The following is a 70,506-nucleotide window of genomic DNA, read 5'->3' as shown; positions in this document are numbered from 1 at the left end:
TGACAACATTTATTGAATTTTTAGCTTTGTCAAAACAAAAAAAAAGGTTTAATGATGTGTTTCGTCCTTGCAATTAGGTGTCATTTATAAATTTGTCCCTATAATCGCTAATTCTGGCAATTTACCCTTGCATTGTTTAATCATTTCAAATTTCGTCATTTGACCAACTTAATCACTGCCACGTCATCAAATTAGCAAAATGGCATGGGAATGGACAAAAATACCCTCGTCATCCATTTGTGAAATGACATTCTTACCCCTGTCTTCATATTCTTCTCATAATAAAGACGAGGGTATTTTTGTCCATTCCCGTGCCATTTTGCTAATTTGATGACTTGACGGTGATTAAGTTGGTCAAATGACGAAATTTTAAATGATTAAATAATGCAAGGGTAAATTGCCAGGATTAACGATTACAAGGACTAATTTTTAAATGACGCCTAATTGCAAGGACGAAACACATCATTAAGCTAAAAAAAAAAAAAACTAGTGAGTAAAGTTGATGTTTTGAGGAGAAATGTTGATTACATGCTTCTTCACACGCTCACGAAATTTATGTTTTAATAAACATGGAGTAATAGTTGATCAAGTACAACACTATGTTAAGCCTTGGGTGGGCTAGGGCCCTCACTATGTTTTGGGGAGACGTTAACACTATATACTCCTTAAGAAAGGACCACAACAAATACAAATAATTTGATCAATTGAATAAGTTGTCCACACTTAAAAAAATAATTCAACCTACAAACCCCTTTATTCTTTTGATTGTTTAGTATTTTTTCTCGAATAAGAAAATCATTAAATAATATTAGAATATACTAAGAAACCGTATACAATATTTATGATGCATATTTATCCTTAAAAAAGTATATTCTTGTGCAACAAATTTATACCGTCCTGATCATAAAAAAATTAAACTACATAACTTACAAAAATTTAAACTAATTAACTACGCATTCCGTATCTCTTGAAAGTGTGAAGGTAACACGTACCGGAGAATAACTTGAAAGTGTCAATTGTGCACCGGAGAATAAATTAAAGCTAAACTATTGAAAAAATAATAATTTAGAAGTTATACGATTTTAGCAGGTACATCTTACACATGATTAAGTGTTTATATTGGGAGTGGCTGATGGTGAAGGCACGTTAGGGTTTTGGTGGGATGATAGCAGAGCCCTATTGTGGTTCCGCCACCGGTCACTCCTAATATATTAACACTTGATCATATACGTGCAACATGCACCTGCTAGATCCTATAACTTCTAAATTATGTTTATTTTTTTTCAACAATTTAACTTTAATTTGTTTTTAATTCGTACATTATTTTCTTAAAAAAAAATAAAATCGTGCATTCTATTTTTAATTTAAGGAATCTGTACCTTCTAATTAATCTTTTGAGCTAACAAGTTGGAATATACGTGTGCATGATTTGACTGATTCTTCTTGTCCAATTATTTGGGGACAGTTATGTTTTGTGCGTTTGAACCTTAATTTCTCTCGAGATCAAAGGATGCATGGTTGAACCACAAACTTTGTGGAACACATCACACCACAACTTTCTCTTACGCTATGTCCAATATATATGCATCAACACTGCCACTTCTCTTTGATCTTCTTTGATTGTTACACTTCTTTTGTTTCTTGTTAGTTAAGTCATAGTGAGAAAGAGTCATGGGAAAGATCAAGATTGGCATCAATGGTACTACAATAATGACATTATTTTTTTTTTTTATGTCACATAATTTAGTTAAATGTTTCAGCATGTTTTTACTTGGATCATTAAATCAATGTGTATCACATATATTACTTCACAAATAAAATAAACATAGGCAACTTTTTACATTTTTTCTTGGTTGTTATAGACATATATAGGACGATATCGAGTCACACTTTTATACATTTTTACATTAATAAAAAGTTATTTAATATGGTGTATATGCGCGCGCGCGGAACATGCTTTGTATGCTATGTAATAACTCGTAAATGATCTTGTTTGTGACAATGAAGGATTTGGAAGGATCGGTCGTTTGGTGGCCAGGGTGGCATTGGAGAGAGATGACGTGGAGCTTGTTGCAGTTAATGATCCTTTCATCACCACTGATTACATGGTAAGGAACCACTTAGCATTCGTTTGGTACTGTGTCGCTGTTTCTCAAAAGCACAATGACTTTTTACATTGACGAAAATAACTGCATTTTTAGCTTTTGAAAAGCACGGTAAAAAAGCCATTGGGATGCAAGATTGCAGTAGAAAACGCGGAACCAAACATATTATTATAATAATTAGTTTCTGTTTGGAATCGCATACAATAACTTCAAACGTACGATTTTGACTCTCATGTTTCTTTATCGATAATGTTTCTTTATCGATATTAATAATAACTTGGAAATGCTTTCCATGCAGACTTACATGTTCAAGTATGACTCAGTTCATGGGGTTTTGAAACACCGTGAAATTACAGTCAAGGACACCAAAACTCTTCTTTTTGGTGGTAGTCCTGTCACTGTTTTTGGTGTAAGGTATGTTCTATTACAAGTAAATAAACCCTAAAGTTGGTAAAATATAGCACATTGCATTTATCTATCTGATAAGGAATGAAATTATAGCTTATAATTTAACGGATTGAATTTGAAGTGTTTGGTAAAATTTATGGTTGAACTAATCGATAAATATAAAACTTTAGAAACTATAAACTCAAACGCTACTTGGATTAGTATCTAAAAAGGCATTATAAGTAACTGAAAAAGACACTATAAGCACGTGAGACGGTCAGAGAACAGCTGTTGCCTAATAACTATTTTGATTGTACTATTGAATGCGCTATAAGTTATCCGCTATGTTTTTTAATTCCTATTTTATCAGGAATCCTGAGGAAATTCCATGGGGTGAGGCTGGAGCTGAATATGTTGTTGAGTCTACCGGAGTTTTCACCGATAAAGACAAGGCTGCGGCCCATTTGAAGGTTTGACAATGAATATTCACATAACATATGGTGTTGTAAATTAATTTTATATGTGACTGCAGAATCTATATTTTTCTTACCAAGTAATTTGGCAAGCTTTGTTTACAATCTTATATAATACCTATGATGTGATAATGTAAAAACATAATATACATACATTCAATGTTGTAAAATTGCCGATATTGCGATGCTATAGCACATCGGACTTTGGAAAAATCGTTATTTTCTGCATCTGAGATGGACAACGCTAATATTTTATCTACTTGTTCAAGATATTTACATTAAAAACATAAAATTTAGAACCTGTTTGATTTCATGTTTAATCTTTTTCTATTAAATTAATTGTTGTTATATCCTTTGATATTTAGGGTGGTGCAAAGAAGGTAATTATTTCAGCCCCTAGCAAGGATGCACCAATGTATGTAGTTGGTGTCAATGAGAAAGAATATAAGTCGGATATTCATATTGTTTCTAATGCTAGCTGCACAACCAATTGTCTTGCTCCACTAGCAAAGGTAGTTTGTCTCATAATTCCTTAAATTTGGAAATAAATATTTTTTTTTATCATATATTGAAAAAACAAAAATCTCAATCCAATGTTCTTGTTGAAATATATATATTCAGGTTGTTCATGACAAATTTGGTATTGTTGAAGGTCTTATGAGTACTATTCACTCTATTACTGGTAAGTACTATGTTATGTTATGCTATGCATTCTTCTTAGCTCCAAATAATTCATGATTTACACTCTATTTGAATAATCAACTGAATCAAGCACGTATGCAGAAACATTTATTATATAAGCACTTATGCATAAGCTACTTCTAAAAAATTTAATATGCTTTGTTAAGCTGGAAGTTGTTTTTATAAGAAATCTTAGAAAGCTTTTGAAAATGAGCTGAAAACAGTTTATAGACATATCTTAAGTTGTTTCATAAGCTCTTCCAAACAGTCTCACAAGGGCTTATGATACTATATAAACTCAAATAAGTTAATCCAAACATGTCTTTGTTTGTCATACAGCCACTCAAAAAACTGTGGATGGACCATCAATGAAGGATTGGAGAGGTGGTAGAGCTGCTTCTGTTAACATCATTCCTAGTAGTACCGGAGCTGCAAAGGTATCTGACTTGTATATAAATCACTGTTGTCAAATAGCGGCCATACCAGCGCTATAGTGCTATAGCATAAATAGATTTGAACAAAATATTGTTATGGGACTCATACACGTATCGTTGTAATCTAGACCGTAGTTTTTAAACAGAGCGTGTATTCTTCAACTCTAACTATTGCATAATAGAAAACAACATCAGTCGCTCTAGTGTCGGAGACCGTAGTTTTTTATCGATCTTTGTTTTCTTGTTTACTTATTTTAGAAATGGATTTGCTATTCTCTCACAATGCCTTATAGGTCCTTTGATCACATTTTCAATTAAGTAGTAGCAATTTATTGGAACAAGCTACAAACACTACTCTTTGCAAGTCATGTTAATAACTTTGAAAATTAGTAATGTCAATTAAGCCAATGAAATGAATGGAAACTTTACATATAGAGGTTGTTAATTTTTCATTTGTTACATTTACTATGTTATGTTCTATTATTCTAACTTTTTCATAATTAGTTATATATTTTTTTTTCATATTTTGCAGGCTGTTGGTAAGGTACTTCCATCATTGAACAATAAGTTGACAGGAATGTCATTCAGAGTTCCAACTGTAGATGTTTCAGTGGTTGACCTCACTGTTAGACTTGAAAAGGGAGCAAGTTATGATGAAATTAAAGCTGCAATTAAGTAAGAATAAAAAACTTTTGCTTTTAAGGGACAAGAATATATATTGTTTATTTTTTTTTCTTCCTATAATGTATTTACTATAGTGAATGCTAATTTTCTATTGTCTACACATTTTTAATAGGCAAGCATCTGAGGGAGATTTGAAGGGAATCCTTGGTTACACAGAGGATGATGTTGTGTCTACTGATTTTGTTGGTGACAGCAGGTAATGATGGTACCAATTGTTACCAAATTATATTTTGCACCTAATATAGTTGTTTTGGACTTGTGGTGATGTCTAGAATGAGGAAGTATTTCACATGGTTCATGGCAGACCAGTACTTGAAAATGGCTTGAAACTTACAACAATTAATATTGCTCTTTGTAAGTAGAAGCTCATAGTATTATTCGTCCTTACGTCTGAGATGATGACTCGATTGGTGTTGGTTTGACAATTAAAAAGAAAGGAGCATGTTAGTGTTTCAAAATTTAATTAAGGTTTTTTTTTGTTTTGTTGAATCAATACTGACCAGGTCATTGTGTCAAATGTCAAAACATGCAAGACCATGCACATCTGCTTAAAGATGACGATGTTGGTCATTGTCAAAATTTTGAGCGGATTTTTAATCACCGGTTTACCGCAGACTACATGAGACTCCACCCTCATAATTTTATGGACTTATTTCCATTATGCTAGATTGTTACTTTCTCTAGAGAATTAAGTGAAGTTCACAATTAAGCTTCATTCCCAAGGGGAGAGCAAAACTGCAAACTTTGACCAGGACTAATGTTAGGGCTTGAGAGCTTCTTAGTTGAACCTTTGTCTAACGGAATAATCCGAATGGAATTCGTGTAGGATTAAGAAGCTCTCAAGCCATAACAATTTTGCTATGAGGAAAAAATAAAATGAAAATTCTTTGCTATGAGTTTAAAGTTGTGCAAATGAGTTAGTTTCATGCAGCTTACCATATGATCCACATTATGCTTGCAGGTCTAGCATATTTGATGCAAAGGCAGGAATTTCTTTGAATAACAATTTTGTGAAACTTGTCTCTTGGTATGACAATGAATGGGGCTACAGGTATGACAAATTTCTATAACATTCTTCTTTTTCTTCCTCTAATATATTAATAAATTTCTTCGAATATCAATTTTGTAAAAGGTGATAGAATAAATAATATTACAATTGGTTCAACTACGGTTCAGATGGTCAGACCTTACGTTCACGTTTCAATTAGTTCAACTACGGTTGGATTAGATGACAGATAAACAAGAAAACCGGTTGAATCAATTGCAGTTCAATATGATTTAATATGATTTAACGAGACTGCATTACAATCAAGATCAAATCATTGGTATATATACTATAAATAAGTGTAGATAAAGTTGATAAAAAAAAGTGTAGATAAAGGTTACAATTACACATATTCCTGAAGTTATGTACCTTTTGAATCCTAAATTTGGTTTTTAATTTTTTTTTCTTTCTTTCTCTCAATACAGCTCACGCGTGGTTGACTTGATCCGACACATGGCTTCAGTTGGTTAATGTGCAAGGAGTTTTTGGCATACATCTAGTGCAATGACACTTCTATCTTACAAATCAAGCATTCAGTAAAGTAGATTTTTGGAATAATTTTGCTTCTGTTAAATGACGAGAATATTGTTCCACACAACTTAATTCATGTGTTCAAGCTTCTATATTTTGGATTAGTTTTCATCTTATATACAGTTCTAAAGAATTTTTTTGAATATGTTTACATTCTGGAAGAATATTGGAAGAATTTTGTCAATTTCTGGTTTTTTTTTGTGCAGTTCGGTTTCTCAGTTTGATTCGATTTTTGGTTTTTTAATTTTTGTACATCCCTATCTACGATCTCATTACCAATAAGCAAACTAGAGTAAACGGCGTTACATGTCAACTTCAAATCAATTTAATCCATAAAAGAAAGAGCTTCTTCAAGAAGGAGCTTTATATGAAGATTACGAGTCTTTTGAGGCGAAAATCATGTTAACCATTATGAGAAGTTTATTTTAAAACTGATATAGGATTAAGACTTTATTACATTTCAACTTCAAACCATGCACTAAGCCCCAAATTTTAGCCAAAACTAAAGTGGTCCGACCGATATGACAAGTAAAATTACTAAATTAAAAGAACGGCCATTAGGATTCCTGATAAGTCTGCCACAAGCTGAAATGCCTACATTACATATATAAGACTCATCACCATTGAACTTGAAGGCACAAGAGGAGGATATTACTTCACATTACCCATACAAGGGAGAGACAAGGTGGCTGTCATAACCAACAGCAGAAAAAACGGCAGGCCGCCACCAAAAAGCTACCAAAAACTAACAAACACCAGCACCTAAGCCAACACAGCTAATGCTCCTAAACAACGCCACCAATACCACCTACAGCAAGTTGCATCAACTACCTACCTAAGCACTCTCTCGGATTCCAACACCATTCATAAAATAAGCAAGATGAGATTTTAAGTCTATTCAAACTCCAATTCCACAAGAGTACTTTAATCTCCTCAACCATTTCATCAACCTCCTTAACCTTGTCATTGAAAATCCGGTCATTTCTAGAATTCCAAATTACCCAAATAACCGAATGCCAAATTAGCCAAGCCCCTCTCCTCCATTTCTTCTTGCACCACATGCCCAACCAACAATCAATATGGATGAATAAATTAGGTGAATTAATAAGAAAGAATTGCAACCACCGCATCACCTCCAACCAAACACTACATGTAACTTGGCAATGTAAGAACAAGTGTAATGTCGATTCATCCTCTAGGCCACAAAACACACATCTCTTTGAGCCTTCAATTGCCAAAAGCCTTCTTCTCGCAAGATTTACCTTGGATGGAATACGATCAAGAAATAAAGTCCACAAAAAAGCCAACACCTTAGCCGGTACCTTACTCTTCCAAAGGTTCTGGAACACCACCTCCACCTCCCCACTCAAACCACCCTCTACTAGCCGCAAACATTGCAAAATGCTGTAGCAAGACTTCACGGAAAAGATTCCCCCCTCTTCCGGTTTCCACCACCAACAATCGTCCCCTTCCCGCAACTCCACCCCTTCCAACCTTAGAAAAAGGCTTTGTAAAAGCTCCTTTTCCCAAGCAAACAACTCCCTACGCAAAGGCATCATTAAACCACACCTCCCCCACCTTCAAATCTTGACCACTAGAAACCAAAAAAAGTCTTGAAAATAGATCTTTAAGAGGCTCGTTTTCCAACCACGCTTCATTCCAAAAGGAAATCTCCAAGCCATTAGCAACCGGACTTTGAACCAAATAACTAGGATATTTATTACCAAGTAGTGACAAAGAGTGGATTCAGAAATCTTAATCTTTTTTACTTTTAACATCCTATTAAACCCATTTTTTTGAAGAAGCCCGGTACCACCAATTTGATTTCTCGATTTACAAAATCATTCACCAAACAACCCCAAATTTATCACCTAAGTCTAATTGTAATTGCTGTGTTTTAGTTAACAATAATCCCCATACATATCATAATATGATTTGAACGAATTTTGGGGTTGCAGCAGCCGCTGTAATCTCCTTTGCTTAAAAAAAATATAATTTTTTTTCTTGGTACACTAGAGAAAAATCTATTAAGTATATAATGACCGAAGTATTTGAAATAGTAAGGAGACATGAAACTAAAAGTCACAAGTTAACACAAAAATAGAGATTCTCGGTAATACTGTATATTAGTACATTAAAGTCGCATTATTTCATTTAATTATATAGAATAGATAGATATAAAGTCTCCGTGAGCTTAGATCAGTTGGTAGGGATAAATGCATAATATATGCAGGGGTCGGGGTTCGAACCCCGGACACCCCACTTCTCCATATTAAAGATGCATGAGCTTCAGCAAAAAAAAAAGATATAAAATTATAAAATAGTACGACTCAAATGATAAAATATGTCGCTTTAGGGAAAAAAATTTGTTCCAAATTATATGTGCTTTGCAATACCAATGCAACATTAATGTTACTTTTCCTATTATAACCTTAACTATTTATTACTATCTCTTCTTTCATTTATATTTCTCATATTATTTATTAAGGAAAATTTTGTAAAACAACCCATAATATATTTTTTCCACATAATATTAATTGAATTTTTTAATATGTGTGAAATGTCCAAAACGTTATACAATTTGGGACACAAGGGGAGTATGACATACTTGGGCACCGGTTGGGCTTTGTCTTTGCTGGGCCTTTTACTATATAAACAGTAACAAGTTGGAGAATTGAGATCACAGGCATTGTGTTGGTTGCGGCGTTGATTCAGCTATCAAGAAGAGGTATAGAGCATCTGAGAAGAAAGAGCACCGATATATTCCGTAATAATTTTTTCTGCCTTTATCGTTTCTACTTTTTTAGGGTTTCCTTATTCTCTTGTTAATTAATAGGGTTTCCTTATTCTGATCTTTTTAAGAAGAAATCAATATATTTCTGAATAATTTTTTTTTTATTTGTATGTTTTAGGTGAATTATGATGCTCCCTGTGATGGCAGAAATAGTTTGGTCGATGGAATCAGTGGTTTGCCAGATGAATTGTTGTGTCACATACTCTCATTTCTTTCGATTAAACAAGCTTTCATGACAACCCTTCTTTCCACGCGGTGGCCCCACTTTGCTATTCACTCCCTTCTCTGTTTTTTTTTTTTTTTTTTTTTTTTTTTTTTCTCCTTCATATATTTTGATAAATGTTATTTTCTTAACCCTTTGATAGTTCAAACTCACCAACTCATCTAAGGAATGGAAATGCCCAATTTTGGGTCTTGATTGAATTGCAACTTATATTTTGCAAAACGCGAGTCTTTTACAATAGACATTTATACCGGCTCCTCAAATCCAAAGCTTTTGATTGCATTAGTTTCTTTTCTAATATGCTGCAACCATTTAGTTTGATAGCTTGGTCATTATTATATGGACAAATTCTAGAGTGGACTACCATTGTGTCTTGGTAATGATTATGTTTGGATGCTTTTAAATTTATTTTGCTTTATTGCATTGAAAGTGAGAATTGTTACAAGTCCTATTTGTTGTCAGTGTTGTTTGATTCTACTTGATTATATTTCCTTTGTTAACAGTAAATAGAAAGAGCCAAAGAAAATACAATGGCAAGAGATAGTTACAACTTACAATTTTGTGTGTTGCACTTTCTCTTTATTGCTCTTTACCTATTTGGCCAAGTTGTCTTTTGTTCAAGAACCATTCCCAAAAGCTTAAATTGTTAGGTGGAAATGCATGAATGGTTTTATATTAAACACGAAGTTTTGACGATTTTGTTCCCCAATCCTAACTTTTTACAAAGATTAAGAAGCAAGTTGTTGAGTGATCATTAATCTGTTATAAGAAGATAGGAAGAGGGAGAAATGGAAAGATGAGATAATTATAACTTGTACAAAGACCATAGGTCCCACAGTTACCATTGTATGATTGTATCATCCTACATTGATCTATTTACTAAAACTGCAGCCCTTAACTTGGAAAGATGAGATCACTTCCATCACTGCCTTATTTCTCTTTTCATTCGGCTGGAATACTCAAATCTGTGAACACAGAACAAAGAGTTAGTTGTTTCTTTTTCTAATGAATGAATGTGTCATTGGGTTAGGTGAAGTTGTAGCATTAATCTATAGAACAAAGAGTTAGTTGTCTCAGATGATCAAATATCACAGACATACCTGATTTGAACACGCAATTTCTAAATTGTCAACACCCCCGTTTGGTTCGCAAGAAACAACACACTCGTATGAGTTTATTAGGAGACAAGAATATATAGTTGTTCATATCATTTTTTGGGCTAGTCACCATGGTTTTGAGATATATCCTCCATGCGCTGTGTACTTTTTGAATAACGATGAGTTATGTCTTACAATGGTGCATCTCTTTGCAGCATTACCTGCGTCAGAGAGCAAGAATATTGATGTAGAGCTTGTACACAAATGCCGAAGGTATATAATACTTGGAATTTGTATAAATTTTGATCATTATGTGTAACTTCTATATTTCCTACCATGCCAAATTTTTTAGGGTCTGACAATAACATGGTTAACTCCTCATTTACTACAACAGGTTGTGTCCGATGATGTTGACATTCCTACCATGCTAATTTTTTTGCAATTTTATGAGGTTGGTTTCATATTAATGTTCATATCTTGTCTTTGTTCTGTTGATGCATCAACATTCATGTCATCATAATTATTAAGACTTTTAACATTTTACTAATATCCATAATTTCATAATGAATTGCTACAACCTCTTCTTCAGTTTGTAAATTTCCGCCTCTATCATTCTATAAACCTGGAGTATCCTCCCAGGCTTGACACTCGATTGGAAGCTTTCGCAGCAGGTACCATTTTCTTAACTTAGACGGACCTTCAGAAACTTGAATTTGTGTAGATACTCTATAAGTCCATTGATCAATTCTCTTTTCAAACTATAGATCTATATGCACTGTCAAGATATGCCAATGTGACCAAACCCTCTGGACTGATATTTGAAGCTTCTCAGTTAGATGATTCTAAACAAGTGGAGTACAAGAGAAAAGGCACAGATGGTGAAAATGAAAAATCTGAACTAAGACTTTCTCAACTTCACCACCAACTTCTTTCTAATTTCATTTCATGTTTCTTTTCAAATTAAATTTATATATATATATTTTTTTTTTAATAATATACGGATGTTGTGCGCGTAACACAACAAAGCTTATTAGACTTTTTTATTGATGCTATATCTCTTGAACTTATTTATGAAATCATTTATATGATTGATTTCTATGTCATTATTTGCACGGTTTTGTCCTAATTACTCAGGTACAATAGGAGTCATTGCTTTTTGTTATTCCTGCATTTGGTGGTACTGTTTCTTGGGTCGGAAAGGGGGTGCCTTTCGATGAATCTGACCAGAGAATTACTCATCAGGTTTGTGATTAAGCATATCATCTTCTATGTACCATAAATTTTCAAGCCTTCCTTTTGTATTCACCAAGCTATTGCTTTCATATCTCCAACCACAGTGGATATTTGATTGTGTGAATACACGCATAATTTTGCCGACATAAAATTATATAGTGGGAAGGTAATTTGTTTCCATTTTCCGTGCTTATTGTTTTGGGTTCGTTTGGGTTCTTATTTGTTGTAGCAATCTTGGTTGGAGTGTCCTATATTATATTCTGAGCAAATTTGTGTTTTCTTCCAGGGATATCTTCTTGTGGAAACACAAATCCACGCATCCTTTTTTCTTTTCATTTTGTTTGATTATTGTTTCTAGTTGAAAATTTAATTGTCTAAATGTTAAAAACTTAAAATGTTTCTTTTGTTAATAGGGAAAATTATAATCACATTATGGAGCAATAAAAAATCCAAAAGTTATTTTTAAGATAAAAATAAAAAAGAAGTTATAAAAGAAAATAAATGGTTAATAGGTATTGATTTCACATTATATCCCAGCTTTAACCATTTGTCATTCTCATCACTACTCTATTTACACATTCTAGCGCGCTCTCTCTCTCCCCATTTATGATCGGACCCATTTATCTCATTTTCTGGTCAAAATCTTGGTAACCGGTGGTGACACGAACATTCTGGCGGTGCCAGGTATTGATTTCATTGAATCACGTCTCTTGGTTGTTTCTTGTTTTTTTTTTTATATTGTTCTGTTTCTTTTTTCTTGCTTCTTCGTCACTTATTATGTTTTTTGGTGTCGGACACCGGACACGTCTTCGATTTGAAGTGTCGGTGTTACGACCTCTATTTACTTGTTTACTTGTTGAGTGGTTTTTTAGTTTTCTTTCTTATTTTTTAACTTCAAATTTTTCTGTTACACAAGGAAGAATGGAAAGTAAGCATTCAAAGAATGTGGGCAATCCTTTCAACGAATTTGCGTATTTCAAAAATCCTTTCAGTGAGTATGCGTATAAGGGAAATCATCTTAGAAAGAGTGAAGTTGAGGAGGATTCTTGTCGTACTGGGAAGGTCTCGAAATATTTTCAGAAAGTCGAACACGAGTATAAAGTGGAGCATCCAAAGAGAGTTGTGTCTCGTTATTTTCAGAAGAAACGTAGTAGGAAGGATTCTGATGACGTTTCTAAAGATTTTTTATGTCAATACAGAACATTTGATGAAAACTTGAAAGTGGAAGACGATACTTGTCATATTCGTAAGGTTTCAAAATATTCTCAGAAAGCTAACAAAAGTCTAAAATGGAGACTCCAAAGAGGGTGGTATTTCCTTGTTTTCTAAACTGTTCTACGAAGAGCATTAAAGAATTTTTAAGTCAATTTAAATATCAAAGTAAAAGTGTGTTAAGTCTTAGGAAGTGTGTTAAGAAGATTGAACATGAAGGAACTGTTGAAGAGGATTCATCTCCTCTTCCTCCTAAGATTTCCACAGACTCTCGAAAGAGACCGAAAGTTGAAAAGCCCAGGAAAACAGAGAAAAAGGAAGCCACTGTTCTTCTTTACGATGAATTCAAAATGACTCATAAGGATTTTTCTGTTTATGTTAACTTGTGTTTACTAATTCATAGGGATTGGGAGTAATTCAATAAAACTCAACATATGCTAACGGTTTGCATCTCTTTCAACATGTAGTCATCAATAAGCTTCTAACAGAAGCGGAAGTTCAACACCAAATTCTTTATTATAATTTGCTAAGCAGGGCCCTCAAGAGGATAAATTTCAAATATGACATTATAGCATTACGATATGAAGACGATTAACAGTTTAGAAAGCCAAAATAACGAACAATAGCAGTAAACCTTTCTAAAGCAAATAAGAAACAATATTTATTAATCACTAAAATAGAAAGATACAATATCATAAACCGACAGTAAAACATCGGTATAAAATATAAGGGATGCAATAAAGAAAAACTAAGGAAATACTTCGATGAATGTACCTTAACACCTTTAGTGCGGTTCAATAGCATACATATAACAGTCACCCTCCATGGATCATGTAAATGATACTCTTAAAGAAGAGGCTCTTCAAGGATAGGACGTGTAGAACGTGGATTCACCCAATTATTATCCGGCGTTTTCCTTTTGTAAGCCTCCCTACATCTATCAGCCTTTATAAAAGGTTTAGTTTTTCTTTCGGATTTTCTAGGCTTTTCAACTTTCGGTCTCTTTCGGAGTCTTTGGAAATCTTAGGAGGAAGAGGAGATGAATCCTCTTCAAAAGTTCCTTCATGTTCACTCTTCTTAACACACTTTCTGAGACTTGACACACTTTTATTCTGATATTTAAACTGATTTAAAAATTCTTCAATGCTCTTCGTAGAACAGTTTTGAAAACACGAAGATACCACCCTATTTGGATGCTCCATTTTAGACTCTTGTTCGTCTTTCTGAGAATATTTTGAAACCTTCCTTATACGACAAGAATCCTCTTCCACTTTCAAGTTTTCATCAAATGTTCTGCTCTGACATAAAAAATATCTAGAAACATCATCAAAATCCTTCCTACCACGTTTGTTTTGAAAATAACGAGAGATAACTCTCTTTTGATGCTCCACTCTACACTCGTGTTTGACTTTTTGAAAATATTTCAAAACCTTCCTAGTACGACAAGAATCCTCTTCAACTTCACTCTTTCTAAGATGATTTCCCTTATACGCGTACTCACCGAAAGGATTGTCGACATACGCAAACTCGTTGAAAGGATTGCCCACATCTTTGAATTCTTACTTTCCATTCTTCCTTGTGTAACATAAAAATTTGAATTTAAAAAGTAAGAAAGAAAACTAAAAAAAACCACCCAACAAGTAAATAGAGGCCGTGTTCAGTAACACCGACAATTAAGATCAAAGACGTGTTCGGTGTCTGACACCAATAAACATAATAACTGACGAAGAAGGAATAAAAAAGAGACAGAACAATATAAAAAAGAAAAACATGAGACAAAAAAGAGATGTGTTTCAATGAAATCAATACCTAACACCACCGAAATGTTTCTGTCACCACTAATCACTAAGATTTTGATCTGGAAATGAGCTAAATGGGTCAGGTCAGAAATGGAGAGAGAGAGTGAGAAATGGAGAGAGAGAGTGCGCGCGCTGGAAAGTGTAAAGGCAGTAGTGATGGGAATGAGAAATGGGAGAAATGGTTTAAGCTATGAACCTTACCTACCTACCTACTAACCAATTTATTTTCTTTTATAACTTCTTTTTTATTTTCATCTTAAAAAAAAACTTTTGAAATTTTAATTGTCTAAATGTTAAAAACTTAAAATGTTCCTCCACCACACTTGCAATTTTGTTAACTACGATGAAGAAGGCTACATTCTCGACTATGGAAATTTTGCTAACTACGATGAAGAAGGCTACATTCTCGACTATGGAAAGACTATCAACCACTTGCAAGCTGCTGCCATAAAGGAATTTCTTCTGCTTTATGGTGTTGGAAAAGAAGAATCACTTCAGGGTTCTATTACGTATACTTCGGTAGATTCTAATGTCGAAAAAGAAACATCTTGTGTGGTACAGACCGGAGAATCAACAACGAATGGCCAAGAAAATATCGATACTGAAATGAGTTTATTTGAGATGTCTAATAAAAATAGAAAGATATTCGAACCATGAAGGTAAACTTTTTCCATCTCCTTATGCATACTTGAGTTGCTTACTTCTTTATCCTCTACATAAATGGTTGCAAAGTGATTGACGGGTTAAATCTTTACCATTGATTTTGAATTTCTTCAACTTTGTTTATTACTTATTTTGTTGTAAATCTGTTATTCAGATATCTAATAAGTGCAAGCGGAATGAGACTGATCACATCAAACAGCGGAAAATGAAATTACATGAAATTACTTGATATCTGACACAATTTTACAGTTTCTGAAATTTTAATAATTTTTTCTCTCTTCTTGGAATAAGACCAACATGAATGTGTGCAACTGCAATTGCAAACCACATAATTTTATGTCAAGAGTTTGAATTCTCAGAAATCTTGTTCATATATATTTTTTTGTATTTTGTCTAATACATGTCCATTTATATTTTTTGAGATAATTTTTATAGAGACAGATACAGACTTCCTTCTTTCCGTTATCCTTAGGTCTCTAGCTTTGTTTTTGGCTTTTTGTTTTCTGTTTAATAAAATTTTCCAGTTTATTTGATTTTTCTATGTATTATAGGTACCCAAGATTTGTGGACCCACTTGGATAATTGGACGACTATCTTACAATGGTAAATCTCTTTGGAGCATTACGTGCGTCAAAGAGCAAGAAAATTGATGTAGATCTTGTACACAAAATCCGAAGGTATATAATACTTGGAATTTGTAAAAAATTTGATCATTATTTGTAACTTCTATATTTCCTTTAAGAAAGTGCAAATTTGAAGACAGTAATATCCTATCTTCTTCACAATGAACCTGGTGCACGGATGCACCTGGTTTAAGACTTAGCCGTGAAGATGAAGAGGATCAAGATACAAGAGAATGTAAAAATCTCTTCAAAAATCTCAAATTCTTCTTGATTAGGGAGGTAAGACCTTTTGATAGTCTTGACGACAAACACAATTATTTGAAAGTATTGTTTCTGTCATAATTGGGAAGTATGAGACACATTATTTTCCTAATTTTATTTCAAGTTTCTTTTCAAATTAAATTTATAAGAAAGTAAAAAAATTAATAATACGGGGATGTTGTGCACGTAACACAACAAAGATTATTAGACTTTTTTATTGATGCTATATCTCTTGAACTTATTTATGAAATCATTTATATGATTGATTTCTATGTCATTATTTGCACTGTTTTGGCCTAATTACTCCAGTACAAAGGGAATCATTGTTTTTTGTTATTCTTGCGTTTCTTTTGTTAACAGGACTCCTCCACCTCACTTGTCACCTTTTGTTAACTACGATGAAGAAGGCTACATTTCCGACAATGCAAAGACTATCAACCACTTGCAATCTGCTGCCACAGAGGAATTTCTTCCGCTTCCTGGTGTTGGAAAAGACGATTCACTTCAGGGTGCTATTACATATATTTCAGCAGATTCTAATGTCGAAAAAGAAATATCTTCTAGTGTGGTACAGACCGAAGAATCAACAACGAATGGCCAAGAAAATGTCGATACTGATATGAGTTTACTTGTGATGTCTCGTAAAAATATTAAGATATTCGAAGCCATGAGGTAAACTTTTTCAATTTCCTTGCATACTTGAGTTGCTTACTTCTTTATTCTTTGTATAAATGGTTGCAAGTGATTGATGGGTTAAGTCTTTACAATTGGTTCTGAATTTCTTCAAATTTGTTTATTAGTTATTTTGTTGGATATTTGTTATTCAGATATCTAATAAGCACAAGCAGAATGAGACTGATCACATCAACAGCGGAAAATGAAATTAGATGATGCTAAGGGTCAAAGGAGTTGAAGACTCTAGCTATGACTTCATTTTTGGTATTGAAATTAAGGCAAGATGAATGTGTTTTAATTTTAAGGTAGAAAAAGCCTTATAGCTCAAAGAGTTCATGCAAGCGACTTTGTTTTTATCGAATCATAAAGAGATTAGCGGGGGCTCAAAAATTTGATTTGTTAGGCACGGGCTGGGGGGTCCTATATTTTTTCGGTACAAATTCCACGGGATATCTTATATAAATGTTTTCTAGATGTCAAAACTCTTAGTTTAGTTGTTAATTCAAGTTTACATTAGTGATAATCATGTTTAGTTGATTAATCACACTTTGATTTTAGTTTGTTTTGAAGTTTGTTACAACTTTGTTAGAGTTTGTGCTTCAAGTAACCTAACACATGCTTGTAATAAGCTCATTCCTTGTACAATTTTTCATATCTCAATAATACAATTCATTTTATCAATTCTATTCACTTGCTCTTTCTTCTCATCCTCTCTAATTCACAAAATCATCAAAACTAGAAAAACCTAGAAACCCTAATAACTATTTCTGTTATTTTTGCTTGTTGAACAAGCTTCCATTGCTGCGCTAACAAACACTTGTCACCTGACACAGTTTTACGGTTTCCGAAATTTTAATCATTTTTTCTCTCTTCTTGGAATATGACCAACATGAATGTGTGCAACTGCAATTGCAAACCACATATTTTTGTTGTATTTTGTCGAATACATGTCCATTTATATTTTTGTTCTTAACTTAATTAGTTTTGTTACACTACGTTGGTCTATAAATTTTGAACAAAGAAATATAACACTACAAACATAATTAACACATTTTATTTAACAGCGATGCTATACATCCCAAGATGAAAAATCATGAATGCTAGGGTCACACCTTCTAACATACCCTTTTAACACACTCCAATCAAAATAAGCCATGTAGTCCACTTTTTTATTTTCCTTACAGCTACCGGTTTCACCTTTATGAACATTTATTTTATTTTTTATTTTTTGGAGTTTAATATCTATCTTCTTCGCTCGACCTTCTCCAAGACCAAGTTCTTGTATGTCCGGAAGGAATTGTCGCTTTTCACCCAAATTAAATCAAAAGGAAAATAAAAAATTGCTCATAATTTGGTTTTCTTTCTTCTCTATCATCGTCTTTTCATAGATATAATAAAAATTACTTTCCACTAAAATCTCAAAAGCAAATATAATTAGATCTGGAAACCTTGTATATAACCCAACTGGATCCTGGATCTGGAAATGCTACAACAAACGAATTAAATCCAACTGAAAACCCAATCATCGACGGCCACCAGAGCTCGTAAATAAGAGCACCGGAGCTCGCGACCGTACGATACATCGGCGTATAACAGAGATGTGCTTGCACCAGATCGGAAGGAGATGAGTTATGGACAGGGAAGAGCAGTTTGATTTGTGGAGAACCTTGAAGGAGCCATGATAATTTTGTTCAACCTTTTTGTTTGTTTGTGTGTGAGAAAAGAAATGTTGTTTTGTTCAACTTGTATCACCGGTCAATAGGTAAAGGAAAATAAAAAATTGGATGAGGTGACCTATTTTGATTGGAGTGTGTTAAATGGTGAGTTAGAGGGTGTAACCCTAGCATTCCTCAAATCATGAAACGGCCGCGAAACACTGTTCAGCCAATTTAATAAAGATATTATGTTGCCACATCATTGTGGAAATCCTCACGATGCAATGTCTTGCTATGATAATCATTTCCGTTTATTTAATAAGACAACATGCTATCTTGTCACACATATTACTCTATATATTAATTATTTCTCTTCTCACTCAAGGGAAGAGAATTGATCAATGATTTATTCCATAAACATAATCTAGCTATGAATCATACTATAACTAGATTATTTATTTATGTAGGAGATGTTCAACAGTCACAAACACATTTCTGATTTTTGCAAGAACCACCATTCCAGCCTCCTACTCTCCTGCAATCATGGTCACATTCTTCGTCGTCGCCAGATACAGCAATACATGCACTCTTGAAGTTACGATTTCGTGTCTGACAAGGCACATTTTGCGCCACTACTTCTGCAATTTCCAAAAGAACAATATTATTTTTCATAAGCAATATATTTTCAACACTCGATAGTTAACAAAATTACATTTGCACATGATAGAAAAACTTTTTTATTATTAGTATATTATGTTACATATGTTTGTTTGATATGAAATAAATACTATGAAGAAAACATTAGCTAATTATTTCTATTGAATATAAATTTGTAAAAGCAAAATCAATTGCCATTGAAGCATAGATTCCCGTAATTTATTTCTATTCAAGATAATTATTGGTAAAGGATAATTAATTCTCTTGAAGACAAATTTATAAGATCAACCACAATAGAGCACGCCACATTGGGTGCTTAATGTGGGGCACTGGTTAAGGAGTAATAAATTATCAGATCCTCATTGTTTTATCTTTATTAAAGTGAGAAATAAGTTAAGTAATTTCCTTCAAAAAAAAAGTCAAATAATTAAAATAAGAAAAATGTGCATTCAATACACTATCAAATTTCCTATTTTGTGATACAAGCATGGAATTTCTACACATTTGATGATTTTGTATTTGATATTTTTTTGAGAAGTTGTATTTGATATTTTAATTGGTTATGTTTTACCTTTGGAATTGTTAATTTATTTTAGACTTTATTTTAATTGAATATGTTGCTAATTATGCATAGGCTTTCCGTGAATTGGTTTGAAAGAAAAAAATGATTCACAACAAATTGACGGAAAGGAAAATTGGTTTGAGTAAAATCCACGAAAAAAAAAAATTGTTAATTAATGAAAAGGATACAAGAATGTAAATATGTAATGGAAAAGGAAATTTGACCGAGTATTAAATACAACTTTTTTATTTTAATTAATTAAAATATTTATCACTTTAATTGAAGTAAAACAAATGAAATATGTTCATTTATTACTCCTTAACCAGTGCCCCGGGGTCCCGTACCTTGCATATTTTATGCATTGACCATACCAACTGAGTTAAGCTCACGATGACAACAACACCAAATTTGTAAAAGCAAAATCAATTGCCACTGAAGCATAGATTCCAGTAATTTATTTCTCTTCAAGATAATGATTTGTGAAAGATAATTAATTCTCTTGAAGATAAATTTATAATATCAGAGTCAACCTTTTAGATTCTCGTGATTTATTTAAGATACTCCTTTTGTCTCAAATTATACGTCCCTTTGAAGAAGAAATTATTTTTCGTTTTACAATAATAATAAAACATTAATGTTACTTTTTCTATTATATCATTAGCTATTTATTACTCTCTCTTCTTTCAATTATTTAATTTATCTTTCTTATACTATTTATTAAGGACAATTTTGTAAAATAACTAATAATATCTCTTTTCCATACAAAATGAATTACATTTCTTAATACATGCAAAATAACTAAAGAACAGAGGGTGTATAATTTTTAGGGATAAAGATAGTAAATAGAAAGAAAAAAAATTGTTACATCAAATTTAAGATTTGTTTTTATGTTTTCCTCCTTCAATTCTTAAGGGAAGAGGGCCATAGTGATATATAATTTGATCGAGAGGTAAGTGAATTTTGCCAAGATGATTTCAATTAGAATTTACAATCATATTATCTAAAATGGTTTATTATTAACTGAATCTTATTATTAACCACATTTGATCTAAGTATTTAAAAATTTGATTGAAATAGTGTCAAACAATCATGAATAATATGTGTCAATTTAGAATTACTAACCTGATAAAATATTCTTTAAAAATCGTAAACATATAAAAATTGAACTCTAAATTATAGCTTGCATACATGTTTTTATTTTCAAATAAAAAGTATTGTAATAAAATGGTTTTATTTGTTAAACATAATGACTAAAATACAAAATCATATCCCAAATTACTATAATATAAACTTACGAGCAGCTAAGAGAACAATGAGAAAGAAGCACAAGCTAGCAAGTGTTTTCCTCTCCATCACCTTTTTTTGTCTTCTAAAAAAATGTAAGTGGTTATGTGCTATCACATTGTTGATAGATGTAGCCAATTTATAGAACCCCAAAAATTGAAAAAGTATTCCCACCATCAATTTAAATTGTGATCAGAACTATATTTAATCACTAATTCTTGTTTGAAAAGTCACCATGAATGTGACCCGAACCATCCCTAACAGGTTTCAAACTTTTAAGACTTGGTAGCCAATTCAAGAGAATTTTTTATTTTTGAGTCTTCAAGACTCAATGTCTCATTTAAACCTCAATGTTAGGTAAGATTCACATTTTTTTTAATATTGAAAAATTGAAATATAGTGATATTTATTTATTAATAGTTGATTAGTGAATATTCTTGCTAAAAGTGATAAGACCGCAATTCTTACTTTACTAAATTGCTCCACAAATTAAGAATTTCCATTTTAAATGTTAGTAAATTTTAGTAATAAATTATAGTAATAAATTGTGTCCATTTTAAATGTTGTCGGTCCAATAAAATAGCCAACATTTTTTTTAATTACCTTAGACCGATAATAAATTTTAGTAATATTTTATTGGATCTGATATGTTTTCTTCTTTCAAAGATCACATCAAATTCTTTAGGCTTATTATTAATTGATCATTAGGCGGCCGAATAGTGAGTTTCCAAACTTATTTTTTATCCCAAACTCTCCTAATCACCTCTTCAAAACCTGGAAAGAAGCATTAGTCCTGACTCAAACCTTACATATCACCATCCAAATAAAAATGTCACCAATGGTGGTTTCACTTTCATCAACAACAATGGTGAAACACTACAGAGCCGGAAAATGACCAAATTTCAAGGTTCAATAAAATCATATGTGTCAAAGTCACGTTCGCATCGGACGTCATCGGAAACCAGACACACTTTCGATTAGAAGTGTTAATGCCACAAAGTTCATAATCAAATTAGGGTCTCAAGCTTAAAAGTTTCAGCTATTATTATATTTTTCTGCTGAAATGTTGGAGCTTATTGTTAATTGTTATTTCTTTTTGCATACGAAACACAAACACGGACACTGACACATCAACACTGATTAAACGTGTTTACTTGTGTTGGCGTGGACATGTCTTCCATCTGAAGTGTCGATGCTACACTCTCTGCTTTAGTTGGCGTCGAAGGCAGATATTTGTAGATATATTTTTTGGTTTTTTTGGAATTTATAGTTTTTAACCGTAACTAGTTAGAAAAGAAGAATGAAAATTTTCTAGACGAAAGTCAGCCCTTTTCATATATTTGAGGCATGTTAGGATTAAAGTTAGCTATATTAGTTTGATCAAGCCTCATTTTATAAAATCAAGTTTGATTAAAATGAGTCAGCTCTAGCGTTGTTTATGTTTGGGACCCTTGTCAAAAGCATGTATGATGAAAGGTAATTCATTTAGATATAATAGTTATTGAAAGTACTTTTGGATATGTAATTACCAAAAAAATCGCATTACTGCAACAACATAATATATGTTCAAATGGTAAATGGAACAACTCAAACGGCAAGAGGAGAATGAAAAAGTATCAGGGTCCATACAAACGTATGTTTTATAGGAAAGTACTTTAGCTCTGAATGTATTCTGACAAATTCAAACCAAACATGCCCTTAATGTTGTTACTTTTGTATCGTAGGGGAAGAAAAAGGAGGGAAATGCTGCCAAATTTGTAATTTCTGGCATTACTGATCTGTTGTCATTCGGAAAATGCATCTATATAATGTGTTGAAGTGTTACTACTTCGATTTTTACGTTGGCTTTTGCAAATATTAGGAAACTAAGCATTTCAAAAGCTGTAACACCCCGGCAGCCTAAGAAAAAGGTCAAGGGAACTCATCAGACTTATTACCATTTGAAAGATGTTAGCTTTCTTTATCGTGAACCTTTGCTGGAAGAACATAGAACAATTAGAGTGCATGACAGAAAAATAAAGAAAGCCGAGACAAAGAAAAACTACGAACGTACAGACAGGTTACGGGAGAAAACACCAAAACCAAAAATATATATGATATTTGATTGTGTCAATGCACGCATAATTTTTCCGATAGAAACTTATATGGTAGGAGTGTCCTATATTATATTCTGAGCAAATTTGTTTTTTCTTCAAGGGATATCTTCTTGTGGAATCACAAATCCACACATCCTTTTTTCTTTTCATTTTGTTTGATTAATTTGTTTCTAATTGAAATTTTAATTGCTAAACGTTAAAAACCTAAAATTTTTCTTTTGTTAACAGCACTCCTCCACCTTACTTGTCACCTTTTGTTAACTACGATGAAGAAGGCTACATTCCTGAGAATGCAAAGACTATTAACCACTTGCAAGCTGCTGCGAGAAAGGAATTTCTTCCGCTTCCTAGTGTTGGAAAAGAAGATTCACTTCACGGTGCTCTTGCATATACTTCAGCAGATTTTAATGTCGATACTGATATAAGTTTACTTGTGATGTTTCGTAAACTTTTTCAATCTCCTTATGCATGCTTGAGTTGCTTACTTCTTTATCCTCTGCCTAAATGATTGATGGGTTAAGTCTTTACAATTGGTTCTGAATTTCTTCAACTTTGTTTATTACTTATTTTGTTGTAAATCTGTTATTCAGACATCTAAAAAGTGCAATTAGAATGAGACTGATCGCATCAAACAGCAGAAAATGAAATTAGATGAAGCTAAGAACCAATGGAGTTGAAGACTCTAGCTATGACTTCATTTTTGGTATTGAAATTAAGGCAAGAGAAATGTGTTTCAATTTTAAGGTAGAAAAAGCCTTATAGCTCAAAGAGCTCGTGCAAGTGACTTTGTATTTATCGTATCACAAAGAGATTAGCGGGGCTAAAAAATTTGACATGTTTGGCGCGGGCTGGGGGTCCTATATTTTGTAGGTACAAATTCCACGAGATATCTTACATAAATATTTTCCAGATGTCAAAGCTTGACATCTGACACAATTTTACGGTTTCCGAAATTTTAATAATTTTTTCTCTCTTCATGGAAAAAGACCAACATGAATGTGTGCAACTGCAATTGCAAACCACATAATTTTATCTTTAAGAGTTTGAACAATTCTCATAAATCTTGATCATATTTTTGTTTTATTTTGTCTTATACATGCCCATTTATATTTTTGTTCTTAACTTTTAGTTTTGTTACACTACGTTGGTCTATCGATTTTGAGCAAAGAAATATAACACTATAAATATAAACAAGTCAGCTCTAGTTTTCTCTCTCTAGGTTTTCGTTTCTTCATTGAGGGGTGGTTTTGGATCAATTATTGACTTGAAATCACCTTTCTTCATCTTTTTCTCTTTATTTCAATCTAAATAAGTGATTTTCACATAGATCTTGATTTTTTTTCTTTGCAATTTCATCATCTAAGTGTGGTGATTTGTTGTTCGTCGTCTTGTGCGGCGTTGTTTGATTTTCCATCTTCATGCGGTGTTCAATTGATTCATATTGAAAGATCGATTGTTCAATCAAAGATTTGGGCGTCAACGTTGCAGATCCGGAGGCAATGGATATTCCGGTCACTTTAATTTCATCATATATTTTTGTAGGCATTATGCCGTTATATGCTATTAACTTGGATGCTGTGACTTTGTTCGCAGATTCATTCTTTACGTTTTTAGCGGTGTTGAATGATGTAATCTCTCGATTTGAATGAATGAATATCATTTTGTTTTTTTTTTTTAAAAAAAACACTACAAATATAATTAACACATTTTTTTTTTTTGAAGAATAACACATATTTTATTTAATAAGACAACATGCTATCTTATCACACATATTACTCCATATATTAATTAATTCTCTTGATCAATGATTTATTCCATGAACATATAAAAAAGTGCTGATTTGGTGTCTCACTCGATAGGTAACAAAATTACTATTTTAAATTAATTTGCATATGATAGAAAAACTTTTTTATTATTAGTATATTATTTTTTTTGACAAAATTATTATTATTATTATTAGGGTCTTGCTAACCATTACCCTCGGGGCAATGATTAAGGAAGCCAAAAGTAGCATGTCTGTATTAGTTTCAACAATATTTTGACTTTTAAAAAGTTAAATTTATCACTTTTCATCATTTTCTAATGCTATATTTCTATTTTTTTCTAAATAGAAAAAAAATTGTTGCATCAAATTTAAGATTTGTTTTTATGTTTTCCTTCTTCAATTCATAAGGAAGATGGCCATAGTGATATATAATTTGATCGAGAGAAAAGTAAATTTTACCAAGATTATTTCAATTAGAATTTACAATCAAGTATTTAAAAATCTGATTGAAAGTGTCAAGCAATCATGAATAATCATATATATATATATATATATATATATATATATATATATATATATATATATATATATATATTCATTCTCTCAAAAAAAATATATGTATATATATTTATAATTACTGAACTGATAAATTATTCTTTAAAAATCGTAAACATATAAAAATTAAACTCTAAATTATAGCTTGCATACATGTTTTTATTTTCTAATAAAAAGTATTGTACTAAAAAATGGTTTTATGAGTTAAACACAATGACTAAAATACAAAATGATATCCCAAATTACTATAATATAAACTTACGAGCAGCTAAGAGAAAAATGAGAAAGAAGCACAAGCTAGCAAGTGTTTTCCTCTCCATCACCTTTTTTTGTCTTCTAAAAAAATGTAAGTGGTTATGTGCTATCACATGGTTGATAGATGTAGCCAATTTATAGAACCCCAAAAATTGAAAAAGTATTCCCACCAACAATTTAAATTGTGATCAGAACTATATTTAATCACTAATTCTTGTTTGAAAAGTCGCCATGAATGTGACCCATACCATCCCTAATAGGTTTCAAATTTTTAAGACTTAATATCTATTAGGTACCTCATTTGAGAGAGAAGTTTTTTGAGTCTTACAAGACTCAATGTCTCATTTAAAACCTCAATGTTAAGTAAGATCCATATTTCTTTTAATATTGACAAATTGAAATGTAGTGATATGAATTTATTAATAGTTGATGAGTGAGTCCCATTTAAAAAATGAGAAATGATTGTATGCACGACAATAACACACGACAACAAGCACGAATGTTTAATGACCCTTGGATATATGAAGCATATAGCACTAGATTAATTTTTCTCCCCCCATGTATTGTATGTGAGGCGCTCTATACATGTCGTGTGTTCGTAGGCAAAAGAGAGTTGTGTCATATAACACCTCTCTTAAAAAAATGTTTTAATTACTCTTTTGGTCCCTTAACTTATTTTTTGATTTCGTTTTGGTCCCTTAACCTAATTTTTGGTTTCGTTTTGGTCCCTTAACTATTAAAAGTTTCGTTTTGGTCCTTTAACTTACTTTTTGGTTTCGTTTTGGTCCCTTAACTCTTCCTCTGTCAACCTTCCTAGTACGACAAGAATCCTCTTCAACTTCACTCTTTCTAAGATGATTTCCCTTATACGCGTACTCACCGAAAGGATTGTTGACATACGCAAACTCGTTGAAAGAATTGCCCACATCTTTGAATTCTTACTTTCCATTCTTCCTTGTGTAACAGAAAAATTTGAATTTAAAAAGTAAGAAAGAAAACTAAAAAAAACCACCCAACAAGTAAATAGAGGCCGTGTTCAGTAACACCGACAATTCAGATCAAAGACGTGTTCGGTGTCTGACACCAATAAACATAATAACTAACGAAGAAGGAATAAAAGAGAGACAGAATAATATAAAAAAGAAAAACATGAGACAAAAAAGAGATGTGTTTCAATGAAATCAATACCTAACACCACCGAAATGTTTCTGTCACCACTAATCACTAAGATTTTGATCTGGAAATGAGCTAAATGGGTCAGGTCAGAAATGGAGAGAGAGAGTGCGCGCGCTGGAAAGTGTAAAGGCAGTAGTGATGAGAATGAGAAATGGTTTAAGCTATGAACCTTACCTACCTACCTACTAACCAATTTATTTTCTTTTATAACTTCTTTTTTATTTTCATCTTAAAAAAAACCTTTTGAAATTTTAATTGTCTAAATGTTAAAAACTTAAAATGTTCCTCCACCACACTTGCAATTTTGTTAACTACGATGAAGAAGGCTACATTCTCGACTATGGAAATTTTGCTAACTACGATGAAGAAGGCTACATTCTCGACTATGGAAAGACTATCAACCACTTGCAAGCTGCTGCCATAAAGGAATTTCTTCTGCTTTATGGTATTGGAAAAGAAGAATCACTTCAGGGTTCTATTACATATACTTCGGTAGATTCTAATGACGAAAAAGAAACATCTTGTGTGGTACAGACCGGAGAATCAACAACGAATGGCCAAGAAAATATCGATACTGAAATGAGTTTATTTGAGATGTGTAATAAAAATAGAAAGATATTCGAACCATGAAGGTAAACTTTTCCATCTCCTTATGCATACTTGAGTTGCTTACTTCTTTATCCTCTACATAAATGGTTGCAAAGTGATTGACGGGTTAAATCTTTACCATTGATTTTGAATTTCTTCAACTTTGTTTATTACTTATTTTGTTGTAAATCTGTTACAGATATCTAATAAGCGCAAGCGGAATGAGACTGATCGTGTCAAACAGCGGAAAATGAAATTACATGAAGCAAAGGGTCAAAGGAGTTGAATAATCTAGCAATGACTTCATTTTTGGTATTGAAATTAAGGCAAGAGGAATGTGTTTCAATTTTAAGGTAGAAAAAGCCTTATAGCTCAAAGAGCTCATGCAAGTGACTTTGTATTTGTTGTATCAAAATGAGATTAGCGGGGGCTAAAAAATTTGACTTGTTTGGCGAGGGCCGAGGGTCCTATATTTTTTAGTTACAAATTCCACGGGGTATCTTACATAAATATTTTCCAGATGTCAAGTTGTCAAAACTTGACATCTGACACAATTTTACAGTTTCTGAAATTTTAATAATTTTTTCTCTCTTCTTGGAATAAGACCAACATGAATGTGTGCAACTGCAATTGCAAACCACATAATTTTATGTCAAGAGTTTGAATTCTCAGAAATCTTGTTCATATATATTTTTTTGTATTTTGTCTAATACATGTCCATTTATATTTTTTGAGATAATTTTTATAGAGACAGATACAGACTTCCTTCTTTCCGTTATCCTTAGGTCTCTAGCTTTGTTTTTGGCTTTTTGTTTTCTGTTTAATAAAATTTTCCAGTTTATTTGATTTTTCTATGTATTATAGGTACCCAAGATTTGTGGACCCACTTGGATAACTGGACGACTATCTTACAATGGTAAATCTCTTTGGAGCATTACCTGCGTCAAAGAGCAAGAAAATTGATGTAGATCTTGTACACAAAATCCGAAGGTATATAATACTTGGAATTTGTAAAAAATTTGATCATTATTTGTAACTTCTATATTTCCTTTAAGAAAGTGCAAATTTGAAGACAGTAATATCCTATCTTCTTCACAATGAACCTGGTGCACGGATGCACCTGGTTTAAGACTTAGCCGTGAAGATGAAGAGGATCAAGATACAAGAGAATGTAAAAATCTCTTCAAAAATCTCAAATTCTTCTTGATTAGGGAGGTAAGACCTTTTGATAGTCTTGACAAACACAATTATTTGAAAGTATTGTTTCTGTCATAATTGGGAAGTATGAGACACATTATTTTCCTAATTTTATTTCAAGTTTCTTTTCAAATTAAATTTATAAGAAAGTAAAAAAATTAATAATATGGGGATGTTGTGCACGTAACACAACAAAGATTATTAGACTTTTTTATTGATGCTATATCTCTTGAACTTATTTATGAAATCATTTATATGATTGATTTCTATGTCATTATTTGCACTGTTTTGGCCTAATTACTCCAGTACAAAGGGAATCATTGTTTTTTGTTATTCTTGCGTTTCTTTTGTTAACAGGACTCCTCCACCTCACTTGTCACCTTTTGTTAACTACGATGAAGAAGGCTACATTTCCGACAATGCAAAGACTATCAACCACTTGCAATCTGCTGCCACAGAGGAATTTCTTCCGCTTCCTGGTGTTGGAAAAGACGATTCACTTCAGGGTGCTATTACATATATTTCAGCAGATTCTAATGTTGAAAAAGAAATATCTTCTAGTGTGGTACAGACCGAAGAATCAACAACGAATGGCCAAGAAAATGTCGATACTGATATGAGTTTACTTGTGATGTCTCGTAAAAATATTAAGATATTCGAAGCCATGAGGTAAACTTTTTCAATTTCCTTGCATACTTGAGTTGCTTACTTCTTTATTCTTTGTATAAATGGTTGCAAGTGATTGATGGGTTAAGTCTTTACAATTGGTTCTGAATTTCTTCAAATTTGTTTATTAGTTATTTTGTTGGATATTTGTTATTCAGATATCTAATAAGCGCAAGCAGAATGAGACTGATCACATCAACAGCGGAAAATGAAATTAGATGATGCTAAGGGTCAAAGAAGTTGAAGACTCTAGCTATGACTTCATTTTTGGTATTGAAATTAAGGCAAGATGAATGTGTTTTAATTTTAAGGTAGAAAAAGCCTTATAGCTCAAAGAGTTCATGCAAGCGACTTTGTTTTTATTGAATCATAAAGAGATTAGCGGGGGCTCAAAAATTTGATTTGTTAGGCACGGGCCGGGGGTCCTATATTTTTTCGGTACAAATTCCACGGGATATCTTATATAAATGTTTTCTAGATGTCAAAACTCTTAGTTTAGTTGTTAATTCAAGTTTACATTAGTGATAATCATGTTTAGGTTGATTAATCACACTTTGATTTTAGTTTGTTTTGAAGTTTGTTACAACTTTGTTAGAGTTTGTGCTTCAAGTAACCTAACACATGCTTGTATATAAGCTCATTCCTTGTACAATTTTTCATATCTCAATAATACAATTCATTTTATCAATTCTATTCACTTGCTCTTTCTTCTCATCCTCTCTAATTCACAAAATCATCAAAACTAGAAAAACCTAGAAACCCTAATAACTATTTCTGTTATTTTTGTTTGTTGAACAATGCTTCCATTGCTGCGCTAACAAACACTTGACACCTGACACAGTTTTACGGTTTCCGAAATTTTAATCATTTTTTCTCTCTTCTTGGAATATGACCAACATGAATGTGCGCAACTGCAATTGCAAACCACATATTTTTGTTGTATTTTGTCGAATACATGTCCATTTATATTTTTGTTCTTAACTCTTAATTAGTTTTGTTACACTACGTTGGTCTATAAATTTTGAACAAAGAAATATAACACTACAAACATAATTAACACATATTTTATTTAACAGCGATGCTATACATCCCAAGGTGAAAAATCATGAAGAGGAATGCTAGGGTCACACCTTCTAACATACCCTTTTAATACACTCCAATCAAGATAAGCCATGTAGTCCACTTTTTTATTTTCTTTACAGCTACCGGTTTCACTTTATGAACATTTATTTTATTTTTTATTTTTTGGAGTTTAATATCTATCTTCTTCGCTCGACCTTCTCCAAGACCAAGTTCTTGTATGTCCCGAAGGAATTGTCGCTTTTCACCCAAATTAAATCAAAAGGAAAATAAAAAATTGGATGAGGTGACCTATTGGAGTGTGTTAAATGGTGAGTTAGAGGGTGTGACCCTAGCATTCCTCAAATCGTGAAACGGCCGCGAAACACTATTCAGCCAATTTAATAAAGATATTATGTTGCCACATCATTCTGGAAATCCTCACGATGCAATGTCTTGCTATGATAATCATTTCCGTTTATTTAATAAGACAACATGCTATCTTGTCACACATATTACTCTATATATTAATTAATTCTCTTCTCACTCAAGGGAAGAGAATTGATCAATGATTTATTCCATAAACATAATCTAGCTATGAATCATACTATAACTAGATTATTTATTTATGTAGGAGATGTTCAACAGTCACAAACACATTTCTGATTTTTGCAAGAACCACCATACCAGCCTCCTACTCTCCTGCAATCATGGTCACATTCTTCGTCGTCGCCAGATACAGCAATACATGCACTCTTGAAGTTACGATTTCGTGTCTTACAAGGCACAATTTGCGCCACTACTTCTGCAATTTCCAAAAGAACAATATTATTTTTCATAAGCAATATATCTTCAACACTCGATAGTTAACAAAATTACATTTGCACATGATAGAAAAACTTTTTTATTATTAGTATATTATGTTACATATGTTTGTTTGATATGAAATAAATACTATGAAGAAAACATTAGCTAATTATTTCTATTGAAGATAAATTTGTAAAAGCAAAATCAATTGCCATTGAAGCATAGATTCCCGTAATTTATTTCTATTCAAGATAATTATTGGTAAAGGATAATTAATTATCTTGAAGACAAATTTATAAGATCAACCACAATAGAGCACGCCACATTGGGTGCTTAATGTGGGGCACTGGTTAAGGAGTAATAAATTATCAGATCCCCATTGTTTTATCTTTATTAAAGTGAGAAATAAGTTAAGTAATTTCCTTCAAAAAAAGTCAAATAATTAAAATAAGAAAAATGTGCATTCAATACACTATCAAATTTCCTATTTTGTGATACAAGCATGGAATTTCTACACATTTGATGATTTTGTATTTGATATTTTTTTGAGAAGTTGTATTTGATATTTTAATTGGTTATGTTTTACCTTTGGAATTGTTAATTTATTTTAGACTTTATTTTAATTGAATATGTTGCTAATTATGCATAGGCTTTCCGTGAATTGGTTTGAAAGAAAAAAATGATTCACAACAAATTGACGGAAAGGAAAATTGGTTTGAGTAAAATCCACGAAAAAAAAAAATTGTTAATTAATGAAAAGGATACAAGAATATAAATATGTAATGGAAAAGGAAATTTGACCGAGTATTAAATACAACTTTTTTATTTTAATTAATTAAAATATTTATCACTTTAATTGAAGTAAAACAAATGAAATATGTTCATTTATTACTCCTTAACCAGTGCCCCGGGGTCCCGTACCTTGCATATTTTATGCATTGACCATACCAACTGAGTTAAGCTCACGATGACAACAACACCAAATTTGTAAAAGCAAAATCAATTGCCACTGAAGCATAGATTCCAGTAATTTATTTCTCTTCAAGATAATGATTTGTGAAAGATAATTAATTCTCTTGAAGATAAATTTATAATATCAGAGTCAACCTTTTAGATTCTCGTGATTTATTTAAGATACTCCTTTTGTCTCAAATTATACGTCCCTTTGAAGAAGAAATTATTTTTCGTTTTACAATAATAATAAAACATTAATGTTACTTTTTCTATTATATCATTAGCTATTTATTACTCTCTCTTCTTTCAATTATTTAATTTATCTTTCTTATACTATTTATTAAGGACAATTTTGTAAAATAACTAATAATATCTCTTTTCCATACAAAATGAATTACATTTCTTAATACATGCAAAATAACTAAAGAACAGAGGGTGTATAATTTTTAGGGATAAAGATAGTAAATAGAAAGAAAAAAAATTGTTACATCAAATTTAAGATTTGTTTTTATGTTTTCCTCCTTCAATTCTTAAGGGAAGAGGGCCATAGTGATATATAATTTGATCGAGAGGTAAGTGAATTTTGCCAAGATGATTTCAATTAGAATTTACAATCATATTATCTAAAATGGTTTATTATTAACTGAATCTTATTATTAACCACATTTGATCTAAGTATTTAAAAATTTGATTGAAATAGTGTCAAACAATCATGAATAATATGTGTCAATTTAGAATTACTAACCTGATAAAATATTCTTTAAAAATCGTAAACATATAAAAATTGAACTCTAAATTATAGCTTGCATACATGTTTTTATTTTCAAATAAAAAGTATTGTAATAAAATGGTTTTATTTGTTAAACATAATGACTAAAATACAAAATCATATCCCAAATTACTATAATATAAACTTACGAGCAGCTAAGAGAACAATGAGAAAGAAGCACAAGCTAGCAAGTGTTTTCCTCTCCATCACCTTTTTTTGTCTTCTAAAAAAATGTAAGTGGTTATGTGCTATCACATTGTTGATAGATGTAGCCAATTTATAGAACCCCAAAAATTGAAAAAGTATTCCCACCATCAATTTAAATTGTGATCAGAACTATATTTAATCACTAATTCTTGTTTGAAAAGTCACCATGAATGTGACCCGAACCATCCCTAACAGGTTTCAAACTTTTAAGACTTGGTAGCCAATTCAAGAGAATTTTTTATTTTTTGAGTCTTCAAGACTCAATGTCTCATTTAAACCTCAATGTTAGGTAAGATTCACATTTTTTTTAATATTGAAAAATTGAAATATAGTGATATTTATTTATTAATAGTTGATTAGTGAATATTCTTGCTAAAAGTGATAAGACCGCAATTCTTACTTTACTAAATTGCTCCACAAATTAAGAATTTCCATTTTAAATGTTAGTAAATTTTAGTAATAAATTATAGTAATAAATTGTGTCCATTTTAAATGTTGTCGGTCCAATAAAATAGCCAACATTTTTTTTTAATTACCTTAGACCGATAATAAATTTTAGTAATATTTTATTGGATCTGATATGTTTTCTTCTTTCAAAGATCACATCAAATTCTTTAGGCTTATTATTAATTGATCATTAGGCGGCCGAATAGTGAGTTTCCAAACTTATTTTTTATCCCAAACTCTCCTAATCACCTCTTCAAAACCTGGAAAGAAGCATTAGTCCTGACTCAAACCTTACATATCACCATCCAAATAAAAATGTCACCAATGGTGGTTTCACTTTCATCAACAACAATGGTGAAACACTACAGAGCCGGAAAATGACCAAATTTCAAGGTTCAATAAAATCATATGTGTCAAAGTCACGTTCGCATCGGACGTCATCGGAAACCAGACACACTTTCGATTAGAAGTGTTAATGCCACAAAGTTCATAATCAAATTAGGGTCTCAAGCTTAAAAGTTTCAGCTATTATTATATTTTTCTGCTGAAATGTTGGAGCTTATTGTTAATTGTTATTTCTTTTTGCATACGAAACACAAACACGGACACTGACACATCAACACTGATTAAACGTGTTTACTTGTGTTGGCGTGGACATGTCTTCCATCTGAAGTGTCGATGCTACACTCTCTGCTTTAGTTGGCGTCGAAGGCAGATATTTGTAGATATATTTTTTGGTTTTTTTGGAATTTATAGTTTTTAACCGTAACTAGTTAGAAAAGAAGAATGAAAATTTTCTAGACGAAAGTCAGCCCTTTTCATATATTTGAGGCATGTTAGGATTAAAGTTAGCTATATTAGTTTGATCAAGCCTCATTTTATAAAATCAAGTTTGATTAAAATGAGTCAGCTCTAGCGTTGTTTATGTTTGGGACCCTTGTCAAAAGCATGTATGATGAAAGGTAATTCATTTAGATATAATAGTTATTGAAAGTACTTTTGGATATGTAATTACCAAAAAAATCGCATTACTGCAACAACATAATATATGTTCAAATGGTAAATGGAACAACTCAAACGGCAAGAGGAGAATGAAAAAGTATCAGGGTCCATACAAACGTATGTTTTATAGGAAAGTACTTTAGCTCTGAATGTATTCTGACAAATTCAAACCAAACATGCCCTTAATGTTGTTACTTTTGTATCGTAGGGGAAGAAAAAGGAGGGAAATGCTGCCAAATTTGTAATTTCTGGCATTACTGATCTGTTGTCATTCGGAAAATGCATCTATATAATGTGTTGAAGTGTTACTACTTCGATTTTTACGTTGGCTTTTGCAAATATTAGGAAACTAAGCATTTCAAAAGCTGTAACACCCCGGCAGCCTAAGAAAAAGGTCAAGGGAACTCATCAGACTTATTACCATTTGAAAGATGTTAGCTTTCTTTATCGTGAACCTTTGCTGGAAGAACATAGAACAATTAGAGTGCATGACAGAAAAATAAAGAAAGCCGAGACAAAGAAAAACTACGAACGTACAGACAGGTTACGGGAGAAAACACCAAAACCAAAAATATATATGATATTTGATTGTGTCAATGCACGCATAATTTTTCCGATAGAAACTTATATGGTAGGAGTGTCCTATATTATATTCTGAGAAAATTTGTTTTTTCTTCAAGGGATATCTTCTTGTGGAATCACAAATCCACACATCCTTTTTTCTTTTCATTTTGTTTGATTAATTTGTTTCTAATTGAAATTTTAATTGCTAAACGTTAAAAACCTAAAATTTTTCTTTTTTTAACAGCACTCCTCCACCTTACTTGTCACCTTTTGTTAACTACGATGAAGAAGGTTACATTCCCGACAATGCAAAGACTATTAGCCACTTGTAAGCTGCTGCGAGAAAGGAATTTCTTCCGCTTCCTAGTGTTGGAAAAGAAGATTCACTTCACGGTGCTCTTGCATATACTTCAGCAGATTTTAATGTCGATACTGATATAAGTTTACTTGTGATGTTTCGTAAACTTTTTCAATCTCCTTATGCATGCTTGAGTTGCTTACTTCTTTATCCTCTGCCTAAATGATTGATGGGTTAAGTCTTTACAATTGGTTCTGAATTTCTTCAACTTTGTTTATTACTTATTTTGTTGTAAATCTGTTATTCAGACATCTAAAAAGTGCAATTAGAATGAGACTGATCGCATCAAACAGCAGAAAATGAAATTAGATGAAGCTAAGAACCAATGGAATTGAAGACTCTAGCTATGACTTCATTTTTGGTATTGAAATTAAGGCAAGAGAAATGTGTTTCAATTTTAAGGTAGAAAAAGCCTTATAGCTCAAAGAGCTCGTGCAAGTGACTTTGTATTTATCGTATCACAAAGAGATTAGCGGGGCTCAAAAATTTGACATGTTTGGCGCGGGCTGGGGGTCCTATATTTTGTAGGTACAAATTCCACGAGATATCTTACATAAATATTTTCCAGATGTCAAAGCTTGACATCTGACACAATTTTACGGTTTCCGAAATTTTAATAATTTTTTCTCTCTTCATGGGAAAAGACCAACATGAATGTGTGCAACTGCAATTGCAAACCACATAATTTTATCTTTAAGAGTTTGAACAATTCTCATAAATCTTGATCATATTTTTGTTTTATTTTGTCTTATACATGCCCATTTATATTTTTGTTCTTAACTTTTAGTTTTGTTACACTACGTTGGTCTATCGATTTTGAGCAAAGAAATATAACACTATAAATATAAACAAGTCAGCTCTAGTTTTCTCTCTCTAGGTTTTCGTTTCTTCATTGAGGGGTGGTTTTGGATCAATTATTGACTTGAAATCACCTTTCTTCATCTTTTTCTCTTTATTTCAATCTAAATAAGTGATTTTCACATAGATCTAGATTTTTTTTCTTTGCAATTTCATCATCTAAGTGTGGTGATTTGTTGTTCGTCGTCTTGTGCGGCGTTGTTTGATTTTCCATCTTCATGCGGTGTTCAATTGATTCATATTGAAAGATCGATTGTTCAATCAAAGATTTGGGCGTCAACGTTGCAGATCCGGAGGCAATGGATATTCCGGTCACTTTAATTTCATCATATATTTTTGTAGGCATTATGCCGTTATATGCTATTAACTTGGATGCTGTGACTTTGTTCGCAGATTCATCCTTTACGTTTTTAGCGATGTTGAATGATGTAATCTCTCGATTTGAATGAATGAATATCATTTTGTTTTTTTAAAAAAAAAAAACACTACAAATATAATTAACACATATTTTTTTTGAAGAATAACACATATTTTATTTAATAAGACAACATGCTATCTTATCACACATATTACTCCATATATTAATTAATTCTCTTGATCAATGATTTATTCCATGAACATATAAAATCTAGCTAGATTATTTATTTATGTAGGAGATGATCATAATTTATACATGCACCAATACATGTACAGTCACAAACACATTTCTGCTTTTTGCAATAACCTCCTCTCCAGCCTTCTCCTCTCCTGCAACCATAGTCACATTCTTGTTTGCGAGATGAACCAATACATGCACCCCTGAAGTGCTGATTTGGTGTCTCACTCGATAGGTAACAAAATTACTATTTTAAATTAATTTGCATATGATAGAAAAACTTTTTTATTATTAGTATATTATTTTTTTGACAAAATTATTATTATTATTATTATTATTAAGGTCTTGCTAACCATTGCCCTCGGGGCAATGATTAAGGAAGCCAAAAGTAGCATGTCTGCATTGGTTTCAACAATATTTTGACTTTTAAAAAGTTAAATTTATCACTTTTCATCATTTTCCAATGCTATATTTCTATTTTTTTCTAAATAGAAAAAAAATTGTTGCATCAAATTTAAGATTTGTTTTTATGTTTTCCTTCTTCAATTCATAAGGGAAGATGGCCATAGTGATATATAATTTGATCGAGAGAAAAGTAAATTTTACCAAGATTATTTCAATTAGAATTTACAATCAAGTATTTAAAAATCTGATTGAAAGTGTCAAGCAATCATGAATAATCATATATATATATATATATATATATATGTATATGTACATACATATATAGATATATTCATTCTCTCAAAAAAAATATATGTATATATATTTATAATTACTGAACTGAAAAATTATTCTTTAAAAATCGTAAACATATAAAAATTAAACTCTAAATTATAGCTTGCATACATGTTTTTATTTTCTAATAAAAAGTATTGTACTAAAAAATGGTTTTATGAGTTAAACACAATGACTAAAATACAAAATGATATCCCAAATTACTATAATATAAACTTACGAGCAGCTAAGAGAACAATGAGAAAGAAGCACAAGCTAGCAAGTGTTTTCCTCTCCATCACCTTTTTTTGTCTTCTAAAAAAATGTAAGTGGTTATGTGCTATCACATTGTTGATAGATGTAGCCAATTTATAGAACCCCAAAAATTGAAAAAGTATTCCCACCAAAAAATTTAAATTGTGATCAGAACTATATTTAATCACTAATTCTTGTTTGAAAAGTCGCCATGAATGTGACCCATACCATCCCTAATAGGTTTCAAATTTTTAAGACATAATATCTATTAGGTACCTCATTTGAGAGAGAAGTTTTTTGAGTCTTACAAGACTCAATGTCTCATTTAAAACCTCAATGTTAAGTAAGATCCATATTTCTTTTAATATTGACAAATTGAAATGTAGTGATATGAATTTATTAATAGTTGATGAGTGAGTCCCATTTAAAAAATGAGAAATGATTGTATGCACGACAATAACACACGACAACAAGCACGAATGTTTAATGACCCTTGGATATATGAAGCATATAGCACTAGATTAATTTTCTCTCCCCCCATGTATTGTATGCGAGGCGCTCTATACATGTCGTGTGTTCGTAGGCAAAAGAGAGTTGTGTCATATAACACCTCTCTTAAAAAAATGTTTTAATTACTCTTTTGGTCCCTTAACTTATTTTTTGATTTCGTTTTGGTCCCTTAACCTAATTTTTGGTTTCGTTTTGGTCCCTTAACTATTAAAAGTTTCGTTTTGGTCCTTTAACTTACTTTTTGGTTTCGTTTTGGTCCCTTAACTCTTCCTCTGTCAACCTTCCTAGTACGACAAGAATCCTCTTCAACTTCACTCTTTCTAAGATGATTTCCCTTATACGCGTACTCACCGAAAGGATTGTTGACATACGCAAACTCGTTGAAAGAATTGCCCACATCTTTGAATTCTTACTTTCCATTCTTCCTTGTGTAACAGAAAAATTTGAATTTAAAAAGTAAGAAAGAAAACTAAAAAAAACCACCCAACAAGTAAATAGAGGCCGTGTTCAGTAACACCGACAATTCAGATCAAAGACGTGTTCGGTGTCTGACACCAATAAACATAATAACTGACGAAGAAGGAATAAAAGAGAGACAGAATAATATAAAAAAGAAAAACATGAGACAAAAAAGAGATGTGTTTCAATGAAATCAATACCTAACACCACCGAAATGTTTCTGTCACCACTAATCACTAAGATTTTGATCTGGAAATGAGCTAAATGGGTCAGGTCAGAAATGGAGAGAGAGAGTGCGCGCGCTGGAAAGTGTAAAGGCAGTAGTGATGAGAATGAGAAATGGTTTAAGCTATGAACCTTACCTACCTACCTACTAACCAATTTATTTTCTTTTATAACTTCTTTTTTATTTTCATCTTAAAAAAAACCTTTTGAAATTTTAATTGTCTAAATGTTAAAAACGTAAAATGTTCCTCCACCACACTTGCAATTTTGTTAACTACGATGAAGAAGGCTACATTCTCGACTATGGAAATTTTGCTAACTACGATGAAGAAGGCTACATTCTCGACTATGGAAAGACTATCAACTTGCAAGCTGCTGCCATAAAGGAATTTCTTCTGCTTTATGGTGTTGGAAAAGAAGAATCACTTCAGGGTTCTATTACATATACTTCGGTAGATTCTAATGTCGAAAAAGAAACATCTTGTGTGGTACAGACCGGAGAATCAACAACGAATGGCCAAGAAAATATCGATACTGAAATGAGTTTATTTGAGATGTCTAATAAAAATAGAAAGATATTCGAACCATGAAGGTAAACTTTTCCATCTCCTTATGCATACTTGAGTTGCTTACTTCTTTATCCTCTACATAAATGGTTGCAAAGTGATTGACGGGTTAAATCTTTACCATTGATTTTGAATTTCTTCAACTTTGTTTATTACTTATTTTGTTGTAAATCTGTTACAGATATCTAATAAGCGCAAGCGGAATGAGACTGATCGCATCAAACAGCGGAAAATGAAATTACATGAAGCAAAGGGTCAAAGGAGTTGAATAATCTAGCAATGACTTCATTTTTGGTATTGAAATTAAGGCAAGAGGAATGTGTTTCAATTTTAAGGTAGAAAAAGCCTTATAGCTCAAAGAGCTCATGCAAGTGACTTTGTATTTGTTGTATCAAAATGAGATTAGCGGGGGCTAAAAAATTTGACTTGTTTGGCGAGGGCCGAGGGTCCTATATTTTTTAGTTACAAATTCCACGGGGTATCTTAGATAAATATTTTCCAGATGTCAAGTTGTCAAAACTTGACATCTGACACAATTTTACAGTTTCTGAAATTTTAATAATTTTTTCTCTCTTCTTGGAATAAGACCAACATGAATGTGTGCAACTGCAATTGCAAACCACATAATTTTATGTCAAGAGTTTGAATTCTCAGAAATCTTGTTCATATTTTTTTGTATTTTGTCTAATACATGTCCATTTATATTTTTTGAGATAATTTTTATAGAGACAGATACAGACTTCCTTCTTTCCGTTATCCTTAGGTCTCTAGCTTTGTTTTTGGCTTTTTGTTTTCTGTTTAATAAAATTTTCCAGTTTATTTGATTTTTCTATGTATTATAGGTACCCAAGATTTGTGGACCCACTTGGATAACTGGACGACTATCTTACAATGGTAAATCTCTTTGGAGCATTACCTGCGTCAAAGAGCAAGAAAATTGATGTAGATCTTGTACACAAAATCCGAAGGTATATAATACTTGGAATTTGTAAAAAATTTGATCATTATTTGTAACTTCTATATTTCCTTTAAGAAAGTGCAAATTTGAAGACAGTAATATCCTATCTTCTTCACAATGAACCTGGTGCACGGATGCACCTGGTTTAAGACTTAGCCGTGAAGATGAAGAGGATCAAGATACAAGAGAATGTAAAAATCTCTTCAAAAATCTCAAATTCTTCTTGATTAGGGAGGTAAGACCTTTTGATAGTCTTGACAAACACAATTATTTGAAAGTATTGTTTCTGTCATAATTGGGAAGTATGAGACACATTATTTTCCTAATTTTATTTCAAGTTTCTTTTCAAATTAAATTTATAAGAAAGTAAAAAAATTAATAATATGGGGATGTTGTGCACGTAACACAACAAAGATTATTAGACTTTTTTATTGATGCTATATCTCTTGAACTTATTTATGAAATCATTTATATGATTGATTTCTATGTCATTATTTGCACTGTTTTGGCCTAATTACTCCAGTACAAAGGGAATCATTGTTTTTTGTTATTCTTGCGTTTCTTTTGTTAACAGGACTCCTCCACCTCACTTGTCACCTTTTGTTAACTACGATGAAGAAGGCTACATTTCCGACAATGCAAAGACTATCAACCACTTGCAATCTGCTGCCACAGAGGAATTTCTTCCGCTTCCTGGTGTTGGAAAAGACGATTCACTTCAGGGTGCTATTACATATATTTCAGCAGATTCTAATGTTGAAAAAGAAATATCTTCTAGTGTGGTACAGACCGAAGAATCAACAACGAATGGCCAAGAAAATGTCGATACTGATATGAGTTTACTTGTGATGTCTCGTAAAAATATTAAGATATTCGAAGCCATGAGGTAAACTTTTTCAATTTCCTTGCATACTTGAGTTGCTTACTTCTTTATTCTTTGTATAAATGGTTGCAAGTGATTGATGGGTTAAGTCTTTACAATTGGTTCTGAATTTCTTCAAATTTGTTTATTAGTTATTTTGTTGGATATTTGTTATTCAGATATCTAATAAGCGCAAGCAGAATGAGACTGATCACATCAACAGCGGAAAATGAAATTAGATGATGCTAAGGGTCAAAGAAGTTGAAGACTCTAGCTATGACTTCATTTTTGGTATTGAAATTAAGGCAAGATGAATGTGTTTTAATTTTAAGGTAGAAAAAGCCTTATAGCTCAAAGAGTTCATGCAAGCGACTTTGTTTTTATTGAATCATAAAGAGATTAGCGGGGGCTCAAAAATTTGATTTGTTAGGCACGGGCCGGGGGTCCTATATTTTTTCGGTACAAATTCCACGGGATATCTTATATAAATGTTTTCTAGATGTCAAAACTCTTAGTTTAGTTGTTAATTCAAGTTTACATTAGTGATAATCATGTTTAGGTTGATTAATCACACTTTGATTTTAGTTTGTTTTGAAGTTTGTTACAACTTTGTTAGAGTATGTGCTTCAAGTAACCTAACACATGCTTGTATATAAGCTCATTCCTTGTACAATTTTTCATATCTCAATAATACAATTCATTTTATCAATTCTATTCACTTGCTCTTTCTTCTCATCCTCTCTAATTCACAAAATCATCAAAACTAGAAAAACCTAGAAACCCTAATAACTATTTCTGTTATTTTTGTTTGTTGAACAATGCTTCCATTGCTGCGCTAACAAACACTTGACACCTGACACAGTTTTACGGTTTCCGAAATTTTAATCATTTTTTCTCTCTTCTTGGAATATGACCAACATGAATGTGCGCAACTGCAATTGCAAACCACATATTTTTGTTGTATTTTGTCGAATACATGTCCATTTATATTTTTGTTCTTAACTCTTAATTAGTTTTGTTACACTACGTTGGTCTATAAATTTTGAACAAAGAAATATAACACTACAAACATAATTAACACATATTTTATTTAACAGCGATGCTATACATCCCAAGGTGAAAAATCATGAAGAGGAATGCTAGGGTCACACCTTCTAACATACCCTTTTAATACACTCCAATCAAGATAAGCCATGTAGTCCACTTTTTTATTTTCTTTACAGCTACCGGTTTCACTTTATGAACATTTATTTTATTTTTTATTTTTTGGAGTTTAATATCTATCTTCTTCGCTCGACCTTCTCCAAGACCAAGTTCTTGTATGTCCCGAAGGAATTGTCGCTTTTCACCCAAATTAAATCAAAAGGAAAATAAAAAATTGGATGAGGTGACCTATTGGAGTGTGTTAAATGGTGAGTTAGAGGGTGTGACCCTAGCATTCCTCAAATCGTGAAACGGCCGCGAAACACTATTCAGCCAATTTAATAAAGATATTATGTTGCCACATCATTCTGGAAATCCTCACGATGCAATGTCTTGCTATGATAATCATTTCCGTTTATTTAATAAGACAACATGCTATCTTGTCACACATATTACTCTATATATTAATTAATTCTCTTCTCACTCAAGGGAAGAGAATTGATCAATGATTTATTCCATAAACATAATCTAGCTATGAATCATACTATAACTAGATTATTTATTTATGTAGGAGATGTTCAACAGTCACAAACACATTTCTGATTTTTGCAAGAACCACCATACCAGCCTCCTACTCTCCTGCAATCATGGTCACATTCTTCGTTGTCGCCAGATACAGCAATACATGCACTCTTGAAGTTACGATTTCGTGTCTTACAAGGCACAATTTGCGCCACTACTTCTGCAATTTCCAAAAGAACAATATTATTTTTCATAAGCAATATATCTTCAACACTCGATAGTTAACAAAATTACATTTGCACATGATAGAAAAACTTTTTTATTATTAGTATATTATGTTACATATGTTTGTTTGATATGAAATAAATACTATGAAGAAAACATTAGCTAATTATTTCTATTGAAGATAAATTTGTAAAAGCAAAATCAATTGCCATTGAAGCATAGATTCCCGTAATTTATTTCTATTCAAGATAATTATTGGTAAAGGATAATTAATTATCTTGAAGACAAATTTATAAGATCAACCACAATAGAGCACGCCACATTGGGTGCTTAATGTGGGGCACTGGTTAAGGAGTAATAAATTATCAGATCCCCATTGTTTTATCTTTATTAAAGTGAGAAATAAGTTAAGTAATTTCCTTCAAAAAAAAGTCAAATAATTAAAATAAGAAAAATGTGCATTCAATACACTATCAAATTTCCTATTTTGTGATACAAGCATGGAATTTCTACACATTTGATGATTTTGTATTTGATATTTTTTTGAGAAGTTGTATTTGATATTTTAATTGGTTATGTTTTACCTTTGGAATTGTTAATTTATTTTAGACTTTATTTTAATTGAATATGTTGCTAATTATGCATAGGCTTTCCGTGAATTGGTTTGAAAGAAAAAAATGATTCACAACAAATTGACGGAAAGGAAAATTGGTTTGAGTAAAATCCACGAAAAAAAAAATTGTTAATTAATGAAAAGGATACAAGAATGTAAATATGTAATGGAAAAGGAAATTTGACCGAGTATTAAATACAACTTTTTTATTTTAATTAATTAAAATATTTATCACTTTAATTGAAGTAAAACAAATGAAATCTGTTCATTTATTACTCCTTAACCAGTGCCCCGGGGTCCCGTACCTTGCATATTTTATGCATTGACCATACCAACTGAGTTAAGCTCACGATGACAACAACACCAAATTTGTAAAAGCAAAATCAATTGCCACTGAAGCATAGATTCCAGTAATTTATTTCTCTTCAAGATAATGATTTGTGAAAGATAATTAATTCTCTTGAAGATAAATTTATAATATCAGAGTCAACCTTTTAGATTCTCGTGATTTATTTAAGATACTCCTTTTGTCTCAAATTATACGTCCCTTTGAAGAAGAAATTATTTTTCGTTTTACAATAATAATAAAACATTAATGTTACTTTTCTATTATATCATTAGCTATTTATTACTCTCTCTTCTTTCAATTATTTAATTTATCTTTCTTATACTATTTATTAAGGACAATTTTGTAAAATAACTAATAATATCTCTTTTCCATACAAAATGAATTACATTTCTTAATACATGCAAAATAACTAAAGAACAGAGGGTGTATAATTTTTAGGGATAAAGATAGTAAATAGAAAGAAAAAAAATTGTTACATCAAATTTAAGATTTGTTTTTATGTTTTCCTCCTTCAATTCTTAAGGGAAGAGGGCCATAGTGATATATAATTTGATCGAGAGGTAAGTGAATTTTGCCAAGATGATTTCAATTAGAATTTACAATCATATTATCTAAAATGGTTTATTATTAACTGAATCTTATTATTAACCACATTTGATCTAAGTATTTAAAAATTTGATTGAAATAGTGTCAAACAATCATGAATAATATGTGTCAATTTAGAATTACTAACCTGATAAAATATTCTTTAAAAATCGTAAACATATAAAAATTGAACTCTAAATTATAGCTTGCATACATGTTTTTATTTTCAAATAAAAAGTATTGTAATAAAATGGTTTTATTTGTTAAACATAATGACTAAAATACAAAATCATATCCCAAATTACTATAATATAAACTTACGAGCAGCTAAGAGAACAATGAGAAAGAAGCACAAGCTAGCAAGTGTTTTCCTCTCCATCACCTTTTTTTGTCTTCTAAAAAAATGTAAGTGGTTATGTGCTATCACATTGTTGATAGATGTAGCCAATTTATAGAACCCCAAAAATTGAAAAAGTATTCCCACCATCAATTTAAATTGTGATCAGAACTATATTTAATCACTAATTCTTGTTTGAAAAGTCACCATGAATGTGACCCGAACCATCCCTAACAGGTTTCAAACTTTTAAGACTTGGTAGCCAATTCAAGAGAATTTTTTATTTTTTGAGTCTTCAAGACTCAATGTCTCATTTAAACCTCAATGTTAGGTAAGATTCACATTTTTTTTAATATTGAAAAATTGAAATATAGTGATATTTATTTATTAATAGTTGATTAGTGAATATTCTTGCTAAAAGTGATAAGACCGCAATTCTTACTTTACTAAATTGCTCCACAAATTAAGAATTTCCATTTTAAATGTTAGTAAATTTTAGTAATAAATTATAGTAATAAATTGTGTCCATTTTAAATGTTGTCGGTCCAATAAAATAGCCAACATTTTTTTTTAATTACCTTAGACCGATAATAAATTTTAGTAATATTTTATTGGATCTGATATGTTTTCTTCTTTCAAAGATCACATCAAATTCTTTAGGCTTATTATTAATTGATCATTAGGCGGCCGAATAGTGAGTTTCCAAACTTATTTTTTATCCCAAACTCTCCTAATCACCTCTTCAAAACCTGGAAAGAAGCATTAGTCCTGACTCAAACCTTACATATCACCATCCAAATAAAAATGTCACCAATGGTGGTTTCACTTTCATCAACAACAATGGTGAAACACTACAGAGCCGGAAAATGACCAAATTTCAAGGTTCAATAAAATCATATGTGTCAAAGTCACGTTCGCATCGGACGTCATCGGAAACCAGACACACTTTCGATTAGAAGTGTTAATGCCACAAAGTTCATAATCAAATTAGGGTCTCAAGCTTAAAAGTTTCAGCTATTATTATATTTTTCTGCTGAAATGTTGGAGCTTATTGTTAATTGTTATTTCTTTTTGCATACGAAACACAAACACGGACACTGACACATCAACACTGATTAAACGTGTTTACTTGTGTTGGCGTGGACATGTCTTCCATCTGAAGTGTCGATGTCGATGCCACACTCTCTGCTTTAGTTGGCGTCGAAGGCAGATATTTGTAGATATATTTTTTGGTTTTTTTGGAATTTATAGTTTTTAACCGTAACTAGTTAGAAAAGAAGAATGAAAATTTTCTAGACGAAAGTTAGCCCTTTTCATATATTTGAGGCATGTTAGGATTAAAGTTAGCTATATTAGTTTGATCAAGCCTCATTTTATAAAATCAAGTTTGATTAAAATGAGTCAGCTCTAGCGTTGTTTATGTTTGGGACCCTTGTCAAAAGCATGTATGATGAAAGGTAATTCATTTAGATATAATAGTTATTGAAAGTACTTTTGGATATGTAATTACCAAAAAAATCGCATTACTGCAACAACATAATATATGTTCAAATGGTAAATGGAACAACTCAAACGGCAAGAGGAGAATGAAAAAGTATCAGGGTCCATACAAACGTATGTTTTATAGGAAAGTACTTTAGCTCTGAATGTATTCTGACAAATTCAAACCAAACATGCCCTTAATGTTGTTACTTTTGTATCGTAGGGGAAGAAAAGGAGGGAAATGCTGCCAAATTTGTAATTTCTGGCATTACTGATCTGTTGTCATTCGGAAAATGCATCTATATAATGTGTTGAAGTGTTACTACTTCGATTTTTACGTTGGCTTTTGCAAATATTAGGAAACTAAGCATTTCAAAAGCTGTAACACCCCGGCAGCCTAAGAAAAAGGTCAAGGGAACTCATCAGACTTATTACCATTTGAAAGATGTTAGCTTTCTTTATCGTGAACCTTTGCTGGAAGAACATAGAACAATTAGAGTGCATGACAGAAAAATAAAGAAAGCCGAGACAAAGAAAAACTACGAACGTACAGACAGGTTACGGGAGAAAACACCAAAACCAAAAATATATATGATATTTGATTGTGTCAATGCACGCATAATTTTTCCGATAGAAACTTATATGGTAGGAGTGTCCTATATTATATTCTGAGCAAATTTGTTTTTTCTTCAAGGGATATCTTCTTGTGGAATCACAAATCCACACATCCTTTTTTCTTTTCATTTTGTTTGATTAATTTGTTTCTAATTGAAATTTTAATTGCTAAACGTTAAAAACCTAAAATTTTTCTTTTGTTAACAGCACTCCTCCACCTTACTTGTCACCTTTTGTTAACTACGATGAAGAAGGCTACATTCCTGAGAATGCAAAGACTATTAACCACTTGCAAGCTGCTGCGAGAAAGGAATTTCTTCCGCTTCCTAGTGTTGGAAAAGAAGATTCACTTCACGGTGCTCTTGCATATACTTCAGCAGATTTTAATGTCGATACTGATATAAGTTTACTTGTGATGTTTCGTAAACTTTTTCAATCTCCTTATGCATGCTTGAGTTGCTTACTTCTTTATCCTCTGCCTAAATGATTGATGGGTTAAGTCTTTACAATTGGTTCTGAATTTCTTCAACTTTGTTTATTACTTATTTTGTTGTAAATCTGTTATTCAGACATCTAAAAAGTGCAATTAGAATGAGACTGATCGCATCAAACAGCAGAAAATGAAATTAGATGAAGCTAAGAACCAATGGAGTTGAAGACTCTAGCTATGACTTCATTTTTGGTATTGAAATTAAGGCAAGAGAAATGTGTTTCAATTTTAAGGTAGAAAAAGCCTTATAGCTCAAAGAGCTCGTGCAAGTGACTTTGTATTTATCGTATCACAAAGAGATTAGCGGGGCTAAAAAATTTGACATGTTTGGCGCGGGCTGGGGGTCCTATATTTTGTAGGTACAAATTCCACGAGATATCTTACATAAATATTTTCCAGATGTCAAAGCTTGACATCTGACACAATTTTACGGTTTCCGAAATTTTAATAATTTTTTCTCTCTTCATGGAAAAAGACCAACATGAATGTGTGCAACTGCAATTGCAAACCACATAATTTTATCTTTAAGAGTTTGAACAATTCTCATAAATCTTGATCATATTTTTGTTTTATTTTGTCTTATACATGCCCATTTATATTTTTGTTCTTAACTTTTAGTTTTGTTACACTACGTTGGTCTATCGATTTTGAGCAAAGAAATATAACACTATAAATATAAACAAGTCAGCTCTAGTTTTCTCTCTCTAGGTTTTCGTTTCTTCATTGAGGGGTGGTTTTGGATCAATTATTGACTTGAAATCACCTTTCTTCATCTTTTTCTCTTTATTTCAATCTAAATAAGTGATTTTCACATAGATCTTGATTTTTTTTCTTTGCAATTTCATCATCTAAGTGTGGTGATTTGTTGTTCGTCGTCTTGTGCGGCGTTGTTTGATTTTCCATCTTCATGCGGTGTTCAATTGATTCATATTGAAAGATCGATTGTTCAATCAAAGATTTGGGCGTCAACGTTGCAGATCCGGAGGCAATGGATATTCCGGTCACTTTAATTTCATCATATATTTTTGTAGGCATTATGCCGTTATATGCTATTAACTTGGATGCTGTGACTTTGTTCGCAGATTCATTCTTTACGTTTTTAGCGGTGTTGAATGATGTAATCTCTCGATTTGAATGAATGAATATCATTTTGTTTTTTTTTTTTAAAAAAACACTACAAATATAATTAACACATTTTTTTTTTTGAAGAATAACACATATTTTATTTAATAAGACAACATGCTATCTTATCACACATATTACTCCATATATTAATTAATTCTCTTGATCAATGATTTATTCCATGAACATATAAAAAAGTGCTGATTTGGTGTCTCACTCGATAGGTAACAAAATTACTATTTTAAATTAATTTGCATATGATAGAAAAACTTTTTTATTATTAGTATATTATTTTTTTTGACAAAATTATTATTATTATTATTAGGGTCTTGCTAACCATTACCCTCGGGGCAATGATTAAGGAAGCCAAAAGTAGCATGTCTGTATTAGTTTCAACAATATTTTGACTTTTAAAAAGTTAAATTTATCACTTTTCATCATTTTCTAATGCTATATTTCTATTTTTTTCTAAATAGAAAAAAAATTGTTGCATCAAATTTAAGATTTGTTTTTATGTTTTCCTTCTTCAATTCATAAGGAAGATGGCCATAGTGATATATAATTTGATCGAGAGAAAAGTAAATTTTACCAAGATTATTTCAATTAGAATTTACAATCAAGTATTTAAAAATCTGATTGAAAGTGTCAAGCAATCATGAATAATCATATATATATATATATATATATATATATATATATATATATATATATATATATTCATTCTCTCAAAAAAAATATATGTATATATATTTATAATTACTGAACTGATAAATTATTCTTTAAAAATCGTAAACATATAAAAATTAAACTCTAAATTATAGCTTGCATACATGTTTTTATTTTCTAATAAAAAGTATTGTACTAAAAAATGGTTTTATGAGTTAAACACAATGACTAAAATACAAAATGATATCCCAAATTACTATAATATAAACTTACGAGCAGCTAAGAGAAAAATGAGAAAGAAGCACAAGCTAGCAAGTGTTTTCCTCTCCATCACCTTTTTTTGTCTTCTAAAAAAATGTAAGTGGTTATGTGCTATCACATGGTTGATAGATGTAGCCAATTTATAGAACCCCAAAAATTGAAAAAGTATTCCCACCAACAATTTAAATTGTGATCAGAACTATATTTAATCACTAATTCTTGTTTGAAAAGTCGCCATGAATGTGACCCATACCATCCCTAATAGGTTTCAAATTTTAAGACTTAATATCTATTAGGTACCTCATTTGAGAGAGAAGTTTTTGAGTCTTACAAGACTCAATGTCTCATTTAAAACCTCAATGTTAAGTAAGATCCATATTTCTTTTAATATTGACAAATTGAAATGTAGTGATATGAATTTATTAATAGTTGATGAGTGAGTCCCATTTAAAAAATGAGAAATGATTGTATGCACGACAATAACACACGACAACAAGCACGAATGTTTAATGACCCTTGGATATATGAAGCATATAGCACTAGATTAATTTTTCTCCCCCCATGTATTGTATGTGAGGCGCTCTATACATGTCGTGTGTTCGTAGGCAAAAGAGAGTTGTGTCATATAACACCTCTCTTAAAAAATGTTTTAATTACTCTTTTGGTCCCTTAACTTATTTTTTGATTTCGTTTTGGTCCCTTAACCTAATTTTTGGTTTCGTTTTGGTCCCTTAACTATTAAAAGTTTCGTTTTGGTCCTTTAACTTACTTTTTGGTTTCGTTTTGGTCCCTTAACTCTTCCTCTGTCAACCTTCCTAGTACGACAAGAATCCTCTTCAACTTCACTCTTTCTAAGATGATTTCCCTTATACGCGTACTCACCGAAAGGATTGTTGACATACGCAAACTCGTTGAAAGAATTGCCCACATCTTTGAATTCTTACTTTCCATTCTTCCTTGTGTAACAGAAAAATTTGAATTTAAAAAGTAAGAAAGAAAACTAAAAAAAACCACCCAACAAGTAAATAGAGGCCGTGTTCAGTAACACCGACAATTCAGATCAAAGACGTGTTCGGTGTCTGACACCAATAAACATAATAACTAACGAAGAAGGAATAAAAGAGAGACAGAATAATATAAAAAAGAAAAACATGAGACAAAAAGAGATGTGTTTCAATGAAATCAATACCTAACACCACCGAAATGTTTCTGTCACCACTAATCACTAAGATTTTGATCTGGAAATGAGCTAAATGGGTCAGGTCAGAAATGGAGAGAGAGAGTGCGCGCGCTGGAAAGTGTAAAGGCAGTAGTGATGAGAATGAGAAATGGTTTAAGCTATGAACCTTACCTACCTACCTACTAACCAATTTATTTTCTTTTATAACTTCTTTTTTATTTTCATCTTAAAAAAAACCTTTTGAAATTTTAATTGTCTAAATGTTAAAAACTTAAAATGTTCCTCCACCACACTTGCAATTTTGTTAACTACGATGAAGAAGGCTACATTCTCGACTATGGAAATTTTGCTAACTACGATGAAGAAGGCTACATTCTCGACTATGGAAAGACTATCAACCACTTGCAAGCTGCTGCCATAAAGGAATTTCTTCTGCTTTATGGTATTGGAAAAGAAGAATCACTTCAGGGTTCTATTACATATACTTCGGTAGATTCTAATGACGAAAAAGAAACATCTTGTGTGGTACAGACCGGAGAATCAACAACGAATGGCCAAGAAAATATCGATACTGAAATGAGTTTATTTGAGATGTGTAATAAAAATAGAAAGATATTCGAACCATGAAGGTAAACTTTTCCATCTCCTTATGCATACTTGAGTTGCTTACTTCTTTATCCTCTACATAAATGGTTGCAAAGTGATTGACGGGTTAAATCTTTACCATTGATTTTGAATTTCTTCAACTTTGTTTATTACTTATTTTGTTGTAAATCTGTTACAGATATCTAATAAGCGCAAGCGGAATGAGACTGATCGTGTCAAACAGCGGAAAATGAAATTACATGAAGCAAAGGGTCAAAGGAGTTGAATAATCTAGCAATGACTTCATTTTTGGTATTGAAATTAAGGCAAGAGGAATGTGTTTCAATTTTAAGGTAGAAAAAGCCTTATAGCTCAAAGAGCTCATGCAAGTGACTTTGTATTTGTTGTATCAAAATGAGATTAGCGGGGGCTAAAAAATTTGACTTGTTTGGCGAGGGCCGAGGGTCCTATATTTTTTAGTTACAAATTCCACGGGGTATCTTACATAAATATTTTCCAGATGTCAAGTTGTCAAAACTTGACATCTGACACAATTTTACAGTTTCTGAAATTTTAATAATTTTTCTCTCTTCTTGGAATAAGACCAACATGAATGTGTGCAACTGCAATTGCAAACCACATAATTTTATGTCAAGAGTTTGAATTCTCAGAAATCTTGTTCATATATATTTTTTTGTATTTTGTCTAATACATGTCCATTTATATTTTTTGAGATAATTTTTATAGAGACAGATACAGACTTCCTTCTTTCCGTTATCCTTAGGTCTCTAGCTTTGTTTTTGGCTTTTTGTTTTCTGTTTAATAAAATTTTCCAGTTTATTTGATTTTTCTATGTATTATAGGTACCCAAGATTTGTGGACCCACTTGGATAACTGGACGACTATCTTACAATGGTAAATCTCTTTGGAGCATTACCTGCGTCAAAGAGCAAGAAAATTGATGTAGATCTTGTACACAAAATCCGAAGGTATATAATACTTGGAATTTGTAAAAAATTTGATCATTATTTGTAACTTCTATATTTCCTTTAAGAAAGTGCAAATTTGAAGACAGTAATATCCTATCTTCTTCACAATGAACCTGGTGCACGGATGCACCTGGTTTAAGACTTAGCCGTGAAGATGAAGAGGATCAAGATACAAGAGAATGTAAAAATCTCTTCAAAAATCTCAAATTCTTCTTGATTAGGGAGGTAAGACCTTTTGATAGTCTTGACAAACACAATTATTTGAAAGTATTGTTTCTGTCATAATTGGGAAGTATGAGACACATTATTTTCCTAATTTTATTTCAAGTTTCTTTTCAAATTAAATTTATAAGAAAGTAAAAAAATTAATAATATGGGGATGTTGTGCACGTAACACAACAAAGATTATTAGACTTTTTTATTGATGCTATATCTCTTGAACTTATTTATGAAATCATTTATATGATTGATTTCTATGTCATTATTTGCACTGTTTTGGCCTAATTACTCCAGTACAAAGGGAATCATTGTTTTTTGTTATTCTTGCGTTTCTTTTGTTAACAGGACTCCTCCACCTCACTTGTCACCTTTTGTTAACTACGATGAAGAAGGCTACATTTCCGACAATGCAAAGACTATCAACCACTTGCAATCTGCTGCCACAGAGGAATTTCTTCCGCTTCCTGGTGTTGGAAAAGACGATTCACTTCAGGGTGCTATTACATATATTTCAGCAGATTCTAATGTTGAAAAAGAAATATCTTCTAGTGTGGTACAGACCGAAGAATCAACAACGAATGGCCAAGAAAATGTCGATACTGATATGAGTTTACTTGTGATGTCTCGTAAAAATATTAAGATATTCGAAGCCATGAGGTAAACTTTTTCAATTTCCTTGCATACTTGAGTTGCTTACTTCTTTATTCTTTGTATAAATGGTTGCAAGTGATTGATGGGTTAAGTCTTTACAATTGGTTCTGAATTTCTTCAAATTTGTTTATTAGTTATTTTGTTGGATATTTGTTATTCAGATATCTAATAAGCGCAAGCAGAATGAGACTGATCACATCAACAGCGGAAAATGAAATTAGATGATGCTAAGGGTCAAAGAAGTTGAAGACTCTAGCTATGACTTCATTTTTGGTATTGAAATTAAGGCAAGATGAATGTGTTTTAATTTTAAGGTAGAAAAAGCCTTATAGCTCAAAGAGTTCATGCAAGCGACTTTGTTTTTATTGAATCATAAAGAGATTAGCGGGGGCTCAAAAATTTGATTTGTTAGGCACGGGCCGGGGGGTCCTATATTTTTTCGGTACAAATTCCACGGGATATCTTATATAAATGTTTTCTAGATGTCAAAACTCTTAGTTTAGTTGTTAATTCAAGTTTACATTAGTGATAATCATGTTTAGGTTGATTAATCACACTTTGATTTTAGTTTGTTTTGAAGTTTGTTACAACTTTGTTAGAGTTTGTGCTTCAAGTAACCTAACACATGCTTGTATATAAGCTCATTCCTTGTACAATTTTTCATATCTCAATAATACAATTCATTTTATCAATTCTATTCACTTGCTCTTTCTTCTCATCCTCTCTAATTCACAAAATCATCAAAACTAGAAAAACCTAGAAACCCTAATAACTATTTCTGTTATTTTTGTTTGTTGAACAATGCTTCCATTGCTGCGCTAACAAACACTTGACACCTGACACAGTTTTACGGTTTCCGAAATTTTAATCATTTTTTCTCTCTTCTTGGAATATGACCAACATGAATGTGCGCAACTGCAATTGCAAACCACATATTTTTGTTGTATTTTGTCGAATACATGTCCATTTATATTTTTGTTCTTAACTCTTAATTAGTTTTGTTACACTACGTTGGTCTATAAATTTTGAACAAAGAAATATAACACTACAAACATAATTAACACATATTTTATTTAACAGCGATGCTATACATCCCAAGGTGAAAAATCATGAAGAGGAATGCTAGGGTCACACCTTCTAACATACCCTTTTAATACACTCCAATCAAGATAAGCCATGTAGTCCACTTTTTTATTTTCTTTACAGCTACCGGTTTCACTTTATGAACATTTATTTTATTTTTTATTTTTTGGAGTTTAATATCTATCTTCTTCGCTCGACCTTCTCCAAGACCAAGTTCTTGTATGTCCCGAAGGAATTGTCGCTTTTCACCCAAATTAAATCAAAAGGAAAATAAAAAATTGGATGAGGTGACCTATTGGAGTGTGTTAAATGGTGAGTTAGAGGGTGTGACCCTAGCATTCCTCAAATCGTGAAACGGCCGCGAAACACTATTCAGCCAATTTAATAAAGATATTATGTTGCCACATCATTCTGGAAATCCTCACGATGCAATGTCTTGCTATGATAATCATTTCCGTTTATTTAATAAGACAACATGCTATCTTGTCACACATATTACTCTATATATTAATTAATTCTCTTCTCACTCAAGGGAAGAGAATTGATCAATGATTTATTCCATAAACATAATCTAGCTATGAATCATACTATAACTAGATTATTTATTTATGTAGGAGATGTTCAACAGTCACAAACACATTTCTGATTTTTGCAAGAACCACCATACCAGCCTCCTACTCTCCTGCAATCATGGTCACATTCTTCGTCGTCGCCAGATACAGCAATACATGCACTCTTGAAGTTACGATTTCGTGTCTTACAAGGCACAATTTGCGCCACTACTTCTGCAATTTCCAAAAGAACAATATTATTTTTCATAAGCAATATATCTTCAACACTCGATAGTTAACAAAATTACATTTGCACATGATAGAAAAACTTTTTTATTATTAGTATATTATGTTACATATGTTTGTTTGATATGAAATAAATACTATGAAGAAAACATTAGCTAATTATTTCTATTGAAGATAAATTTGTAAAAGCAAAATCAATTGCCATTGAAGCATAGATTCCCGTAATTTATTTCTATTCAAGATAATTATTGGTAAAGGATAATTAATTATCTTGAAGACAAATTTATAAGATCAACCACAATAGAGCACGCCACATTGGGTGCTTAATGTGGGGCACTGGTTAAGGAGTAATAAATTATCAGATCCCCATTGTTTTATCTTTATTAAAGTGAGAAATAAGTTAAGTAATTTCCTTCAAAAAAAAGTCAAATAATTAAAATAAGAAAAATGTGCATTCAATACACTATCAAATTTCCTATTTTGTGATACAAGCATGGAATTTCTACACATTTGATGATTTTGTATTTGATATTTTTTTGAGAAGTTGTATTTGATATTTTAATTGGTTATGTTTTACCTTTGGAATTGTTAATTTATTTTAGACTTTATTTTAATTGAATATGTTGCTAATTATGCATAGGCTTTCCGTGAATTGGTTTGAAAGAAAAAATGATTCACAACAAATTGACGGAAAGGAAAATTGGTTTGAGTAAAATCCACGAAAAAAAAAAATTGTTAATTAATGAAAAGGATACAAGAATGTAAATATGTAATGGAAAAGGAAATTTGACCGAGTATTAAATACAACTTTTTTATTTTAATTAATTAAAATATTTATCACTTTAATTGAAGTAAAACAAATGAAATATGTTCATTTATTACTCCTTAACCAGTGCCCCGGGGTCCCGTACCTTGCATATTTTATGCATTGACCATACCAACTGAGTTAAGCTCACGATGACAACAACACCAAATTTGTAAAAGCAAAATCAATTGCCACTGAAGCATAGATTCCAGTAATTTATTTCTCTTCAAGATAATGATTTGTGAAAGATAATTAATTCTCTTGAAGATAAATTTATAATATCAGAGTCAACCTTTTAGATTCTCGTGATTTATTTAAGATACTCCTTTTGTCTCAAATTATACGTCCCTTTGAAGAAGAAATTATTTTTCGTTTTACAATAATAATAAAACATTAATGTTACTTTTTCTATTATATCATTAGCTATTTATTACTCTCTCTTCTTTCAATTATTTAATTTATCTTTCTTATACTATTTATTAAGGACAATTTTGTAAAATAACTAATAATATCTCTTTTCCATACAAAATGAATTACATTTCTTAATACATGCAAAATAACTAAAGAACAGAGGGTGTATAATTTTTAGGGATAAAGATAGTAAATAGAAAGAAAAAAATTGTTACATCAAATTTAAGATTTGTTTTTATGTTTTCCTCCTTCAATTCTTAAGGGAAGAGGGCCATAGTGATATATAATTTGATCGAGAGGTAAGTGAATTTTGCCAAGATGATTTCAATTAGAATTTACAATCATATTATCTAAAATGGTTTATTATTAACTGAATCTTATTATTAACCACATTTGATCTAAGTATTTAAAAATTTGATTGAAATAGTGTCAAACAATCATGAATAATATGTGTCAATTTAGAATTACTAACCTGATAAAATATTCTTTAAAAATCGTAAACATATAAAAATTGAACTCTAAATTATAGCTTGCATACATGTTTTTATTTTCAAATAAAAAGTATTGTAATAAAATGGTTTTATTTGTTAAACATAATGACTAAAATACAAAATCATATCCCAAATTACTATAATATAAACTTACGAGCAGCTAAGAGAACAATGAGAAAGAAGCACAAGCTAGCAAGTGTTTTCCTCTCCATCACCTTTTTTTGTCTTCTAAAAAAATGTAAGTGGTTATGTGCTATCACATTGTTGATAGATGTAGCCAATTTATAGAACCCCAAAAATTGAAAAAGTATTCCCACCATCAATTTAAATTGTGATCAGAACTATATTTAATCACTAATTCTTGTTTGAAAAGTCACCATGAATGTGACCCGAACCATCCCTAACAGGTTTCAAACTTTTAAGACTTGGTAGCCAATTCAAGAGAATTTTTTATTTTTTGAGTCTTCAAGACTCAATGTCTCATTTAAACCTCAATGTTAGGTAAGATTCACATTTTTTTTAATATTGAAAAATTGAAATATAGTGATATTTATTTATTAATAGTTGATTAGTGAATATTCTTGCTAAAAGTGATAAGACCGCAATTCTTACTTTACTAAATTGCTCCACAAATTAAGAATTTCCATTTTAAATGTTAGTAAATTTTAGTAATAAATTATAGTAATAAATTGTGTCCATTTTAAATGTTGTCGGTCCAATAAAATAGCCAACATTTTTTTTTAATTACCTTAGACCGATAATAAATTTTAGTAATATTTTATTGGATCTGATATGTTTTCTTCTTTCAAAGATCACATCAAATTCTTTAGGCTTATTATTAATTGATCATTAGGCGGCCGAATAGTGAGTTTCCAAACTTATTTTTTATCCCAAACTCTCCTAATCACCTCTTCAAAACCTGGAAAGAAGCATTAGTCCTGACTCAAACCTTACATATCACCATCCAAATAAAAATGTCACCAATGGTGGTTTCACTTTCATCAACAACAATGGTGAAACACTACAGAGCCGGAAAATGACCAAATTTCAAGGTTCAATAAAATCATATGTGTCAAAGTCACGTTCGCATCGGACGTCATCGGAAACCAGACACACTTTCGATTAGAAGTGTTAATGCCACAAAGTTCATAATCAAATTAGGGTCTCAAGCTTAAAAGTTTCAGCTATTATTATATTTTTCTGCTGAAATGTTGGAGCTTATTGTTAATTGTTATTTCTTTTTGCATACGAAACACAAACACGGACACTGACACATCAACACTGATTAAACGTGTTTACTTGTGTTGGCGTGGACATGTCTTCCATCTGAAGTGTCGATGCTACACTCTCTGCTTTAGTTGGCGTCGAAGGCAGATATTTGTAGATATATTTTTGGTTTTTTTGGAATTTATAGTTTTTAACCGTAACTAGTTAGAAAAGAAGAATGAAAATTTTCTAGACGAAAGTCAGCCCTTTTCATATATTTGAGGCATGTTAGGATTAAAGTTAGCTATATTAGTTTGATCAAGCCTCATTTTATAAAATCAAGTTTGATTAAAATGAGTCAGCTCTAGCGTTGTTTATGTTTGGGACCCTTGTCAAAAGCATGTATGATGAAAGGTAATTCATTTAGATATAATAGTTATTGAAAGTACTTTTGGATATGTAATTACCAAAAAAATCGCATTACTGCAACAACATAATATATGTTCAAATGGTAAATGGAACAACTCAAACGGCAAGAGGAGAATGAAAAAGTATCAGGGTCCATACAAACGTATGTTTTATAGGAAAGTACTTTAGCTCTGAATGTATTCTGACAAATTCAAACCAAACATGCCCTTAATGTTGTTACTTTTGTATCGTAGGGGAAGAAAAAGGAGGGAAATGCTGCCAAATTTGTAATTTCTGGCATTACTGATCTGTTGTCATTCGGAAAATGCATCTATATAATGTGTTGAAGTGTTACTACTTCGATTTTTACGTTGGCTTTTGCAAATATTAGGAAACTAAGCATTTCAAAAGCTGTAACACCCCGGCAGCCTAAGAAAAAGGTCAAGGGAACTCATCAGACTTATTACCATTTGAAAGATGTTAGCTTTCTTTATCGTGAACCTTTGCTGGAAGAACATAGAACAATTAGAGTGCATGACAGAAAAATAAAGAAAGCCGAGACAAAGAAAAACTACGAACGTACAGACAGGTTACGGGAGAAAACACCAAAACCAAAAATATATATGATATTTGATTGTGTCAATGCACGCATAATTTTTCCGATAGAAACTTATATGGTAGGAGTGTCCTATATTATATTCTGAGAAAATTTGTTTTTTCTTCAAGGGATATCTTCTTGTGGAATCACAAATCCACACATCCTTTTTTCTTTTCATTTTGTTTGATTAATTTGTTTCTAATTGAAATTTTAATTGCTAAACGTTAAAAACCTAAAATTTTTCTTTTTTTAACAGCACTCCTCCACCTTACTTGTCACCTTTTGTTAACTACGATGAAGAAGGTTACATTCCCGACAATGCAAAGACTATTAGCCACTTGTAAGCTGCTGCGAGAAAGGAATTTCTTCCGCTTCCTAGTGTTGGAAAAGAAGATTCACTTCACGGTGCTCTTGCATATACTTCAGCAGATTTTAATGTCGATACTGATATAAGTTTACTTGTGATGTTTCGTAAACTTTTTCAATCTCCTTATGCATGCTTGAGTTGCTTACTTCTTTATCCTCTGCCTAAATGATTGATGGGTTAAGTCTTTACAATTGGTTCTGAATTTCTTCAACTTTGTTTATTACTTATTTTGTTGTAAATCTGTTATTCAGACATCTAAAAAGTGCAATTAGAATGAGACTGATCGCATCAAACAGCAGAAAATGAAATTAGATGAAGCTAAGAACCAATGGAATTGAAGACTCTAGCTATGACTTCATTTTTGGTATTGAAATTAAGGCAAGAGAAATGTGTTTCAATTTTAAGGTAGAAAAAGCCTTATAGCTCAAAGAGCTCGTGCAAGTGACTTTGTATTTATCGTATCACAAAGAGATTAGCGGGGCTCAAAAATTTGACATGTTTGGCGCGGGCTGGGGGTCCTATATTTTGTAGGTACAAATTCCACGAGATATCTTACATAAATATTTTCCAGATGTCAAAGCTTGACATCTGACACAATTTTACGGTTTCCGAAATTTTAATAATTTTTTCTCTCTTCATGGGAAAAGACCAACATGAATGTGTGCAACTGCAATTGCAAACCACATAATTTTATCTTTAAGAGTTTGAACAATTCTCATAAATCTTGATCATATTTTTGTTTTATTTTGTCTTATACATGCCCATTTATATTTTTGTTCTTAACTTTTAGTTTTGTTACACTACGTTGGTCTATCGATTTTGAGCAAAGAAATATAACACTATAAATATAAACAAGTCAGCTCTAGTTTTCTCTCTCTAGGTTTTCGTTTCTTCATTGAGGGGTGGTTTTGGATCAATTATTGACTTGAAATCACCTTTCTTCATCTTTTTCTCTTTATTTCAATCTAAATAAGTGATTTTCACATAGATCTAGATTTTTTTCTTTGCAATTTCATCATCTAAGTGTGGTGATTTGTTGTTCGTCGTCTTGTGCGGCGTTGTTTGATTTTCCATCTTCATGCGGTGTTCAATTGATTCATATTGAAAGATCGATTGTTCAATCAAAGATTTGGGCGTCAACGTTGCAGATCCGGAGGCAATGGATATTCCGGTCACTTTAATTTCATCATATATTTTTGTAGGCATTATGCCGTTATATGCTATTAACTTGGATGCTGTGACTTTGTTCGCAGATTCATCCTTTACGTTTTTAGCGATGTTGAATGATGTAATCTCTCGATTTGAATGAATGAATATCATTTTGTTTTTTTAAAAAAAAAAACACTACAAATATAATTAACACATATTTTTTTTGAAGAATAACACATATTTTATTTAATAAGACAACATGCTATCTTATCACACATATTACTCCATATATTAATTAATTCTCTTGATCAATGATTTATTCCATGAACATATAAAATCTAGCTAGATTATTTATTTATGTAGGAGATGATCATAATTTATACATGCACCAATACATGTACAGTCACAAACACATTTCTGCTTTTTGCAATAACCTCCTCTCCAGCCTTCTCCTCTCCTGCAACCATAGTCACATTCTTGTTTGCGAGATGAACCAATACATGCACCCCTGAAGTGCTGATTTGGTGTCTCACTCGATAGGTAACAAAATTACTATTTTAAATTAATTTGCATATGATAGAAAAACTTTTTTATTATTAGTATATTATTTTTTTTGACAAAATTATTATTATTATTATTATTATTAAGGTCTTGCTAACCATTGCCCTCGGGGCAATGATTAAGGAAGCCAAAAGTAGCATGTCTGCATTGGTTTCAACAATATTTTGACTTTTAAAAAGTTAAATTTATCACTTTTCATCATTTTCCAATGCTATATTTCTATTTTTTTCTAAATAGAAAAAAAATTGTTGCATCAAATTTAAGATTTGTTTTTATGTTTTCCTTCTTCAATTCATAAGGGAAGATGGCCATAGTGATATATAATTTGATCGAGAGAAAAGTAAATTTTACCAAGATTATTTCAATTAGAATTTACAATCAAGTATTTAAAAATCTGATTGAAAGTGTCAAGCAATCATGAATAATCATATATATATATATATATATATATGTATATGTACATACATATATAGATATATTCATTCTCTCAAAAAAAATATATGTATATATATTTATAATTACTGAACTGAAAAATTATTCTTTAAAAATCGTAAACATATAAAAATTAAACTCTAAATTATAGCTTGCATACATGTTTTTATTTTCTAATAAAAAGTATTGTACTAAAAAATGGTTTTATGAGTTAAACACAATGACTAAAATACAAAATGATATCCCAAATTACTATAATATAAACTTACGAGCAGCTAAGAGAACAATGAGAAAGAAGCACAAGCTAGCAAGTGTTTTCCTCTCCATCACCTTTTTTGTCTTCTAAAAAAATGTAAGTGGTTATGTGCTATCACATTGTTGATAGATGTAGCCAATTTATAGAACCCCAAAAATTGAAAAAGTATTCCCACCAAAAATTTAAATTGTGATCAGAACTATATTTAATCACTAATTCTTGTTTGAAAAGTCGCCATGAATGTGACCCATACCATCCCTAATAGGTTTCAAATTTTTAAGACATAATATCTATTAGGTACCTCATTTGAGAGAGAAGTTTTTTGAGTCTTACAAGACTCAATGTCTCATTTAAAACCTCAATGTTAAGTAAGATCCATATTTCTTTTAATATTGACAAATTGAAATGTAGTGATATGAATTTATTAATAGTTGATGAGTGAGTCCCATTTAAAAAATGAGAAATGATTGTATGCACGACAATAACACACGACAACAAGCACGAATGTTTAATGACCCTTGGATATATGAAGCATATAGCACTAGATTAATTTTCTCTCCCCCCATGTATTGTATGCGAGGCGCTCTATACATGTCGTGTGTTCGTAGGCAAAAGAGAGTTGTGTCATATAACACCTCTCTTAAAAAAATGTTTTAATTACTCTTTTGGTCCCTTAACTTATTTTTTGATTTCGTTTTGGTCCCTTAACCTAATTTTTGGTTTCGTTTTGGTCCCTTAACTATTAAAAGTTTCGTTTTGGTCCTTTAACTTACTTTTTGGTTTCGTTTTGGTCCCTTAACTCTTCCTCTGTCAACCTTCCTAGTACGACAAGAATCCTCTTCAACTTCACTCTTTCTAAGATGATTTCCCTTATACGCGTACTCACCGAAAGGATTGTTGACATACGCAAACTCGTTGAAAGAATTGCCCACATCTTTGAATTCTTACTTTCCATTCTTCCTTGTGTAACAGAAAAATTTGAATTTAAAAAGTAAGAAAGAAAACTAAAAAAAACCACCCAACAAGTAAATAGAGGCCGTGTTCAGTAACACCGACAATTCAGATCAAAGACGTGTTCGGTGTCTGACACCAATAAACATAATAACTGACGAAGAAGGAATAAAAGAGAGACAGAATAATATAAAAAAGAAAAACATGAGACAAAAAAGAGATGTGTTTCAATGAAATCAATACCTAACACCACCGAAATGTTTCTGTCACCACTAATCACTAAGATTTTGATCTGGAAATGAGCTAAATGGGTCAGGTCAGAAATGGAGAGAGAGAGTGCGCGCGCTGGAAAGTGTAAAGGCAGTAGTGATGAGAATGAGAAATGGTTTAAGCTATGAACCTTACCTACCTACCTACTAACCAATTTATTTTCTTTTATAACTTCTTTTTATTTTCATCTTAAAAAAAACCTTTTGAAATTTTAATTGTCTAAATGTTAAAAACGTAAAATGTTCCTCCACCACACTTGCAATTTTGTTAACTACGATGAAGAAGGCTACATTCTCGACTATGGAAATTTTGCTAACTACGATGAAGAAGGCTACATTCTCGACTATGGAAAGACTATCAACTTGCAAGCTGCTGCCATAAAGGAATTTCTTCTGCTTTATGGTGTTGGAAAAGAAGAATCACTTCAGGGTTCTATTACATATACTTCGGTAGATTCTAATGTCGAAAAAGAAACATCTTGTGTGGTACAGACCGGAGAATCAACAACGAATGGCCAAGAAAATATCGATACTGAAATGAGTTTATTTGAGATGTCTAATAAAAATAGAAAGATATTCGAACCATGAAGGTAAACTTTTCCATCTCCTTATGCATACTTGAGTTGCTTACTTCTTTATCCTCTACATAAATGGTTGCAAAGTGATTGACGGGTTAAATCTTTACCATTGATTTTGAATTTCTTCAACTTTGTTTATTACTTATTTTGTTGTAAATCTGTTACAGATATCTAATAAGCGCAAGCGGAATGAGACTGATCGCATCAAACAGCGGAAAATGAAATTACATGAAGCAAAGGGTCAAAGGAGTTGAATAATCTAGCAATGACTTCATTTTTGGTATTGAAATTAAGGCAAGAGGAATGTGTTTCAATTTTAAGGTAGAAAAAGCCTTATAGCTCAAAGAGCTCATGCAAGTGACTTTGTATTTGTTGTATCAAAATGAGATTAGCGGGGGCTAAAAAATTTGACTTGTTTGGCGAGGGCCGAGGGTCCTATATTTTTTAGTTACAAATTCCACGGGGTATCTTAGATAAATATTTTCCAGATGTCAAGTTGTCAAAACTTGACATCTGACACAATTTTACAGTTTCTGAAATTTTAATAATTTTTTCTCTCTTCTTGGAATAAGACCAACATGAATGTGTGCAACTGCAATTGCAAACCACATAATTTTATGTCAAGAGTTTGAATTCTCAGAAATCTTGTTCATATTTTTTTGTATTTTGTCTAATACATGTCCATTTATATTTTTTGAGATAATTTTTATAGAGACAGATACAGACTTCCTTCTTTCCGTTATCCTTAGGTCTCTAGCTTTGTTTTTGGCTTTTTGTTTTCTGTTTAATAAAATTTTCCAGTTTATTTGATTTTTCTATGTATTATAGGTACCCAAGATTTGTGGACCCACTTGGATAACTGGACGACTATCTTACAATGGTAAATCTCTTTGGAGCATTACCTGCGTCAAAGAGCAAGAAAATTGATGTAGATCTTGTACACAAAATCCGAAGGTATATAATACTTGGAATTTGTAAAAAATTTGATCATTATTTGTAACTTCTATATTTCCTTTAAGAAAGTGCAAATTTGAAGACAGTAATATCCTATCTTCTTCACAATGAACCTGGTGCACGGATGCACCTGGTTTAAGACTTAGCCGTGAAGATGAAGAGGATCAAGATACAAGAGAATGTAAAAATCTCTTCAAAAATCTCAAATTCTTCTTGATTAGGGAGGTAAGACCTTTTGATAGTCTTGACAAACACAATTATTTGAAAGTATTGTTTCTGTCATAATTGGGAAGTATGAGACACATTATTTTCCTAATTTTATTTCAAGTTTCTTTTCAAATTAAATTTATAAGAAAGTAAAAAAATTAATAATATGGGGATGTTGTGCACGTAACACAACAAAGATTATTAGACTTTTTTATTGATGCTATATCTCTTGAACTTATTTATGAAATCATTTATATGATTGATTTCTATGTCATTATTTGCACTGTTTTGGCCTAATTACTCCAGTACAAAGGGAATCATTGTTTTTTGTTATTCTTGCGTTTCTTTTGTTAACAGGACTCCTCCACCTCACTTGTCACCTTTTGTTAACTACGATGAAGAAGGCTACATTTCCGACAATGCAAAGACTATCAACCACTTGCAATCTGCTGCCACAGAGGAATTTCTTCCGCTTCCTGGTGTTGGAAAAGACGATTCACTTCAGGGTGCTATTACATATATTTCAGCAGATTCTAATGTTGAAAAAGAAATATCTTCTAGTGTGGTACAGACCGAAGAATCAACAACGAATGGCCAAGAAAATGTCGATACTGATATGAGTTTACTTGTGATGTCTCGTAAAAATATTAAGATATTCGAAGCCATGAGGTAAACTTTTTCAATTTCCTTGCATACTTGAGTTGCTTACTTCTTTATTCTTTGTATAAATGGTTGCAAGTGATTGATGGGTTAAGTCTTTACAATTGGTTCTGAATTTCTTCAAATTTGTTTATTAGTTATTTTGTTGGATATTTGTTATTCAGATATCTAATAAGCGCAAGCAGAATGAGACTGATCACATCAACAGCGGAAAATGAAATTAGATGATGCTAAGGGTCAAAGAAGTTGAAGACTCTAGCTATGACTTCATTTTTGGTATTGAAATTAAGGCAAGATGAATGTGTTTTAATTTTAAGGTAGAAAAAGCCTTATAGCTCAAAGAGTTCATGCAAGCGACTTTGTTTTTATTGAATCATAAAGAGATTAGCGGGGGCTCAAAAATTTGATTTGTTAGGCACGGGCCGGGGGGTCCTATATTTTTCGGTACAAATTCCACGGGATATCTTATATAAATGTTTTCTAGATGTCAAAACTCTTAGTTTAGTTGTTAATTCAAGTTTACATTAGTGATAATCATGTTTAGGTTGATTAATCACACTTTGATTTTAGTTTGTTTTGAAGTTTGTTACAACTTTGTTAGAGTATGTGCTTCAAGTAACCTAACACATGCTTGTATATAAGCTCATTCCTTGTACAATTTTTCATATCTCAATAATACAATTCATTTTATCAATTCTATTCACTTGCTCTTTCTTCTCATCCTCTCTAATTCACAAAATCATCAAAACTAGAAAAACCTAGAAACCCTAATAACTATTTCTGTTATTTTTGTTTGTTGAACAATGCTTCCATTGCTGCGCTAACAAACACTTGACACCTGACACAGTTTTACGGTTTCCGAAATTTTAATCATTTTTTCTCTCTTCTTGGAATATGACCAACATGAATGTGCGCAACTGCAATTGCAAACCACATATTTTTGTTGTATTTTGTCGAATACATGTCCATTTATATTTTTGTTCTTAACTCTTAATTAGTTTTGTTACACTACGTTGGTCTATAAATTTTGAACAAAGAAATATAACACTACAAACATAATTAACACATATTTTATTTAACAGCGATGCTATACATCCCAAGGTGAAAAATCATGAAGAGGAATGCTAGGGTCACACCTTCTAACATACCCTTTTAATACACTCCAATCAAGATAAGCCATGTAGTCCACTTTTTTATTTTCTTTACAGCTACCGGTTTCACTTTATGAACATTTATTTTATTTTTTATTTTTTGGAGTTTAATATCTATCTTCTTCGCTCGACCTTCTCCAAGACCAAGTTCTTGTATGTCCCGAAGGAATTGTCGCTTTTCACCCAAATTAAATCAAAAGGAAAATAAAAAATTGGATGAGGTGACCTATTGGAGTGTGTTAAATGGTGAGTTAGAGGGTGTGACCCTAGCATTCCTCAAATCGTGAAACGGCCGCGAAACACTATTCAGCCAATTTAATAAAGATATTATGTTGCCACATCATTCTGGAAATCCTCACGATGCAATGTCTTGCTATGATAATCATTTCCGTTTATTTAATAAGACAACATGCTATCTTGTCACACATATTACTCTATATATTAATTAATTCTCTTCTCACTCAAGGGAAGAGAATTGATCAATGATTTATTCCATAAACATAATCTAGCTATGAATCATACTATAACTAGATTATTTATTTATGTAGGAGATGTTCAACAGTCACAAACACATTTCTGATTTTTGCAAGAACCACCATACCAGCCTCCTACTCTCCTGCAATCATGGTCACATTCTTCGTTGTCGCCAGATACAGCAATACATGCACTCTTGAAGTTACGATTTCGTGTCTTACAAGGCACAATTTGCGCCACTACTTCTGCAATTTCCAAAAGAACAATATTATTTTTCATAAGCAATATATCTTCAACACTCGATAGTTAACAAAATTACATTTGCACATGATAGAAAAACTTTTTTATTATTAGTATATTATGTTACATATGTTTGTTTGATATGAAATAAATACTATGAAGAAAACATTAGCTAATTATTTCTATTGAAGATAAATTTGTAAAAGCAAAATCAATTGCCATTGAAGCATAGATTCCCGTAATTTATTTCTATTCAAGATAATTATTGGTAAAGGATAATTAATTATCTTGAAGACAAATTTATAAGATCAACCACAATAGAGCACGCCACATTGGGTGCTTAATGTGGGGCACTGGTTAAGGAGTAATAAATTATCAGATCCCCATTGTTTTATCTTTATTAAAGTGAGAAATAAGTTAAGTAATTTCCTTCAAAAAAAAGTCAAATAATTAAAATAAGAAAAATGTGCATTCAATACACTATCAAATTTCCTATTTTGTGATACAAGCATGGAATTTCTACACATTTGATGATTTTGTATTTGATATTTTTTTGAGAAGTTGTATTTGATATTTTAATTGGTTATGTTTTACCTTTGGAATTGTTAATTTATTTTAGACTTTATTTTAATTGAATATGTTGCTAATTATGCATAGGCTTTCCGTGAATTGGTTTGAAAGAAAAAAATGATTCACAACAAATTGACGGAAAGGAAAATTGGTTTGAGTAAAATCCACGAAAAAAAAAATTGTTAATTAATGAAAAGGATACAAGAATGTAAATATGTAATGGAAAAGGAAATTTGACCGAGTATTAAATACAACTTTTTTATTTTAATTAATTAAAATATTTATCACTTTAATTGAAGTAAAACAAATGAAATCTGTTCATTTATTACTCCTTAACCAGTGCCCCGGGGTCCCGTACCTTGCATATTTTATGCATTGACCATACCAACTGAGTTAAGCTCACGATGACAACAACACCAAATTTGTAAAAGCAAAATCAATTGCCACTGAAGCATAGATTCCAGTAATTTATTTCTCTTCAAGATAATGATTTGTGAAAGATAATTAATTCTCTTGAAGATAAATTTATAATATCAGAGTCAACCTTTTAGATTCTCGTGATTTATTTAAGATACTCCTTTTGTCTCAAATTATACGTCCCTTTGAAGAAGAAATTATTTTTCGTTTTACAATAATAATAAAACATTAATGTTACTTTTTCTATTATATCATTAGCTATTTATTACTCTCTCTTCTTTCAATTATTTAATTTATCTTTCTTATACTATTTATTAAGGACAATTTTGTAAAATAACTAATAATATCTCTTTTCCATACAAAATGAATTACATTTCTTAATACATGCAAAATAACTAAAGAACAGAGGGTGTATAATTTTTAGGGATAAAGATAGTAAATAGAAAGAAAAAAAATTGTTACATCAAATTTAAGATTTGTTTTTATGTTTTCCTCCTTCAATTCTTAAGGGAAGAGGGCCATAGTGATATATAATTTGATCGAGAGGTAAGTGAATTTTGCCAAGATGATTTCAATTAGAATTTACAATCATATTATCTAAAATGGTTTATTATTAACTGAATCTTATTATTAACCACATTTGATCTAAGTATTTAAAAATTTGATTGAAATAGTGTCAAACAATCATGAATAATATGTGTCAATTTAGAATTACTAACCTGATAAAATATTCTTTAAAAATCGTAAACATATAAAAATTGAACTCTAAATTATAGCTTGCATACATGTTTTTATTTTCAAATAAAAAGTATTGTAATAAAATGGTTTTATTTGTTAAACATAATGACTAAAATACAAAATCATATCCCAAATTACTATAATATAAACTTACGAGCAGCTAAGAGAACAATGAGAAAGAAGCACAAGCTAGCAAGTGTTTTCCTCTCCATCACCTTTTTTTGTCTTCTAAAAAAATGTAAGTGGTTATGTGCTATCACATTGTTGATAGATGTAGCCAATTTATAGAACCCCAAAAATTGAAAAAGTATTCCCACCATCAATTTAAATTGTGATCAGAACTATATTTAATCACTAATTCTTGTTTGAAAAGTCACCATGAATGTGACCCGAACCATCCCTAACAGGTTTCAAACTTTTAAGACTTGGTAGCCAATTCAAGAGAATTTTTTATTTTTTGAGTCTTCAAGACTCAATGTCTCATTTAAACCTCAATGTTAGGTAAGATTCACATTTTTTTTAATATTGAAAAATTGAAATATAGTGATATTTATTTATTAATAGTTGATTAGTGAATATTCTTGCTAAAAGTGATAAGACCGCAATTCTTACTTTACTAAATTGCTCCACAAATTAAGAATTTCCATTTTAAATGTTAGTAAATTTTAGTAATAAATTATAGTAATAAATTGTGTCCATTTTAAATGTTGTCGGTCCAATAAAATAGCCAACATTTTTTTTTAATTACCTTAGACCGATAATAAATTTTAGTAATATTTTATTGGATCTGATATGTTTTCTTCTTTCAAAGATCACATCAAATTCTTTAGGCTTATTATTAATTGATCATTAGGCGGCCGAATAGTGAGTTTCCAAACTTATTTTTTATCCCAAACTCTCCTAATCACCTCTTCAAAACCTGGAAAGAAGCATTAGTCCTGACTCAAACCTTACATATCACCATCCAAATAAAAATGTCACCAATGGTGGTTTCACTTTCATCAACAACAATGGTGAAACACTACAGAGCCGGAAAATGACCAAATTTCAAGGTTCAATAAAATCATATGTGTCAAAGTCACGTTCGCATCGGACGTCATCGGAAACCAGACACACTTTCGATTAGAAGTGTTAATGCCACAAAGTTCATA

At 31.4% G+C, this 70,506-nt stretch overlaps 6 protein-coding genes, 4 long non-coding RNA genes and 1 other non-coding gene across 26 annotated transcripts; 6 read left to right on the top strand and 5 right to left on the bottom strand.

The window, feature by feature from the left end:
* The first annotated feature begins 1,671 nt into the window (after nt 1-1,671).
* Nucleotides 1,672-6,411, top strand: LOC25495698 (glyceraldehyde-3-phosphate dehydrogenase 1, cytosolic). The gene is made up of 11 exons (XM_024785316.2): nt 1,672-1,699; nt 2,008-2,108; nt 2,404-2,519; nt 2,863-2,962; nt 3,331-3,477; nt 3,587-3,647; nt 3,986-4,083; nt 4,613-4,755; nt 4,877-4,960; nt 5,726-5,815; nt 6,235-6,411. The coding sequence occupies exons 1-11, from the start codon at nt 1,672-1,674 to the stop codon at nt 6,278-6,280; spliced, it is 1,014 nt and encodes a 337-aa protein (XP_024641084.1). The 3' UTR covers nt 6,281-6,411.
* Nucleotides 6,412-8,983: 2,572 nt separating this feature from the next.
* Nucleotides 8,984-17,601, top strand: LOC25495697 (uncharacterized). Of its 12 annotated transcripts, none has more exons than XR_003012743.2 (12): nt 8,984-9,107; nt 9,253-9,389; nt 10,670-10,727; nt 10,849-10,905; nt 11,044-11,125; nt 11,219-11,332; nt 11,589-11,696; nt 12,101-15,357; nt 15,913-16,038; nt 16,121-16,263; nt 16,606-16,917; nt 17,073-17,601. It is a non-coding gene; the product is annotated as an uncharacterized protein (transcript). The 12 variants fall into 12 exon arrangements; XR_005642079.1 differs by having other exon boundaries at nt 11,974-15,357; XR_005642078.1 differs by having other exon boundaries at nt 11,792-15,357.
* Nucleotides 17,602-18,864: 1,263 nt separating this feature from the next.
* Nucleotides 18,865-21,347, bottom strand: LOC25495693 (nodulin-1). Its single transcript, XM_039826629.1, has 2 exons — nt 21,090-21,347; nt 18,865-19,213 (listed from the first exon to the last, which is right to left on the bottom strand). Exons 1-2 carry the CDS (start codon nt 21,253-21,255, stop codon nt 19,050-19,052), a joined length of 330 nt encoding a protein of 109 aa, XP_039682563.1. The 5' UTR covers nt 21,256-21,347; the 3' UTR covers nt 18,865-19,049.
* Nucleotides 21,348-27,524: 6,177 nt separating this feature from the next.
* On the top strand, nt 27,525-29,793 carry LOC120575860 (pescadillo homolog). 2 transcript variants are annotated; one of them, XR_005642068.1, is made up of 5 exons: nt 27,525-27,557; nt 28,378-28,503; nt 28,586-28,728; nt 29,068-29,379; nt 29,535-29,793. XR_005642068.1 is itself a non-coding variant. In XM_039826628.1 (4 exons), the coding sequence occupies exons 2-4, from the start codon at nt 28,427-28,429 to the stop codon at nt 29,596-29,598; spliced, it is 453 nt and encodes a 150-aa protein (XP_039682562.1). In that variant the 5' UTR covers nt 27,525-27,557; nt 28,378-28,426; the 3' UTR covers nt 29,599-29,793. The 2 variants fall into 2 exon arrangements, 1 of the variants encoding a protein (XP_039682562.1); XM_039826628.1 differs by lacking the exon at nt 28,586-28,728.
* Nucleotides 29,794-30,412: 619 nt separating this feature from the next.
* On the bottom strand, nt 30,413-33,272 carry LOC120575861 (uncharacterized). Its single transcript, XR_005642069.1, has 2 exons — nt 33,115-33,272; nt 30,413-31,240 (listed from the first exon to the last, which is right to left on the bottom strand). It is a non-coding gene; the product is annotated as an uncharacterized lncRNA (long non-coding RNA).
* A 6,259-nt stretch (nt 33,273-39,531) lies between these two features.
* LOC120580839 (pescadillo homolog) lies at nt 39,532-41,986 on the top strand. Of its 2 annotated transcripts, XR_005646604.1 has the most exons (5): nt 39,532-39,754; nt 40,571-40,696; nt 40,779-40,921; nt 41,261-41,572; nt 41,728-41,986. XR_005646604.1 is itself a non-coding variant. In XM_039834993.1 (4 exons), exons 2-4 carry the CDS (start codon nt 40,620-40,622, stop codon nt 41,789-41,791), a joined length of 453 nt encoding a protein of 150 aa, XP_039690927.1. In that variant the 5' UTR covers nt 39,532-39,754; nt 40,571-40,619; the 3' UTR covers nt 41,792-41,986. The 2 variants fall into 2 exon arrangements, 1 of the variants encoding a protein (XP_039690927.1); XM_039834993.1 differs by lacking the exon at nt 40,779-40,921.
* A 619-nt stretch (nt 41,987-42,605) lies between these two features.
* On the bottom strand, nt 42,606-45,464 carry LOC120580840 (uncharacterized). Its single transcript, XR_005646605.1, has 2 exons — nt 45,307-45,464; nt 42,606-43,433 (listed from the first exon to the last, which is right to left on the bottom strand). It is a non-coding gene; the product is annotated as an uncharacterized lncRNA (long non-coding RNA).
* Nucleotides 45,465-51,734: 6,270 nt separating this feature from the next.
* Nucleotides 51,735-54,060, top strand: LOC120575935 (pescadillo homolog). Of its 2 annotated transcripts, XR_005642184.1 has the most exons (5): nt 51,735-51,767; nt 52,587-52,712; nt 52,795-52,937; nt 53,277-53,588; nt 53,744-54,060. XR_005642184.1 is itself a non-coding variant. In XM_039826831.1 (4 exons), exons 2-4 carry the CDS (start codon nt 52,636-52,638, stop codon nt 53,805-53,807), a joined length of 453 nt encoding a protein of 150 aa, XP_039682765.1. In that variant the 5' UTR covers nt 51,735-51,767; nt 52,587-52,635; the 3' UTR covers nt 53,808-54,060. The 2 variants fall into 2 exon arrangements, 1 of the variants encoding a protein (XP_039682765.1); XM_039826831.1 differs by lacking the exon at nt 52,795-52,937.
* Nucleotides 54,061-54,622: 562 nt separating this feature from the next.
* Nucleotides 54,623-57,481, bottom strand: LOC120575936 (uncharacterized). The gene is made up of 2 exons (XR_005642185.1): nt 57,324-57,481; nt 54,623-55,450 (listed from the first exon to the last, which is right to left on the bottom strand). It is a non-coding gene; the product is annotated as an uncharacterized lncRNA (long non-coding RNA).
* A 6,252-nt stretch (nt 57,482-63,733) lies between these two features.
* On the top strand, nt 63,734-66,277 carry LOC120575934 (pescadillo homolog). Of its 2 annotated transcripts, XR_005642183.1 has the most exons (5): nt 63,734-63,956; nt 64,773-64,898; nt 64,981-65,123; nt 65,463-65,774; nt 65,930-66,277. XR_005642183.1 is itself a non-coding variant. In XM_039826830.1 (4 exons), the coding sequence occupies exons 2-4, from the start codon at nt 64,822-64,824 to the stop codon at nt 65,991-65,993; spliced, it is 453 nt and encodes a 150-aa protein (XP_039682764.1). In that variant the 5' UTR covers nt 63,734-63,956; nt 64,773-64,821; the 3' UTR covers nt 65,994-66,277. The 2 variants fall into 2 exon arrangements, 1 of the variants encoding a protein (XP_039682764.1); XM_039826830.1 differs by lacking the exon at nt 64,981-65,123.
* A 530-nt stretch (nt 66,278-66,807) lies between these two features.
* Nucleotides 66,808-69,667, bottom strand: LOC120575937 (uncharacterized). The gene is made up of 2 exons (XR_005642186.1): nt 69,510-69,667; nt 66,808-67,635 (listed from the first exon to the last, which is right to left on the bottom strand). It is a non-coding gene; the product is annotated as an uncharacterized lncRNA (long non-coding RNA).
* Between the last annotated feature and the right edge of the window lie 839 nt (nt 69,668-70,506).

This window comes from Medicago truncatula, chromosome 6, assembly GCF_003473485.1.
Source record: "Medicago truncatula cultivar Jemalong A17 chromosome 6, MtrunA17r5.0-ANR, whole genome shotgun sequence".
In the NCBI taxonomy this organism is placed as follows: Eukaryota; Viridiplantae; Streptophyta; class Magnoliopsida; order Fabales; family Fabaceae; genus Medicago; species Medicago truncatula.
The sequence above is the reverse complement of the archived record's forward strand: the minus strand, read 5'-3'. Positions and strand labels throughout refer to the sequence as shown.

Excerpts from the sequence above, each read along its gene's own strand:
- LOC25495698 (XM_024785316.2), top strand. The coding sequence starts at position 1,672 with ATGGGAAAGATCAAGATTGGCATCAATG. Across the intron at positions 2,520-2,862 it reads GTCACTGTTTTTGGTGTAAG|GAATCCTGAGGAAATTCCAT; the intron begins GTATGTTCTATT and ends CTATTTTATCAG. Across the intron at positions 3,648-3,985 it reads TACTATTCACTCTATTACTG|CCACTCAAAAAACTGTGGAT; the intron begins GTAAGTACTATG and ends TTTGTCATACAG.
- LOC25495693 (XM_039826629.1), bottom strand. The coding sequence starts at position 21,255 with ATGGTGGGAATACTTTTTCAATTTTTGGGGTTCTATAAATTGGCTACA. Across the intron at positions 19,214-21,089 it reads CATTGTTCTCTTAGCTGCTC|AAGTAGTGGCGCAAAATGTG; the intron begins GTAAGTTTATAT and ends TGGAAATTGCAG.
- LOC120575860 (XM_039826628.1), top strand. The coding sequence starts at position 28,427 with ATGGTAAATCTCTTTGGAGCATTACCTGCGTCAAAGAGCAAGAAAATT. Across the intron at positions 28,504-29,067 it reads CTTGTACACAAAATCCGAAG|GACTCCTCCACCTCACTTGT; the intron begins GTATATAATACT and ends TTTTGTTAACAG. Across the intron at positions 29,380-29,534 it reads AAGATATTCGAAGCCATGAG|ATATCTAATAAGCGCAAGCA; the intron begins GTAAACTTTTTC and ends TTTGTTATTCAG.
- LOC120580839 (XM_039834993.1), top strand. The coding sequence starts at position 40,620 with ATGGTAAATCTCTTTGGAGCATTACCTGCGTCAAAGAGCAAGAAAATT. Across the intron at positions 40,697-41,260 it reads CTTGTACACAAAATCCGAAG|GACTCCTCCACCTCACTTGT; the intron begins GTATATAATACT and ends TTTTGTTAACAG. Across the intron at positions 41,573-41,727 it reads AAGATATTCGAAGCCATGAG|ATATCTAATAAGCGCAAGCA; the intron begins GTAAACTTTTTC and ends TTTGTTATTCAG.
- LOC120575935 (XM_039826831.1), top strand. The coding sequence starts at position 52,636 with ATGGTAAATCTCTTTGGAGCATTACCTGCGTCAAAGAGCAAGAAAATT. Across the intron at positions 52,713-53,276 it reads CTTGTACACAAAATCCGAAG|GACTCCTCCACCTCACTTGT; the intron begins GTATATAATACT and ends TTTTGTTAACAG. Across the intron at positions 53,589-53,743 it reads AAGATATTCGAAGCCATGAG|ATATCTAATAAGCGCAAGCA; the intron begins GTAAACTTTTTC and ends TTTGTTATTCAG.
- LOC120575934 (XM_039826830.1), top strand. The coding sequence starts at position 64,822 with ATGGTAAATCTCTTTGGAGCATTACCTGCGTCAAAGAGCAAGAAAATT. Across the intron at positions 64,899-65,462 it reads CTTGTACACAAAATCCGAAG|GACTCCTCCACCTCACTTGT; the intron begins GTATATAATACT and ends TTTTGTTAACAG. Across the intron at positions 65,775-65,929 it reads AAGATATTCGAAGCCATGAG|ATATCTAATAAGCGCAAGCA; the intron begins GTAAACTTTTTC and ends TTTGTTATTCAG.